This window comes from Dendropsophus ebraccatus, chromosome 1 (assembly GCF_027789765.1).
Source record: "Dendropsophus ebraccatus isolate aDenEbr1 chromosome 1, aDenEbr1.pat, whole genome shotgun sequence".
In the NCBI taxonomy this organism is placed as follows: Eukaryota; Metazoa; Chordata; class Amphibia; order Anura; family Hylidae; genus Dendropsophus; species Dendropsophus ebraccatus.
In genome coordinates this window covers 76,369,307-76,431,214 of record NC_091454.1, presented here as the reverse complement: position 1 = coordinate 76,431,214, position 61,908 = coordinate 76,369,307, and the positions used below count along the sequence as shown (strand labels likewise).

The 61,908-nt window shown below is 44.5% G+C and overlaps 3 protein-coding genes across 6 annotated transcripts in view; 2 read left to right on the top strand and 1 right to left on the bottom strand.

Moving 5' to 3' along the window:
- Nucleotides 1-1,167: 1,167 nt before the first annotated feature.
- Nucleotides 1,168-15,011, top strand: NFYB (nuclear transcription factor Y subunit beta). The gene is made up of 7 exons (XM_069955622.1): nucleotides 1,168-1,295; nucleotides 5,895-5,988; nucleotides 8,332-8,465; nucleotides 11,270-11,467; nucleotides 13,636-13,717; nucleotides 13,951-14,030; nucleotides 14,560-15,011. Exons 2-7 carry the CDS (start codon nucleotides 5,895-5,897, stop codon nucleotides 14,590-14,592), a joined length of 621 nt encoding a protein of 206 aa, XP_069811723.1. The 5' UTR covers nucleotides 1,168-1,295; the 3' UTR covers nucleotides 14,593-15,011.
- Nucleotides 15,012-22,707: 7,696 nt separating this feature from the next.
- Nucleotides 22,708-47,148, bottom strand: HCFC2 (host cell factor C2). Of its 2 annotated transcripts, XM_069955610.1 has the most exons (16): nucleotides 46,936-47,148; nucleotides 40,401-40,549; nucleotides 37,681-37,841; nucleotides 37,048-37,256; nucleotides 36,237-36,321; nucleotides 35,620-35,726; nucleotides 35,323-35,508; nucleotides 33,718-33,972; nucleotides 32,730-32,803; nucleotides 32,383-32,530; nucleotides 31,861-32,061; nucleotides 31,049-31,098; nucleotides 30,174-30,311; nucleotides 26,804-26,989; nucleotides 24,576-24,858; nucleotides 22,708-23,867 (listed from the first exon to the last, which is right to left on the bottom strand). In XM_069955610.1, the coding sequence occupies exons 1-16, from the start codon at nucleotides 47,099-47,101 to the stop codon at nucleotides 23,857-23,859; spliced, it is 2,409 nt and encodes an 802-aa protein (XP_069811711.1). In that variant the 5' UTR covers nucleotides 47,102-47,148; the 3' UTR covers nucleotides 22,708-23,856. The 2 variants fall into 2 exon arrangements, with proteins under 2 accessions (XP_069811711.1, XP_069811701.1); XM_069955600.1 differs by lacking the exon at nucleotides 31,861-32,061 and having other exon boundaries at nucleotides 46,936-47,124.
- Nucleotides 47,149-57,948: 10,800 nt separating this feature from the next.
- The window catches only part of GLT8D2 (glycosyltransferase 8 domain containing 2), a 32,429-nt gene continuing 28,469 nt past the window's right edge, over nucleotides 57,949-61,908 (top strand). For all 3 annotated transcript variants that reach the window (XM_069973647.1, XM_069973633.1, XM_069973640.1), the window contains exons 1-4: nucleotides 57,949-58,272; nucleotides 60,271-60,312; nucleotides 61,233-61,325; nucleotides 61,501-61,669. In XM_069973647.1, the coding sequence (XP_069829748.1) occupies nucleotides 60,294-60,312; nucleotides 61,233-61,325; nucleotides 61,501-61,669 (281 nt within the window). In that variant the 5' untranslated portion in view covers nucleotides 57,949-58,272; nucleotides 60,271-60,293. The remainder of the gene's footprint in view (nucleotides 58,273-60,270; nucleotides 60,313-61,232; nucleotides 61,326-61,500; nucleotides 61,670-61,908) is intronic.

Below are 61,908 nucleotides of genomic sequence, written 5' to 3'. Positions count from 1 at the left end.
ACCGCTAGGCGGGATGGACCTGCTGCGGCAGGCGACCGCCAGGTCGCTACCCCTGGCTTGGTTGCTAGTGACGGCAGGCGAGGCAGGAGCAGTAGGCAGGAGATGGTGCTGGCAGAGGTCTGTAGGCGTAACCGCAGGCGACAGGCTGAACACAGAAGCAATAGTGTAACAGAGGAGCAGGAACCAGGAACGAGGACTAGGGACCAGGTAGCGGACAGGAATCAGGAACAAGGAGCTGGGCCAAACGCTATGGGAAGCATGTAGAGGCTCCAACCCCTGTAGTGGGGCAGGGCTGGAATTTATAGGAAGTGATTAGTGCACCTTCCAATAAGGGGCGGACTGGCCCTTTAAATCTGAGACAGCCGGCGCGCGCGCGCGCCCTAGGAGGCGGGGACGCGCGCGCCGGCCGGCACAGCGGGTGACAGGAGGGGGGCGAGGTAAGGCGCCCCCCGGGGCCGAACTAGTAGCAGCGCCGGGTCCCTGTACATGGACCCCGGCAGCTGCATGGAGAGGTCGCGGCGGCGGTCCGGAGCACGGGGCGCCGCCGCGGCCGTGACACTATACTTGGAGGGACAGGAGGGGGGATTCTCTGACTGGGGGGCACAGGAAGGGGTTAACCAATACTTGAAGTCACATAAGACCTCCCTTTGAGGAGGTCAACATGGGGGTCACAGGAAGGGGGTTATTCAATACTTGGGGTAACAAGAGGGGTTAATACTGCATGGGGTAACAGGAAGAGGAGTCATCTTTTTGGAAGTTCTGTCTTGGGCCGGATTGGCGGGACGGGCACCTCTCAGTAGACTGTAACCTGTGCTACTGGATGCTGCTATAGCTGTATAACAACCTACAGACCTGGTATCTACAGTATATGGGACAGGAGTGTTCGGGGAGGCGGGGTGCTACTATTCTTCTGTAACAGCCAAGGCGGCGGGAGGTAACCTCAGCTTAGAAGAGCGCTTAGCTGGAGTCAGTGCAGACGTGGTGTCACGTAGTGAGAACAGGAGGACGACAAGCTGACTCCTCGGAAGAGCCGAAAGGCGGGTGGAAGAGTTAGTTCCCGGAAGAGCCATTGCCGATGACGCTATAGAGGGCGGAACGCGTTGGCGGCTGCGCAGTGACAGAAGCGGAGGGGGTGTCGCCCTCTCATTGGAACAGCAGCCCTGGCTTGTGAGCGGAGGGAGGGGAGGACGAGTCCTGGAAGCGCCGCTCCGCGCTGGGACTGGCTCCTTCGCAGCCATTTTCTGTCCAACCAAACAGCCGATTCGTGCAGGGAGCCAACCAGGGCCGCACTGGAGGTTTGTGCCTGGCTTCGGCCAATGATCGCTAACCGATTCTCCCTGTAGCTCAAATGAAATGTCCGGAGCCGGCAGTGTCTGTGCCGCCGCCTCACCATAGTGCTCGAGCTGGTACCGAGACGGCGGGAGCGGGCGGCCGAGCGGGACATGTCTCCCATTGTCAGCGCTGCCGCGCTCCGGCCGTCTAGTCTGTGCCCGCCGTGTGTGATGGGGGAGCTCCGGCTGTGCGGCCTCCCCGTCCTGCTGCGTGCTCCGGGGAGCTCAGGATCCCGGGGACGGAGTGCAGTGCTGGCGGGAGGAGGGGGCATCCGCCGAGCACACTGCGGCTCCATTGTCTGTGTGCTCGGCGCTGCGCATTGTTCCGGGGCCCCGCGGCTGTACTGTGTACTGCACGGTGTAGGCTCTGCTGTGCGGCTGGAGTCACGGTGTACGGCGGTGGTGTGTACTGCACCGTGTTCAGCTGTGGTGTGTACGGCTGTATCCACAGTGTATGACTGTGGTGTGTACGGCTGTAGTCACAGTGTATGGCTGGTGTGTGTGGCTGTACTCAGTGTACTGCATAATGTGCGGCTGTAGTCACAGTGTATGGCTGTGGTGTATACTGCATAATGTGCGGCTGTAGTCAGTTTATGGCTGTGGTGTATACTGCATAGTGTGCGGCTGTAGTCACAGTGTATGGCTGTGGTGTATACTGCATTGTGTGCGGCTGTAGTCACAGTGTATGGCTGTGGTGTATACTGCATAGTGTGTGGCTGTAGTCACAGTGTATGGCTGTGGTGTATACTGCTTAGTGTGCGGCTGTAGTCACAGTGTATGGCTGTGTATACTGCATAGTGTGCGGCTGTAGTCAGTGTATGGCTGTGTATACTGCATAGTGTGCGGCTGTAGTCAGTGTATGGCTGTGGTGTATACTGCATAGTGTGCGGCTGTAGTCAGTGTATGGCTGGTGTATACTGCATAGTGTGCGGCTGTAGTCACAGTGTATGGCTGTGGTGTATACTGCATAGTGTGCGGCTGTAGTCACAGTGTATGGCTGTGGTGTGTACTGCATAGTGATGTGCGGCTGTAGTCAGTGTACGACTGGTGTGTGTGGCTGTACTCAGTGTACTGCATAATGTGCGGCTGTAGTCAGTGTATGGCTGTGGTGTACTGCATAGTGGTGTATGGCTGTGGTGTATACGGCATAGCTGCATAATGTGCGGCTGTAGTCAGTGTATGGTTGTGGTGTGTACTGCATAGCTGCATAATGTGCGGCTGTAGTCAGTGTATGGTTGTGGTGTGTACTGCATAGTGATGTATAGCTGTGGTGTGTGCGGCTGTAGTCACAGTGTACGACTGGTGTGTGTGGCTGTACTCACAGTGTACTGCACAATGTATGGCTGTGGTGTGTACTGCATAGTGGTGTATGGCTGTGGTGTATACTGCATAGTGTGCGGCTGTAGTTACGGTGTACGGCTGTGGTGTGTACTGCATAGTGATGTGCGGCTGTAGTCACGGTGTACGACTGGTGTGTGTGGCTGTAGTCACAGTGTACTGCATAATGTGTGGCTGTAGTCAGTGTATGGTTGTGGTGTGTACTGCATAGTGGTGTATGGCTGTGGTGTTTACTGCAGAGTGTGCGGCTGTAGTCCAGTGTATGGCTGTGGTGAATACTGCATAGTGTGCAGCTCTAGTCACAGTGTATGGCTGTGGTGTGTACTGCATGGTATGAGGCTCTGCTGCGCGGCTGTAGAGTGTGCGGTTGTAGTTCTGGTGTATGGCTCTGCTGTAGTGAAGGTGTGTGACTGTGTGCGCAACTATCCACTGTGTATGATACTGCACGGTGTGCGGCTGTAGTTTAGGTGTGCGGCTGTGGTGTATACTTGCACAGTGTGCTGTATAGTGTGCTGCTGTAGTCAGTGTATGGCACCGCTGTACTGCTGTGTGTGCTGCACACTGCAGTTCTGCTGTGTGGCTGTAGTGTGTACTGTATGGGACCAGCTCTGCGGCTGCAGTGTATGCTCCACAGTGTGCAGCTCTGCTGTGTGGCTGTGGTGTGTACTGTACAGCGTGTGGCTATAGTGTGTACTGTACAGCGTGTGGCTCTGCTGTGCGGTTGTAGTTTGTGGTTATCCTGCTTGAGGGGACAGCTCTAGTATCTGGAACAATGATAGCTATCCAGAGGCATACAGTGGGGGCCACATATAACCTGTGTATACACGTACAATAGGGAGGGGCTCTAGTGGCTTCTGTGAGCTTACAATCTAGGATACATGTAACCCCTTTGTGCACACAATGGAGAGCTGTACAATGTATTCTCCATGTATGTGCAGGGGGAGGGGTGCTGCATTTCCTCTATGTATGTACAATGAATTCTATTCTACTTGTAGACATTGTATATATGGTGCACAAAGCTCCTGGATCCCATGTACACACAGCGCAGCGTCCTCATGTGACCCATGGACACACAGCATGTCACCCTCAAGTGACTCCATGTACATATGATGCAGCCTAGCACTGTATGCCTATAGGGTTATATGCAGCTACAGAATAATAGAGCTGTCATGAGAAGGTGACACTATACACTGCAGTGGGCACAGAGGGGGTGGGGGGCCCTGTACAGTTCATTTACGCAGGCTGGCAGATGTCTGTTTTATTGGGGAGAAGAGCGTTAGAGTGACTTTAGGCTGCAGTAAGCGGTCTCTGCTCGATGTCTATCTGTCAGTCATCTCATGGTACAAGACTACACCGTTCAGTTTTAGTGGAATAACAGATCTATAGCATCCAGCAAACCACTGTTATGTCCCGAACCGAGCCCAGCCCCGAACCGAGACCCTGTTAGCCTCCGCCGGGGATATGGGGGCCTATGGATCTATTCCAGTGATGGCTAACCTCGACACTCCAGCTGTTGCAAGACTACAATCACCATCATACCTGGGCATTGGAGATGAGCGAATCTCGAGCATGCTCGAGTCCATCCGAACCCGCACTTTCGGCATTTGGTTAGCGGTGGCTGCTGAACTTGGATAAAGCCCTAAGGCTATGTGGAAATCATGGATATAGTCATTGGCTGTATCCATGTTTTCCAGACAACCTTAGAGCTTTATCTAAGTTCAGCAGCCACCGCTAATCAAATGCCGAACGTTCGGGTTCTGATCAACCCGAACCCGGTTCGCTCATCTCTACTGGGCATCCAAAGATATGGCTTTGGTTGTTCAGGCATGATGGGAATTGTAGTTTTGTAGCAGCTGGGGTGTCAAGGTTTGCAATCACTGATCTATCCTATGCACATGGAGGTATCTAAGCAGCTATGTAAATGGGAGCCTGCTGCGTAACACCCTGAGCCAGTGCCAGAGGTTCCAAAGGAACAAAGGATTGTTGGTACCCCGGCACACTCCATTCCCCTGCCATAGAGAGGCCCATACACACCAGAATGTAGTCCGATCCTGGTGATAGCGGTGAATTTGTCTTCCCTTTATCTAATGTGTATGGCCTATCTATAGAATCCAGCATTGAGCAGCTGTTATAACCTATATATAACAATAAGTCTTTATATATTGCCACCATATTCGGCTGTGCTTAGCGATTGGGGAAATAACCCACCAGTAATAAAGACAAGACAGAATGGGGTCTGCCCATAAGAGCTTACACTCTACATATTATGGATGTGTCTGGATAATGAAGACCTGTGTTGTATCGCAGTGCCCTGCCCCCTCACATTGTGCTTCCAAACAAAGAAGACAGCGTCTGCTGTGTATAAGACGTCTAAAATGAATACCCCCCCCTCTCCATACTGAAATATTACAGAAAAATGATGACTAGCTTTCCATCCTACCAGTCATTGAATAGTAGGCACTTGATTACAATCCATAATGTCCCCTGCACCCTCCGTATTATTCCATTATTGCCACTGGGTGCTGCACTTACTGCCAGGAGTGTTCTGTCTGCTAGGAGCAGAAACTAAAATAAAGCAGTTATGGCGGCTCCACAATACAGGGAATTCCATAATATCTTAAAGGGAATAAATTAGCATGATTGTGCCCATATGGTTTCCAGCAGCACAGTATAGATCTACTGTGCAGATCGTGAAACCTACCAGTCGCATCTGCAGCGGTAGCTTTACAAAGGGGAAAAAGATGTCTTATGCCAGGAGAGCGGCGGCAACTAGTCATCTGGGCGGGAAGCTGCGCGTCAGCGTGCAGTGCGGGGATGATTGACAGGCAGAGAGACCAAATAGTGGCCTCTCTGCCTGTCGATCATCCCTGCACTGTGTGTTAATGGGCAGAGAGCCGTGACTAGTCACAGGCGGCTCCCCTCCCCGCGATGACTGGTTGCCACCACTCTTCTGGCCTTGCACGGCATAGTAAAACTTATTTTTCATCTTTGTAAAGCTACTGCTACAGCCGCGGCTGTTATGTTCCGCGAGCTGCACAGTGGATTTATTCTGAGAACCATATTGGCACAGTCATGCAGATTGGTTCCCTTTAAGTTGATAGTGACAGCACATGGAGCTACAGCCCAACTGACCATTGGACTGGAGTAGTTGCTTGTTTGATAATATCATATGTGATCTGAGCAATCTAACATAACGGTGGTCTAACCATGTATGTCCTTCACTAGATGGATGGTGATAACTCTACCACAGACACGTCCCAGTTAGGAATTTCTGCTGACTATATTGGTGGAAGCCACTATGTAATACAGCCTCATGATGGTAAGTCCAGAAACAATATGGTCTCTATCCTGCTTGTTGATACTGTTTATAAGAGTGGGGGGCGAAAACAATGGCCATCAGTATTCGATTAGTAGGACTCCAATGTATAACACCCACGCCGATCAACTCTTCTGTAGAATTAGCCCACAAAGCATGCTCACAAATGTGTCCCATACAAAGAATAGGGTCTGGAGATGTTCATTATGTCTATGCCCATCAGTATTGCAATAAAGCATGTTACTGAAAGCTGTAAAAAAAAAAAAAAAATTTACTAAATAAAATTAAACAAAAATAGCATCAGAAGATGTAATCATATTAGGAAAAAGGAACATGTTTCGCCTCTAATCAGTCAAAACAAGTCTAAGCGATGCATTCTCTTTTTTTGTGTAATGGCATCCTATTTGTAGCAGCAATGTATCATACTGCAGTGTTATTTCATTCAAGTAAACAAAGCATATACAAGAATAATCACATGTAATCACAGAGAAGAAGCTGCAGATTCCTTGCCAATGGAACATTGATGGCCTATCCAGATGATTGGTTATCAGTTTCTTTGTTCAGGGTGGCTGTCCCCTCTAATGTCCATGAATTGAATTATAAAGGCTCAAACTACAAATAGAACCCCAGTTGTAGCAGGTCCCCCTCCAGTTTTACCTTTTCATGGTGGGCCTAGAATAAAGGCCGATAATCGTTCAGTGTAATAGAAGGCAATGATCAGCCAATACGAACGATGTTGGCTGATCGTCGCTGTCGTATTTCAACATGTTGAAAGACAAACAACTAATATAGTAGGGATCTGCCGCCATCGCTCCGTGGAATAGGAGTGGCAGCAGCAGACCGCTGCTATCCCTTATGGGCTGTCCAGACGATCTAGCGATCACCCCCCCCCCAGCTCCCCGTGGATCCCCCTGTACTCACCCGCTCGCAGCTGCGGTGTGTAATAGCAGTGAGTGGGAAACAGGGAGCAAATGTGCGCTGACAGTGCTCGTTTGCTCCTCTAGTCGCCCCATGTAATAAGGGCTTAAGGTACTGCAGGAGCTCGGTTGTTATAAGAGCCAGACCCCCACTGTTTCTACCAGAAGCTGAGAAACCTCAGTTCCTGGTAGGTTACCCCATTACATGCCGCTGTCAGATTGTGACCATGGCACGTAAAGAGTGTGCAGCTTCCAGATGATGAGGTCTCCAGTGGTGATGTGAAGGCCCCAAGGCTGCCTTGGATGCCTGAGCACCCAGCTGTGTCTGCATGGCCAGTTACAGCGCCTGTCAGCGTTCTACTAACAGGGTCAGTACACTGAACTATATAACTAGTGCAGTGTATTATAGTAGTGATCTAATGATAACTGTAACAGTCCCCTTGTGAGACAGAAAAAAAAATATCCCACCTTTAAAGTCATACATTTTCCCTTTCTCTTCATAAAACATTAAAAACACATGTTTGATGAGCCATGTTTTACTAACAGAAGAGGCCCCATAGCTTGCTTGCAGTCATTCCATGGAAACACTTATACACTTTACAGGACGAATCCGTGTCCTGATCATGTGACGTCTTGCAGCAGCAGGACTCGTCATGCTGTAGGTAACGGAGCCGTGTCTTGTAACAAGCCCTGGGGCCGTGTGTCCCATCACATGACCAGGGAGAGAAAAAGAAGAAAGCGGGCACCGGCGCCTCGTGTGATACCTCAATACACCAAGGATAAGGATTATGTGAGAAGGTGCTGACCTGGATGCCACTTGGGCTTTGTGCATATCACCCCTCCACAGGGTACAACTCCAAATCCAGGGTCTTGTTAGGTGACAGTCCTCTGTATAGGGGCCTACTACCTCTAGGGACTGCTAAGCTGACTGTACCAAAAACACAGGATGCTCCCAAAATAATGGGGACCGTGGAGAGAATAAGTGAATAAAATAAAAAGGAATTAAGGTACTCACGGTCAGCGCTGTCCACATAGAGAAGTGGCCGAAAGATTTAGAGGTCAGTATCTACTACAGCCATGTGTAATGCTTCACTGCTGATGAAGCATTACACATGGCTGTAGTAGATACTGACCTCTAAATCTTTCGGCCACTTCTCTATGTGGACAGCGCTGACCGTGAGTACCTTAATTCCTTTTTATTTTATTCACTTATCACATGACCAGGACATCTTTATCTTCTTCTGGAAGTAAACAGTGCAGATTTCTATTTATAGGCAGAGATTTTGATTGAAACAGAACATGTTAAAATGTATAATGAATGTGGGTTTTGTTATCCCCCCCCCCCCCTCACCCCTTAATTTGAAACCCGTCTGAATATTTCAGTTTATACCTATGTTGCTGACGACATGCACTTGTTAATTTCTTACAGGAGACACAGAAGACAGCTTAAATGACCCAGACGACACAAATGGCTCAAAAGAGAGCTTCAGAGAGCAAGATATTTACCTCCCAATTGCCAATGTGGCAAGGATAATGAAAAATGCCATACCACAGACAGGAAAAGTAATGTCTACAGATTCCACTTTTTCTTACCTACCGTTCAGGCTCATTTTGCACCTTCAGTCAATACTATACTTCTGGCAGAAGAGGTGCGAAGATATTTAGTCTTTTTTTCCTGTGAGAACCTAGAAAAGGCAACATTCCTCATTTCAGCTTTTTCTTTGGCTTAGTTTGTTATGGGCGTGTTCACTTTTACTAGCTGCTATGATGTAGCACAGTGACGCTATATAATAGCTGTATAACATTCATTGCACTACTATATAATAATAAAGTGTCTTGTGATAAGGGAGCCTCCTTCCCTCTCACCATCATAGAAAAAACTGCATATCCAGCAGGCAATGCATCAGGCTGGCAACTACAGTGTTCTGGTGGGATAGGTAGCATCCACAAATGAATATTTATTGATGAGTGAAGTCAGTGCTCCCACATCAAAAATTAACGGAAATATTTTTTAACGTTGTTGCATTTAATATTTTAGTTTGTTTTATATGTACATTTTTAAAGAAAACAGTAATGTCACAATGATCCAAACATGGCATATTGAATAACTATTTTGAAGCAACAATTTGGTTTTCATAACGATCAGCATTTAGACTAATACATCGTTAGAAAATTCATTAGAAAAATCATTATTGCGATCATTTTTAAGATCGCTTAAAGGAGAAGTCCGGCCAAAATTATTTTTTTATGTTATTACATATGAAAAGTTATACATTTTTCTAATGTACATTAATTATGGGAAATGCTCATACACTAAATTAAGGGAAATAGCAGTATATCAGGAAGTGTTAGAATTCTCTCACATCCAGTGACGTCACGACGAAAGGTGTAATTCCTATGGAGTGTCCAGCACGCCCCGTTCCTCACCGCTCCTCACACTATCTGGCCGCCGCTCTCTGCTCATGCATGACGGCCGCGTCAGCCCGCCCCCACCCCGGCCGGGAGCACGGCACTTCCTGGTGTCCCCGGCCGGGGTGGGGGCGGGCTGACGCGGCCGTCATGCATGAGCAGAGAGCGGCGGCCAGATAGTGTGAGGAATGGGGCGTGCGGGCGGGAGTCAGGGATAGTGAGGAGCGGCGCGGCCGGCTGGATAGTCAGTAGCGGCGCGGGCGGGTGGGAGTGAGCAGCAGTCAGAGGCAGCCCCTGTGTGAGCGGCGGCGGCGGTGATAGGCATAGCACAGGTACTACTCCCCCATTATCTGCAGATAATGGGGGAGTAGTACTTTGTATATGTTCCCAGCACCGAGCAAGGAGGGGGGAGGTAGATAGCACCTCTCTCCCTCCCTGCTCGGTGCCCAGCAAATGTATTCATTGAATACATTTATGGGATACTTTGGGGAGCAAGGACACTTGCTCCCCAAAGTATTCTTTAAATGTATTCATGATGTCCCCAAAAGTACAGTGCATAACATTACATACATTGTAATTCCTATGGAGTGTCCAGCAGGGGCGCACTATATATAGAAGTCAATGGCACTCACTAACCCTGCTGGACACTCCATAGGAATTACACCTTTCGTGGTGACGTCACTGGATGTGAGAGAATTCTAACACTTCCTGATACACTAAATTAAGGGAAATAGCAGTATATGAGCATTTCCCATAAATAATGTACATTAGAAAATTGTATAACTTTTCATAAGTAATAACATATAAAAAAAATAATTTTGGCCGGACTTCTCCTTTAAGTCAATCTTTCACATAGGGTGAATCTTTGAACAATGATTTGAGAACATGTTGAAAGATCAAAATGAACGATTTCTTGCTCGTCGCTTGATCGTTCACTGTGTTTATACGAGCCGATTATCGCTTAAATGCGATCGTTATTGCGAAAATTCGAACGATAACTGTTCCGTGTAAACGCAGCATTATACTAAGTCATCTAAAGCTTATATAATTCATTACTAATATACAGGAAATAAAAGAACCAGGCGGATAACGTATTAGATTGCTGCAAATCCTAGCCCGCAATGAACGCAACTCGAGCATGCTCGAGTGTGATTGTTTGGAATTTGAATACTGACGGCTGAAAAAGTTAGATGCGGCCCTAGGGAATCCAGAAAACATGGATACAGCCATAGGTTGCACTAATCTCTCAGTAGTATGATGTCTGTTATAACAGCTATGACTGCATTGGCGGATATTGGGTTTGTCAGGCTTCCCTTGAGGCTCTGCTATTTTTAAGATGTTTTCTGGCATTGGCATATTGATGTCCTGTCACTAAAGATGCGTGAAACCCGAGTGTGCGAAATGTGATTACCAGTGGCTAAAGCCCTAAGGCTCGCTGATTTCACGGACTCCCTAGGGCTGCATCCAACTTCTTTAGCTTCTGGTAATGAAATGGCACGGTCTCGGGTTCAGGCGGACCCAAGCGTGCTTATCTCTCTGTCTTCAATATCAGATTAGTGGGGTGCTTACTCCTCCAACCTCTGTCAGCCAGCTGCTAACCCAATTAACAATCCCAGTGTACAAAGCGAGCAGGATACAGACAGCTGCAATATTTGTGCAGTAGTTGTGCTGAGTTAGTGCATCTCACTTGTCTTAGCATTCTATACTTTTAGTAACAGCAGTGCATGGTATTAAAGTATTGCCTGTTCTCTTCAATGCTATAGTACAGTGATGCAGAGATGAATATATCTGGGCCTATATAGTGTCCAGAACCTTTTACTTACTCCAGTTTACTTATTACCATACATGACTTCTCCTTGTACTTTTTCAGGTTGTATAGAGTTCTGTACATTATCTTGCCACTGAAGCAGTTAGAATTCTGTCCGTCTAACCAGTTTCTCCTTTCTTGTTCTTTTTAGATAGCAAAAGATGCCAAGGAGTGTGTGCAAGAATGTGTGAGTGAGTTTATTAGCTTTATAACCTCTGAAGCAAGTGAGAGGTGTCATCAGGAGAAGCGGAAAACCATCAATGGAGAAGACATTCTCTTTGCCATGTCAACCTTGGGGTTTGACAGTTACGTTGAGCCATTAAAGTTATATCTTCAGAAATTCAGAGAGGTTGGTACTGTTGTCCTTGTGGGGGTGAAATCAGTTTGTGTTAAAGGAGACCTGTCACCCCCCCCCCCCTGTGCCGGGGTGACAGGCTCCCGACCCCCCGTTAGAGCCCCCTATACTCACGTGATCCCGCTGGGTCCCGCTTCCTGAGCCGGTCGGGTCACGGAGATATCAGCGTCCGAAGCCCGGCACGCGCGCTGACAGGAGAGTCCGACGCTCATAGAGAATGAATGGGGAGTCCGATGCTCCGTCATTCTCTATGGGCATCGGACTCTCCTGTGAGCGCGCGCCGGGCTTTGGGCGCTGGTATCTCCGTGACCCGACCGGCTCAGGAAGCGGGATCACGTGAGTATAGGGGGCTCTAACGGGGGGTCGGGAGCCTGTCACCCCAGCACGCGGGGTGACAGGTCCTCTTTAAGTACAGTAAAAATCTGGAAGCTTGTAACTGAAGCTGGAGGCTTGTTATGTCCCCAGACGCATGAGACCTGCTTAATGCATAGGAACAGGTGGCACTGGCTGCTGCATAATGCTTCGTAACAGGTGTTCAGTTTGCTGCTGTACTATGTAAGGCATGCAGAATGCTGGCAGCTCACTCATTTTCTGTCACTAAATAAATCAACGACATGTGATTCTGAAATTGAAGAATAATTCAATTTCAGCGACCCTGTGCATTCTCCAGAATAGATGGGCTTGAGGGGTTGCTGCAAGTAACAAGAGATACATGAGGCGTAAATTGAATCCAACAGGGTGGTTTTCTATAGGAAATAGAGTAATGCTCATAAAAGTGGCTGCCACCCATGTTGTTATACCTAGAGAACTATTTTGTGGAAGAGCAGTGCACATGGGTCTTCATCTAAACTTACAGAATTTCTGAATAGATGCAGAGAGACCAAATATAGCAGGGTAAGGGGCCGTATAACAAACCGCAGTGCAATTTGCCCAATGTTCACCTTTGTCTTTGCTTCTACTTGCTGGCTTGGCCTCTTTGTCAAAAGGCAATCTTATGTAGGCCGATTTCTAGGAGCACGCATTTACCAAATAGTTGGCCTGTGTAAAAGGACCGGTGGATTTTTATTAAAGCCGGTAAAATCATCCTTATAGGCCACACAGCTTTCCGTTCAAACGGGATGTGCATCTGATAGCCCAATTATTTGTGCGACCATTTAAATGGATTATGTAAAAAGGCCCTAAGTTGTGATAAATTATTTTGCCGAACTTGTGTACCTATGACTGTATCCATGTTTTACAGGACTCCCTAGGGCCGTAGCCAACTTCTCCAGCCGCCGAGAGTCAGATTCTGAGCATTTAGGTTTTGATAAACCCAAACGTTTGGCAAGTTCACTCATCACTAACCCTAAGTAATCCAGCATTCTGGCATGTGAAGATAATGTAGTTTATATTCACAAAAGCCCATAAACTTCTGTCCAGGCCAGTTATAGGTCCTTGTCTGTGTGTGCATTTAATATAGTCTACAATTTTATCTTCAAATGCCTGTATGTTAGATTGCCTCACTATTCTGTATGCTTAACCTGAAGATTTGTTGTGGCCTCAGAAAGCTGACTGATCCATTGTAATTTAGCGAGATCCAACGTATCTGCTGTGGTACATGAAATAATGGAAGCAATTACATCAGTACCAATGGCCATAAAGAATGTCTGACTGTGTTATTGATGCACTCCTTTTATCACAATCTCTCCATTTTGAAAGGGCAGTTTCTATTATAGAGACTGACACTAATAAACAGCCAATGCAGTTTGTGCAAAAAAATCCTTTTTGGTGATCTAAGCCCTGCTTGTCGAGGGGTGCAGAAAGTTGTGGCCGTGGGCCCTGATTTGCACCTGCAAGCATGTGTAAAACATGGTGGAGATGGTGGCGCCTGCTCAGAGCTGGCATAGATTTCTGAGATTGCTACGTGCACGCCTGGACATGGCGCAGGTCTGTGTATAGCTGGTCTTGATAGATTCCCTCCATTATGTACTGATGGGAATCCCTGACAGCCCTGGGACAGGCAGCAAGATGTTCATTTCTCTGCTCCTGTTGTCCAAATTGCGATCTGACCAATAAAAATATAATTGATAAAGTTGTACATACTCTTCCCTAATAAATGTGATTGCAGAACGTAGGAAGATGTATGCACTGATCAGCCATATGATATATATTTTTTTTTTAAGGCAATGAAAGGTGAAAAGGGCATTGGAGGGACGGTTACTACAGCAGATGGCCTGGGGGAGGAACTCACAGATGAAGCCTTTAGTAAGTACAAGTACAATAATTGTATATGCAAAGCTGAATGGAAACGGCTCCTTCAACCACTGGCTCTTGCGGTTCTTCTGAACCAAAGTTAAGGGATTGCTGGGTTCTGTAGTCAGCATCTTCCCTGAAAATCAACCTGCCCTGCTAGGTCTATAAGCATTTGTTCTTGATCTGTGTAGTACTGAAGTAATGGTTTGAGTATTAATATGTGATTTTTGTCTTTCGCTTTGTAGCAGGTCAGTTACCAGCTGGTTTAATAACCACGGATGGACAGCAGCCAAATGTTATGGTTTATACAACCTCTTATCAACAGGTATGAAAAAGTAGGATAGGATTTATGTACATTGATCAGGGTTTGATAATGACTCTTATGCTCTATGCTGATGTGTGATTTCTTCTATGACAGATATGATCATCAGTAGGGCAGTTAATATGTTACATAGCAAAAATAGTAGAATAAGAGATGCGCAAACCTCAAACACTTTCCATTTGATTTCTAGTAGCTGAAGAAGTTGGATAGAGCCCCAGGGGGAGCCCTGGAAAATGTGGATACAACCTATAGCTGCATCCTTGTTTTCCAGGCAGCCTTAGGGCTGCATCCAATAACTTCAGCCACCGGTAATCAAATGCAGAGCACTCAGGTTTGGTCAAACCTGAGTGTGTTGGAGGTTCGCTCACCTCTCACTAGCATCACTGTCTTTGTTATATAATCTAGCCTAAATAAAAAGGACTACCTGCTGTACTGTATAAAGAATCTTTACATTATTTTATGTCTGTCAGTATATATATATATATATTTTTTTTTATCACTACATCCTTCTTTATTTTCTCGTCATCCACAGATATCTGGCGTTCAACAGATCCAGTTTTCCTGATTTTAAGCTGCCCATACCTTCTGCAAACACGAGTCAGGAAGAAAGCTATACATATTTGAATGCTATGTTGAACGGCATTGGAGTGAGAGGTCTTTGTTTTTTGTTTTTGTTTTCTCATTTTAATTTAATTTTTGTATATTGAGTTGCTGTAATGTAGCTTCCTTGGGCATGTGATATAGGGTGAATAAACACCACCTTTTTGTGGTTTCTTTTTTTCCCCCTCCATTTCATAGATTTTAAGTATTGGATTTTAAAACCATTTAGAGTTGGTTTTGTTTTTGTACAAGAGTTGTTCTTCTGACTCCTGTATGCATTGTAAATTAATGATTTATTACTGTCTGAGATTTGTAGACAGTTTCTTATTTTCATATTGAATCATTGTAACTTCTTTTGTAAATCAAATAAAGAAAATTATGTTACTTTTGATGTCTTTGTTTTATTTTTTTTATGGGTGCCTTCAAATCTGATCCTAGGAGCAGAGAATAACCTCTCCATTAGGCTACGTTCACACAGAGCAAAAGGAGCGGATTACGCAAGGAAATATTTCCGCCTGAAATCAACTGACGCTGAATTCCGAGCAGAATATAAGCAGAATGTAAGCAGAATCCCTGCGTATTCTGCTAGGAAAGTGTTCAGCTCGTAATCAGCTCTTGACAAATTCAGCGCGGAATACTCGAGGAATCCGCATGCATTCAGCGCTGAAATTCAGCGAGTATTTGGTGAGTAAACTAGACTATACCAGAACATATACTAGAATCCTCCTCCCCTCCCCTTTTCCCCATTTCCGCGCTGATTCAGCGAGTAATTTCCGCTTGTATTACGCTTGTATTCCGCGCTGAAACAGAAAATCAGAGCCCCATTGATTTGTATAGGCTTCCGCTAGCGGAAGAATGAACATGTTCATTCTTCTGGCGGTAAGCGGATTAGTTCAGTGCGGAAATTCCACTGTGTGAACTGCAGAGCAGAATTTCCATTCAACACAATGGAAATTAGCTCTGCACCTATTTTAACGGCTGAAATTTCAGCGCTGATTCAGCGCAGAAATTCAGCTGCTTTTGCTCAGTGGGAACGAGCCCTTAACCTGGATTGGTGGTAAAACTGTAACCACACAGGCATCATCTGACCGTTTCAGAGCAGTCTGACAATTCATCAAAACATTCTTTTAGTGCGATTGAAAAAGTGTGCTGTGATGTACTTACTCATTGTACACTTTGGGCATGAATACATTTTTTTCAGAACAAAAGATGCAATAAGCTGATAATTGTCATCCGCCAATGATTGTCTTTATGACATCAGGCCAAAGCGGCCTGATTCAGCACATTATCGCACCATGTAATAAGACCATAAGTCTCTATACTTTATGACACTCTCTGCTCAAGAATAAAAATGATCTCTTTGGGCCCATGACAATAGGCCTCTGCAGCCAGCCAGAACCCTACTCTGTACTGATGAGAAGCAATGACCCAGAAACAGCCATCTATGTATGAAAAAGCTTTCCTTCTGAGAAGACTTCTGACTTGGCATTTATCCCCGTTATGATCTAAGACGCCTAGTAGGGTGAAATACAGACTTGAAGGGAAAGTTAACTCTAATAAATTCTATTTAAAAATCACAATCTAAAACAATATAACACGTTTATTTCATTAATAACATGAAGTTTCAAGCCAAAATTTAATTTTACTGTAAACAGTTAACAAATACATTATAATATAAGCAAAGCGCATTTGGTCAGAATAAACAATTGACAAGCTTAAATGGGGAAATAATATTTATCAGTTTAAAAAAAGTGAAACATATTTCACAAAACAAGTAAAAAAAAAAAGTGCCATAGAGCAAAAGCAAACTATATTCCCTGTATATTATAGCATGCAGATAAAGCAGTGTTTGCCTTTCCATAAACCACTCATGTACCATGACCTAGAATTTTTGTAAGGATGACTATGTTGTAGAGATATGAACACATTATCGTGAAATCTGACTGCATGGCTAGCAGCCAGCAGGAGGGACAAGCCATTTTCTAAAATCATGTTTTTATCCACAGTATCTCCTGACACTGAGGGGTCTCACTTGGTACGATAAGCTGTGATCTTATGGGGTTCTACACGGCTAAGTCACATTATGACCACTTCCAACTTTTAAGGTCAGCGGTGCATAGTTCATGAAGGAAGTCCCCTGTCATGAGCTGGCTTGGCTGGTCTATATGGTGTGCTATAGGCTGTAAGCACACATATCCCTTGTTGCGGTCATGGTAAAAGGAGCAATTTATGAGAATTGTAAAAGGTTTCAGACCAACATTCATGTACTGATGTGATGAAAGTGTATTGTTAAGAGTCATGGCGTATGTCAACTATGAAGGAGTAGATAAGAGCCAAAATAAACCAGGGTGGGGGACCTTCAGCCCTCCAGCTGTTGCATGATGGGAATTGTAGTTTTGAAACAGCTGGAGGGCTGAAGGTCCCTATTCCTGGTCTAAGTTAACAGTTCAGCAAACTCTTATTGCTTTTGGGACTTTGAAAGAGATGAGGGGGGGGGGTCGCTGCACCTCTGCTAACAAAGTATTGGCAGAAAAGACTTCTGTTTTCACCGCAGCATTGGAATAAGTTGCTGAGTCATTTTCTGCCTCATCGAATAGATCAATGTTGGTGTGTTAAACGAGAAACATGAGAGAACAAACAGAGAACAAACAACTGCAACCATTGCTGGAGGGACACGAGCTGGTCGCGGCAGTGTTATGGAATGAGAAATCTCTTCACTCTCAACAGATCTAGGTATGAAACCATCCCTGCAGATTGCATACACCCATACATGTTCACTGTCCACTGTCTTTCCTGGGGCGGATAAGACAATACAACCTGTCACATGGCTAAAATTGTCCAACATTGCTTGAAAGGACACGACCAAGTCTTCCCAAGTACTACCCTGGCCCCCTAATTCCATCTGTAAAACCACCTTGATTGTCATGTTTGCTGTATGAATTATGTGACAGCCTACCAGGAACTTATTGAGTAAGGGTCCATTTACACAGAAAGATAAGCTGCCAAAGATTTGAAGCCAAAGCCAGGAATGTATTTGAAAAGAGAAGAAATCTCTGTTTATAGTCTGTTTCTGGCTTTGGTTTTCAGATAATCTTTGTGTAAACGGACCCTTATGGTGTGTTTACACAGAGAGATTTATCTGGCCAATTTTGGAAGCCAAAGCCAGGAATGAATTTGAAAAAAAGAGAAATCCCAGTCTTTCCTTTAGGACCTGTTCTCTGCTTATAGTCCATTCCTGGCTCTGGCATCAAAAATCTGTCAGATAAATCTCTCTGTGTAAACATACTATTACTCTCAGCCCATCTAGCTGCTATCTGTGATGCACACAATGAATACTCTGGATAGTAGCCGGTAGTCATAATAATGTGACTCGACTGTGTAAAAAAAAAAAAAAAAAAAAAGGACTGCCTTAGAGGTGGTCAATGATTTCTAACCAATGCCTGGCCATTTGTGCTGGAGGTTATTGGAGATTCCAGCTTTAGTCTCTTATCTGAAAGCAGCACAGTGATCCACTTGAACTTGTATAAGGATCCATTGATGTGTCAGGTAGGTGAAAGAGACCTTCCTAAAATAAACTTTTGGTGGTGCTTTCAGTAATAGGGACTAGATAACCCCAGTCTAAAGCTACAGCCACATGTAGCAAAAATGCAGCAGATTTATCCCTGGACACTCTGCTTCTATGCTGTACAGTCTTCTAATGAGGGCAGTAAGCCACTCACATAATGATGCTCCAATGCAGCCGTTCTGTAGCTCTGCCCCCGACAAACCCATCCCTGGGTGCATCCATGCAGCTCCCCCATCCATCTACATCCATAGTGGCAATACATATCACTCCGCCACTGCACTGCCTGCTTGAGTGCAGTGTTCTACTATGGAGGAGGCAGAATAATGTGTACGTCACATGCTCCTCTATGGGCAGCCATGTATGGCCAGTGGGGCTAACTGGCCGCACTTAGGAATGGGGTTTGTCGGGGAGGAGTGTCATTATACAAGTGTGTCCTTGCCATAAACTTTGCAAAGGTGGCCAACCTCTTTAATCTGCTGTGGATTTTTATACTGTAGATTCAATCAGTATAAATAAATAGCTGACAATAGCAGCATATAATCCCTAACATGAAATCCTCAACAGATGAAGTACGTGTGAATGTACTGCTGTGTAAATAATCTAATAATACACAGCAAAGATCTGCACTGTATATAGTAGGTGTGAACATACTTTAAAATATGCACTACATGTTGAGATTTACAAAATATTATTCAATTTGCTGGCACTGTACATGATTCGCATATTTCACACAAAACTTCTGCCACATGTGACTTTTTCCTTGGGATTATTGCGGATCCAAACTCTGGACTATTCTAAGCCTGTATTACACCTTGAGGCTGGGTTCACACTACGTATATTTAAGTCAGTATTGTGGTCCTCATATTGCAACCAAAACCAGGAGTGGATTGAAAACACAGAAAGGCTCTGTTCACACAATGTTGAAGTTGATTGGACGGCCGCCATTTAATGGCAAATATTTGCTGTTATTTTAAAACAACGGCTGTTGTATTGAAATAATGGCAGTTATTTACTGTTATATGGCGGCCATCCACTCAATTTCAACATTGTGTGAACAGAGCCTTTCTGTGTTTTTAATCCACTCCTGGTTTTGGTTGCAACATGAGGACCACAATACTGACTGAAATATACGTAGTGTGAACCCAGCCTTAAGCTAAGGATATGCAGTCTGTGGCACATAAATCTAAACACTGCTAGTCAGAGCCCTGCAACTTCATGCAAGATACACAAAATTCTCTGATATATTTATACAAATATGTAGTTTTGACACCAATATATTTCTTATATAGAATTTATGACAGCACAAAATGTATATTGTATTGACTACTAACTCATTCACTAATATGGTTACACTAAAAAACAACTAAAATGATTACTATGTATAAGCAGCAATGTACAAAATATAAATTTTTTTATTTTATACCCTAAATATTCTGCCAATATTGTAAGATGCATGCTTTGCAGAAGCAGATTTCCTGTTCATAAAAATCTGCATCCATTACCACTGATATTTGCACGCTGAGGTCTCGCACAATTGGTTGTGATGTTTTATTCATTGCATATGGACAAACATCAGGCTACTATAACATAAAGTGCTGCAACATAAAGCCACATGCATGAGGTCAATGATAATACTAGTGCAAATGCAAGCTTGAATCTAATAGGACATGTTCACATAGGAACAATGAGTTGGAGCGATTTGTAAACATTGGGTAAGGCTCATAACCATTTAACATGAACTTGCATGTATGAGTATAGAAAAGGCAGCATTACACACGGATACTAAGAGGCACGATAAAGGCCTGCACCACACAATTCACAATCCAATACCGAGCGTCAGCACAAGGCAGGCAGGGTCAGCACTGTCGATGCTAAGCCACTAGCATGTCACACTAGCAACAAGAGTACAACTTGGCAGCATGGGACACCGGCAGGAGAAGAGGAGTAAATGGTGCACAATGGCAACACTGGATCAGATTCTTGCACTAATCCTATCTGCATATTTCTGCCCTGGTATTACACATTATTCTTTTAATACCAGCCACAGTATTCTGTTTGAACCAAAGGCTCCTATTTCTGGAAAACACGTACATTGCTATACACATTATAAATGTTAAGTATCTAGAAGCAAAAATAAAACTTTCAGTAGCCAATATAAAGATTGGGTTAGTCCTCTATATATTAATAGAAAATACATCATTGTAGAAATGTTGAACTGTTCCTATTGCAGCTAAGATTTCCCATACACAGCGTTTAGTGCCAACTCCACAGATGGGGATACAGCCCAGGAGTTAGGTGTTCACTGGGCTGTGGATATGCATAAAATATCATCTTACATATTCACGTTTAATAATGAATTAGAAATATCAATGCCCTTCAGACACGGGATAAATGGGAGAAGGCCTACTTGGACCCTTGGATTGACAGGCCCCCCTGTAGTGGCTGCTTCACTTACACCAGTGGGAAGCGGCTATCATGCCAACTTCTGTTTAATCTATTTATCCAGCAAAGCACTATCCGCAACATGAAAGAAAAGAAGATCCCTTTATTGTTCTGAATATAGGCACATCAATAAAGTAAGCTCTTGTCATTGTCTCCACCACTGCAATTCTTTTATAGAAATTACACACGCACTATATATAGATTATATGTATACATACATACCACTGATCAGCATTAAATCCACCTAACCAATATTGTCTAGGTCCCACGTATGCCCCAAAAACAGCTCTGACCCATGAAAGTGAACTTATCTAGGTCTCTGAGGGTGTCCTGTGGTATCAGCCACCAAGACCCTAGTAGCAGCTCCTTTAAGTCTTGAAGGTGTGCGATGGGGCCTTCATAGATCATAGTTGTTTTTCCTGCACACTCTACAGATGCTCAATTGGACTGTGATCTAGGGAATCTGGTGGCCAAGTCAACCCCCTGAACTCTTTGTTATGCTCTCCAAACCATTCCTGAACTATTTCGGGGACTACCAGAGCCATGAAGGTTTATACCTGGATTGGCTAGTATCAAAGTAACATTTACATGAATACGAAGACCCAAGGTTTCCCAGCACTATGCTGCCTCCCCTGGCTTGCCTTTTTCTAAAAGTCCCATCTCAACAGGTAAGTGATAAACATGCAACCAGCAATCCATATGGTGCTCACCAGAACTGCTCCACGATACAGTTCTGAAGCTCACATGCCCATTGTAAGTTATTTGAGAAGTGGGAAGGGCTCAGCATAGCCACACAAATGTACACAGATGCCACTGCATAGCTAAACTATGGCATCAGTCCAAGGGTAATTCTCCAGACATATACCTTTGACAAACAATGAAAATTACATGGCCACTCTATTTATCCTTTATGGCTGGTGGTAAAGATAGATCCAGTACAGTGTTCCATAGTCAGAACCCCACAATCACTTATCCCCCTACCCTGAAGATAAGTGATAACTGATTGTAGGACAACCCCTTTAATGCATCAACCCCTCTTATCTATGGCTTTAATAAAAAAAAAAAAAAACAGCTAAATTTAGCAGAATATGACCAGCACTCATCCATCACAATAACCTACAAAGCAAAAATCAAGTTTTACACTTAAGGGACAAGAGAGCAGAGGCTAAACGCATACATGGGTTTTCCAGATCCAGAACACTGCATGTTTCATTAATGGGGGTCTGACCTTTGGGATCTCTGCTGAACCAGCATAATGAAGAGGGCCTGCACCCACATGAAACACATGATATACCAAGAATAGCATTCTGTCCTTGTTGGCAAGATGTGGGCACTTTCATCTCTACTGAAGCCCTCATGGTAATATCACGCCACCTACTTAGCAGAGATGTACAACAACTGTATGACTATTACACATAATAAATGCACTAAAAACTCACTACACTTAAGCATGCCCCTTTCATACTGAAGCCACATCCCTTTGGCAAAGGAGGTGCAAAACAGATTATAGGTTAATAGATAGATATAGATCTACTTTTAGGCTATGTTCACACAACATTCTTTTTATGAAAAGAACAGCCGTTTTATTCAATTTACACAACGGACGTTCTTTTCATAATGAAATAATTTGCTTTGGAGTCAATGCAAACAACGGCCCTTGTTCACACACTGTATTGAACAATGGCCATTGTTTGCTACGGCTGTCAAAATAATGATCACCTTAATTATTTCCAGCTGTTGTCCACAGACTTCAATGCAATTTGCATTTAAAACATTGGCAGTTGTTTTGAGTGCCAAACAACGGATGTTATTTATGTGTGACGTTATTTATTTATGTTGTGTGAACATATAAGGATGTGCTTACCACTCAACACAGGTCAGCTGGAAGTAATGATAATAGAGGTGTATTACACACAACCTCTTACCAATAATTTGTGTATACAGCATCTTAAAAGAATATTTACAACTTTCACCAATTTTGCAAAAAAAAATAAAAAATAATATTATATATATATATATATATATATATATATATATATATATATATATATATATATATAAAATTTTGTTCTCTGGAATATTTCTATTTTAAAGAAATATCATAACATATTGACCCACCAAAAACATCAAAGAACAAAATTTCAGCATACTGATTCAGGGATGTGAATTCTTCTACAAGACACAGTATACCGTGAAGGTTCACAATGAGAGCAGAAATGAAGCCCAAGTCATATAAAAGGACCTAGGAATCTCCCTTCATCCAGGTGCTGCAGTTGACAATACAGTTATTATACATTAATACAATACAGGCACAGACTTATTTGCTGACTACAGAAGTGAAGAACCCTAAGATGGGCTACCACAGGAAGATTTTTTTTTTTACTTCCCAAACCCCCACCCGGGAATCCATAAACAGGCGTCAAATGTCAAGGGGTTTCCCTCCTGTATACAGGATTTTTCCAGTAGCCAATGAAAGTATTTCCATAACTACTACTATATTGGGAATGCAATTCCCTAATATATGCAGCTGCCTCTCCCAATGGAATAAAGGCTTTTATTACCACATAGATCTAGATCATAAATACATAAGCGACAGATGACTAGATAGCTGCAATTTAAACCTTAAGCGATTTTTGCATATATTACATGTTTTACCAAAATATATATATATTTATATATTCATTTTAAAAGTGCAATACACATACACAATCTAATGTAAACATACATAGTTCAAAGGAAAAAATAAAGAATTCTGATGTAACACCTTGTTACCCCCGAGTTATTCTTTCATGGAAAACTGGCAGGATACCCCTAGTTTCAGGGGAAGTGCTATGTGCCAACTTGTATTGCACTATAAGGTCCCTCCCATCCCTTTGCACCAATTTATTGCTTATAACTAGATACAAATATATGTAAGTGGTAAAAAAATGGAAGCAAACAGTCAGTTTCCAATTATTAGAAACTGGACCACATAGTCCCACCTGAGTACATATCACTAACATTTATAATATAACATGAAAAACTATATACTGTCATCATATATTTAGATCATATGTATATCTATACAGTTTGAAGCAGAATGAAAAAATAAACATTTCGAGATTTACAAAATTTTACAAAAAGTGAACCATACAGCTCTACTATGCTTCAAAGGATTCTTTCCAGCAAAGTGCCAAATGGATCACCACTGCCTTGCTCATTTAGGACCTTTCATTTTAAGCCTCATGTTTTCTCTGAAAAAGAAAAAAAAATAACATCAAAAAGGACTGAGATGGTTAAACACTGACTGCAAATCATTACACTAAATACGTCACCTCGATAAGGCTGCCTAGTCTTGCTGCGGCGCTGTACATTGCATTGTAATAGGAAAAAATCCCAGTACTCACCAAAATGGTTCTTGCAACTTATTCACATAACCAGCGGAAGAAAACCAAATGCAATAGGATGTGTTTCGGCAGGATTGCCTTTTTAAATCCCACTTTAACGTGTCCTATTGTATTAGGCTGCTGTCAGACTCGATTGATGACAGCTTATCTCTCTATGTCACTATGAACAGAGCCATCTGCTTCTGGGCCCATGGCTCTGCCCAACAGCACCCCTTTAAGGCTTATTCTGAGCTGGGGAAAAAGCATCAGGTAGGACACTAGTCTTATGGCTCCTTTAGAGAAAGAGTTGTTCTTTGTACTGGCTCTCTATCGAAGAATCAAGGGACCCCATATACTACAGTCTTATGCCATAATAATGAATATAAAAAAGACATGTCTAAAGACAGCAGCCTCTTTGATAACATTCTCAGGAGTCCCTGTTGTTGGTACACTTGATGCACTGCATAGTGTTCTTCTTCAATTGGAAAATTTTCAACTAATATTCAATCAATAATTTAAAGGGCTAGAGGCAAAGCATGTTCAATAGAAAGGGCTGTAGTAGAGATCTTTACTCACCTTGCAGCCATCGAACTTGAATTGCTGGTCCATAACCCTTTTCATTCTTGGCAGAAATCCTGAATACCACCGCAGGGCGGGAGCTGCAGTCGACATGAGCATTTGCGAGCTGGGAAGCTGTTACAGTGCATGATGTCTCTAAGCCACTGTAAATCTTCACAAATGCTAGCTGGTTCTGAGCCTCAGGAAGAGAAGTGCGGATGGCTAGATAGGCAGAATATTCTAGTATATTTCCTGTTGGAGAAGAAGGCGATTCCCAGGAAATATGAACACAGTCTGTACTCTGCAAAGGAAATCAGTATTTTAGGGTGGTTACACTCAGAATCGTAGCCATAACTTACAGCACTATTCTTACCGTCAAAAAGACAGAATCTTTGATAGAACCAATGTGGGTATGTTCACACGTATCAGGATTTTGCTACTCTGTGACCTCAATGCGTCCACATAAAATCCACAAATTTGAGCACATATTACTTTGTAAACCGATTAAGTTTATAAGCCCAGAAAAGCTTCTGCCACATACACATAATGTATCTATAGCAGCTGATACAAACTGTACAAACCTTGATTTTTATTTTACAGAAAAGCATACTCTGCTGCACTTTCCTATACAGAAGGATACAGTGAAAACATACCACATGGTTTTCTTTTTATTAACAATGGGAGTCAATGGATAGCATGAACTACTGTTTGTCAATAAAGTGACTTGGCAGCTTTCCATATATATTTTAGGGTCCTTTTACACGTTCGTATAAGTCACTTAAAGGGACTTGTCACCTCCCTCCTCAAAACCTTAAACTTAAGTCATAAAGTCACCTGTAGGATAAAGGATGCCGATTCTAAATCTGTAATTTGTAGCTTTCTACTCCTTTGTATTTCACCACTGTAAGGGGCCTATTCCACGGAGCGATAATTGGCCGAATCGGCACGATTCGGCCAATTATGGCTCTGTGTAATAAATACAACGATCAGCCGATGACAACAATCATCGGCTGATCGTTGATACAGGTTTGAACCTATAATTGTCGGGCGCCGACCGTGCAACGCTACGTGAAATAGTGGTGCGTGGCCGGCGGCTGGCGATTTACATTACCTATCCAGGCTGCAGGGCTCCTCTTGCGCTCTGCTTCTCACCGGGTCCCACGCGCTCCAGCTTCAGTGTGGCCTGTCTGAGCTGAGAGGCCGCTCAGCCAATCACAGGCCAGAACCGCCATGGCCAGTGATTGGCTGAGCGGCCTGTCAGCTGAGACAGGCCACTCTAAAGCTGGAGCGCGCAGGACCCGGGGAGAAGAAGACCGCAAGGTAGAATAGGTAATGTATAAAGTTTAAGGGCTGTAAGGACATCGGTAACGATGTCCCTGCAGCCCTTGTTAAACAATAATTGGGGCGTGTAATAGGCCCAGTAAACGAGCGCCGATCTAGCAGATCCGCGCTCGTATACCGTTATTATCGGGCCCCCATCGGTCCGTGTAATAGTACCCTAAGCCTAAAAACTGGGTATGTTGATGCATAGAGAGGGCTACTTAGCTCAAGAATATAATAGACAGGACAGCTTAGACTCCTTCATTTATGGCTTATAGCAAAGGAATGCAAGAACGTAGAAAGAAAAAAAAGCTGTAGATATAGAATCAGCATTGTATACTCTATGAGGTATAATTTACTCATAAGTTAAGTTTAGTAGGTGTTTTGGAGATGACAGAGTCCCTTTAAGCGCTCCCTTGCGCAAGACAAGCAATGATTTTTTTCTTTTAAACAATTCAGATGAGAAAAGAAATCGATAAGAAAAGTCGTAAATATGATCGTGATTGTGTTTGTATATATACTATGAATTATCCTGATTGTGTTTGTATATATATATTGTGTTCATATATATATATATATATATATACACACACATATACACACAGTGAACGATTAGTGTTCACACTGAAAGACTTGAGAATGATTAACAATGATTTTGAGGATTTTGAGGTCTGCTGAAAAGATGCGATCAATGATGCAAAGCAATTGACAACATACAAAAAAATTTTCGTTCGTGGTATGATTGTTACTGCGTTTACAAGAGAAGAATATTGTCTAAATTCTAACAATTTATAGATTTTTTTTTTTGCACGTTAATCGGCCCCTTTAAGAGAATACTGTCATATAGATGTCTGAAGGAAGAAAGAAATGGAAAAAATACAGCCTTACATGGCCGTACTCAAAACAATATATTCTTTACTACTTACCTTTGTGACTTTTACTGATGATGGAGCCCCAGGAAATCCAGGGCTACAAGTCTTAAACTGACTTATCTTACTGAAAGGACCGATTCCACGCCCATTTATTGCAGCCACTCTAAATCTGTATAAACTTCCAGGACACAGGTCATGTTTTTTCAACATAGTGTAGTCAGATAAGTCTACATCTGCAATCTACAGAGAGAAAAACACATACTGCAGCAACGAAAGTGAATTTACAATGGTAGTCAGCAGGTGTATATGTAAAGCATGGCATCCCACCCAACCATAAATGTCTTCTAATACCTTAATACAGTATCCACAGTAACTACTAACCTTCTAGAAGGGAATATTCAAAAGATGAATATTTATTTTTACTTTATTCTGTAAAAGATTGTCTAAGAATACCCACCCCCAAATCTCACAATGGTGTGGAGTGAAGCAATTGCACATATGCTGTCAGACAGTGGAAGCTAAGACGGCATTGTACCCATTAACTAAAACAGTACGTGGGCATAAAGCTCTCCCAATGATGTCAGTGGAGATAGAGGATAGGCTTTTGTTCTTTGCATAGAAAAAGATCTTCAGACACTCTGAAATGAAATCCCTATGACTACTCAGGCAAAAGAAAACAAACTTGACAGACCACATATTGGTGGGCTTGCACTCTGTTCTCTAGAAATAAGGTGACCATTTAATGGCTACCATTCAGACACAGCACTGGAGTACTTTTGCCCCACACTTACTCCATGTATATGTCCTCAGAACTGATCCCCAATACATTTGAGATACAAGTGGTTACAAATTAAGGCTCTTCCATCCATACAAGCCCCTAAGTAGCCATTTCTGGGCTAACCATAATATATAGTTGTAGTAGGGCTGGGCGATATTGGCCTAAATCAATATCGCGGTTTATCGCGGTTGTAGCTGCGGTAACGATAATTGAACGATAATTATGACACGCCCCTTTTTTGCAAACCACACCCACTTGCTATGCCAAACGAGCAATATTTTGATTAAAAAAAGTAAAAAAAAATAAAAGTAATGTCGTCATTATTAGGGGGTCTCAGCAGAGACCTGGACGTGTATCTACAGGGGGTTACATAGGGAAAGGGGTGTATGACTGTAAAGGGAGGGGCAGATATGGGGTGTATTACTATACAGGGGGGCTGATAGCAGTGTATGTCTATATGGGGGGCTGATAGTGTATGACTATACAGGGGGCACGGACAGGGGTGTATGATATACAGGGGGGTGGATAGGGGTGTATGACTACAGGGGGGATGATAGCAGTGTATGACTATACAGGGGGGACGGACGGGTGTATGATATACGGGGGGCAGATAGGGGTGTATGTGTATACGGGGGCTGATAGCAGTGTATGACTATACAGGGGGGACGGATGGGTGTATGACTACAGGGGGGCTGATAGTGTATGACTATACAGGGAGGACGGATAGGGGTGTATGACTATACAGGAGGACGGATAGGGGTGTATGACTACAGGGGGGCTGATAGTGTATGACTATACAGGGAGGACGGATAGGGGTGTATGACTACAGGGGGGCTGATAGTGTATGACTATACAGGGAGGACGGATAGGGGTGTATGACTACAGGGGGGCTGATAGTGTATGACTATACAGGGAGGACGGACAGGGGTGTATGACTATACAGGGAGGACGGATAGGGGTGTATGACTACAGGGGGGGATAGGGGTGTATGACTATACAGGAGGACGGATAGGGGTGTATGACTACAGGGGGGCTGATAGTGTATGACTATACAGGGAGGACGGATAGGGGTGTATGACTACAGGGGGGCTGATAGTGTATGACTATACAGGGAGGACGGATAGGGGTGTATGACTACAGGGGGGCTGATAGTGTATGACTATACAGGGAGGACGGACAGGGGTGTATGACTATACAGGGAGGACGGATAGGGGTGTATGACTACAGGGGGGGATAGGGGTGTATGACTATACAGGGAGGAAGGACAGGGGTGTATGACTATACAGGGAGGACGGATAGGGGTGTATGACTACAGGGGGGCTGATAGCAGTGTATGTCTATACGGGGGGGCTGATAGCAGTGTAAGTCTATACAGGGGGGGCTGATAGCAGTATATGACTATACGGGGGGCTGATAGGGGTGTATTACTATACGGGGGGCTGATAGGGGTGTATGACTATACGGGGGGCTGATAGAGGTGTATGACTATATAGGGGGCACATAGGGGTGGATAGAGGTGTATGACTATATAGGGGGCACATATGGGTGGATAGGGGTGTATGACTATATAGGGGGCACATAGGGATAGATGGTGGATAGGGGTGTATGACTATAGGGGGGGACGATTAGGGCTTTATTACTATATAAGGGGCACATAGGGATGAAGGTATGGGAAGTACAGTGCTGCAGCTTAGGAGGAATGAATGGGCTGCAGCAGGCAGGATGCCACACACATAACTTATAGGAGACATTGCTGTGTGCTGCAGCCCATTCATTCCTCCTAAGCTGCAGCACTGTACTGTTAATGATGCTGATGGAACTACAGTACGGCAGCCTCCCAAATGCTGCTCCACCATATCCTGCCCGTGTCCTCCCTGCACACACAGGACAACAGGTGCAGCGCTTCCCGGTCATGTGTGTGTGGTGTGAGATCGCTCGTACAGGACAGGACTGATGGGGGGGGGGGGGGGGCGCTCGGACGGGACTTGGGCGGGGGCGTTCGGACGGTACTGATTCGGGAGGGGATACTGGGACGGGTGCAGGCGCATTGGTAACGGGCGGGGGGGCGCTTGTACGGGCCGGGTGCAGGAGGATGGGGCACTCAGACACTCTCACCACTGCTGCTCCTCCTCCACCTCCCGCTCTGATACCGGTGTCCCTGCACATAACGTGCAGCGCTCACGCCGGGCCGCACGTGTGTTTGTGTGTTGGGGGACGCTCTGACAGGGGGAAGGTACTGACAAGCCGGGACTGGAGCGGGGAGGAGGCGCTCCGACAGGTTGGACAGCTCAGACCAGGAGATAAAAATACAAAAATACCGCAGATACCGTCCTGGCCAAGTTGAGGTCGGTTAACCGACGCCAGAGACGGTATTGGTATTTTTGCGGTATACCGCCCAGCCCTAAGTTGTAGCTTACTGTCAGGCGCAGAAGCCAAAAATGTGTTGCAATGTTAAAAAAGACTGGTGCGCTGGTGTAAGTTAGTATAATGTAAGAGACGTTCCCTGTAACAAATAACAATCCAGTGCAAGTGGCTGAGTAACCCTTTACTTTTTATACAGTTTTTTTTTCTTTCAGTATCATTAGCCAGATAACTGGAATGGTGGTATACTAGTCACATCATTAGGTTTACAACGCATAGATTTACCTTGTTAGCTGAACTCTGATTGCTGTCTGGAAGTAAAAAGAAGTGCGTGACCACAGCACTATTGCTTTGGAAGATTCCGACATCATACCACTGCCTCCAGCCATTCAGTGCTGTCTGCTCTCCAACTTGACCATTCATCTGTCAGCAAACCAAAAAGAACACCCTTAGGAACACATCCAGAATTTGTTTTTATTTCTGGAAGAGTCAATATGTCCCCATATGTGCTCATACAACTCATAAAAAAAATAAAATAAAACACAACAACTTGTATTCTATTACATGTTATAACTGTTGAGCGGACCTGTCAGCAACTTTCTCCCAACCCGAACACACTACGTTTGATTCAGAAGTTGGATGCTGCCCTAAGGCTGCCAGAAAATCATGGATATACCCCATTGGGGGAGATTTATCAAACATGGTGTAAAGTGAAAGTGGCTCAGTTGCCCCTAGCAACCAACTACATTCCACCTTTCATTTTCCAAAGAGTTCGTGAGGAATGAAAGGTGCAATCTGATTGGTTGCCGGGGGCGACTGAGCCAGTTTCACTTTACACCATGTTTGATAAATCTCCCCCTATGTATGTACCCATGTTTTCCAGGACTCCCTAGGGCGGCATTTATAGTCAGTGGTATTTCTTAGGTTTTCCTTGATAACTCTGTATGCTGATGGAGGGAAAGCTAAAAGGACACTCACCACAATACCACAGTAGTCTGGCAATGGCTTACACTTCCTCTCTCCATTCAGAACACATGATAGCAAAGCTAAGCCAGATGTTCATGTGTATGCAGGGAGATATAGTTGTCAACCAAACTAACATACATCTGACAGCAATCCCACATGTATCACTAACTTTAGTATCAAGAAAACACACTTACTGAGTTGCTCTTTGTCTGGGAAGTGCACTGTTCACTTGAAGATAATACAACTAGAGGAAAAGAGAAAAGAATAAAAGCCAGTCATCAGATTTACCAATAAGACCAAGAAACTACCTCTGACATCAGTCTTGCCTTTTTAACATATATCCAACACGTACACTAATTTGGTTTATAGGATCATGTGACATATAATATCAGTATCCAACCCGCTACTTATCTTGTTGTCTAGCATGCTCCAGGTTCACTCATCTCTAGTGCTAACTTGACTAAAAGTAAAAACTCAAGTTACCACTAGAGATGAGTGAACCTCGAGCACGCTCGGGTTTGTCCGAACCCCAACAGTTTTAAGGCTTCTTCCAACTTCTGCAGCCACAGGTAATCTAATGCAGAGTGTTGGGGTTCAGACAAACTCGAGCGTGCTCAAGATCCACTCAATTTTAGTTAGCACTGTTTTCCAAGGTAAAGGGGGCATTAAGGCTGTGGCTACACTGATACTTCTTGTGGAGACTTTTCCAATTTTTTTTTTTTTTTTTTTTAACAAAGGAACTTATTGTACTGCATGCATTCTGGTGGACCACAACAGTCCCTCAGTTACAACGGGAAAGGCTTACTTGACAAGAAGTCAGTGTGTAGCTCCTGCCTATAGGTCAGTTATATACATAGGAATCAACAAAGTAATGAGGTAATTTGCAATAATTCACATACAATATAAAAATATAGTTGTAGATACGCAATGTTCATGTTTGCCCTGAAACTAAACAGCTTTGACAAACACATGGCTCAAAATACAGTATGTGAAAGTTGTTTCAAACCTTCAGAGTGTGTACTGAGTGTAGTTAGTGAAGGCTCATCTCTAACAAGTGCCCCATTTGTACGGGATGACTCAGTTTTAATTCTCTGCTGGGTTACCATAGATTGTGCACTGGAGACAATGCAGGATGCAGAAACCTCAGGTGTTAAAATTCCTATGTCCAAGTCATGCACATCATTCAATTTAGAAGATGTATGAAGACCTAGGACACAAAGTAAATGACAACCCATTAAACGTGTCTTTCACTGCACTCAGGTACCAAATAGGTTCATTTTAATGCAAATACATAGCTTCCCTATGAATGGTTTACACTGCAAACCATGTCTACAAGATACCAGCAAAACCTCAATCAATCTGATTTTTAGCTTCATTCTAAAAACACACATTTCAGTCAGTTTGGTGTATCAGCCTGTAAGTGTGATGTTGTTTTACTGACTGCATCTGAGGTGCACATTGTGAAACATTCACCATGCTTGCCAAACACATGCCAGCTATGCTGTCTCCAGGATAGCCTTCCTCTTACCTGACGATTTTGATCCAGTTGAGGTTCTTAATTTGCCATTTAACTCTGTATTCCCAGTGGAAAGAGTTTGTTTCTCAGTCAGAGATACCTTCATGTCCACAATTTCATGGACTGAAGCGCTATGCTGCACATACATTGACGCAGATACCTGGTGAGTTAGAAAGGAACAGGTAAATGCTAGCTGAGTATTAAGATTCTGTATTTTTGTTGAACATGATTTTACAGCACTGCCAAATAAAAATCTGCCACCTTGAGGAAATAAGAGAAAACCTTTCAAAATCGAAGACAAAGTGTCAATAAACCATAAAAAGAATAGTCTACAGAACTGACACATTGGTGATGCTTACCTGACCTGTCGGTCCACTGTTGTTTTGGTGACAAATGTCCACTCTGACATCAGGAGATGCCGGGCTGTCCACACCTGAATGAGCAAAAGGTTTACTGTTACCATGTTATACCTAGAATAGTGTTATTCATTAATAATCACTGGATCATCTACATTATTACTACACTGATGTGACTGTAACTTTAGTATTACAGGTGCCAGGGCAAGGTGAGATCATCACTGATATCATGGCTTGATAGATGTCTCTCTGCAATGCTGAAACAGATGCCATTTACAGGCAGTGCTGAGACTAGTATATATTAGCACAACAGTTTTTTTTTTCTCTATGGGGCCCATTTATTAAAAGGAACTAATCAGCCCAATTAGGCACAGTATAAAGCTGCTGTGAAGCTTGCGGCATGCACCGGCCGCAGCTTGAGCTTTAGGCCAGAGAAAATTAAGTTTAATCCCCATGAGCTGCAGGGAGAGAGGTGGCAGGTAGTCATCTGGGCAGCTCCCCGCCCGTGACTAGTAACTGCTCTCTCCCTGTCAGCACGCTCGGCAGGGATGAGTGACAGGGAGAGGCACCCAGATGACTACCTCCTGCCCCTCTCCCTGCTGCGTGCCTGGGGATTAAACTTAATTTTCTCCTGTATAAAGCTGCTGCAGCAGACAGTGCTCCCAATTGGGCTGATTGGTTCCTATTAAAGCAAAAAATACGGTGTTAGAAATGGGGCAGATGACATGAACCATACTTAAATAAGATGTGCCACTTCAGACTTGCACAACAGATGAACCATCGTTAAAATATATACCAGGACCATCTGCCGCACTATTGATTGAGTTATCAATCAGCAGTGTGAGGATAGGTCTATTTGGCTACTCACTGCAACACGTCATATGATTAAAGACTGCAATGTTGCCGGCCTGCACCGTAGCTAATAAAAAAGGATCTGATCGTGTAGTGACATGCAAGTTTCTGCAGGAACCCTACTGCTTTTCTAACTTACTTTCCTCAAGTCGCTGAGGACACACAAGCCCACTTTGGGAATGCAGTGGACCAGCACGGGCTGTGGATGTGATGGTGGAACTCAATGCAGAAATGTCACTGAGGGGGGCAGGCTTCCCAGCACCAGTTGAAGCTGGCGATTCTGGACTTAGTTGCAAAAGATATCCTTCAACTGTTGGCAGCTCGTTCCACTTGACATGAAAAGAATTTGTAGTGGCCAAAACCAACTGGACTTGGGAAGGTGGAGGAGGTGTTTCTGAAACAGAGAGAGATACATATTCATCAATTGCTTTTTATTAGGTGGTACTTTTTATTAGGTGGCCACGTTCCAACACTGTGGTCCCAACATGCAGCCGAAACTACGCCCCATGCAGTTACCAATAGCCTTTAGTGACCACAAGCAGGGACTGCAAAGGTGGGTATGTGGTCAAGGGGTTCTTTTATATGCAGAAGTAGCTGACATGTGTAGCACTTTTTATTATTTATTTTTTCTACATTATTATGGGGGCTACCATCTTGCCTGAGCATTTTATGATATGCTTAACAGCAAGCCCTCTAGACCATAGGCATAATAAACAGGACCTGTCCCCATTCAGATTAATTAGAAACATTTCTGGGTGTGCTCACTAAGGCTGCATTCCCACGTTCCATGATCCTGAAGGACCATGGACGTGGAATGCATGTACCGGAGTCCCCCCGCGCCCGGACAGCATCTGTAATTAGCTGCTGGGATCGGGGGAGACTGTATTTATAAGCGCCGCGCTGTAATGAATCAGCCGTGCGGTGCTGTTACTACAGCACGGCGCTTATGAATACAGTCTGCCCCGCTCCCAGCATCTAATTACAGATGCTGTCCGGGCGCGGGGGGACTCCGATACATGCATTCCACGTCCGTGATCCGTCAGGCTCACAGAACGTGGGAATGCAGCCTTACCTTTATGGAGGTCACTGTATGGGGAGGGGGAGGGAACACAGAGCTGTGTGCAAAAACTAGTGTATGGACCATTGTTATCTATATACTGATGTCACCATTCACTGCACTCCTGTCTGTGCGGATTTCATTTGGAGTTCTCAAGGTGAGAACACAGCCTAAGGCCTGAACATGATGCACCCTCAGGTAAATAGTGTTTTTCCAATAATTGTAGCATGTACTGAATCAGCTGTTAGCCGTACTGTGTAACTAAAAACTGCATACATTTTTAATGCAGTAATGCACTGTGTTGGAGCACCTTGAGGCTGCTCTTAAACTGTGCAGTTTTACTTTCATGTGCGCTCGCTCTCACCGGCCTGGGGGACACATCTTGTGGTTCAGCCTTGCTGTTTCTCTAACAAATTACTACATAGCAGCATTTTATGGGAAATCCTGGGAATGCCCAAAAGAATAACATGCCTAAATGTCAGTCACTGTAGGAACTGAATCTGACTTGGTGCATTCACCTATCTACACATCTATGATCAAGAACTTGACTCTCTCTGCTGTGCTGCCATCACACCATCACCATACACTGTGAACAGGACGCTGCAGCCATTCAATGACCTCTGCGGTCACATGCAACAGGATGTTGTTAATAAAATGCAAATAAAAGAGTTTTGCCAATGCACCTACCTGTGTCTATGTACCAAAGGTCCTTGCAACACACTTGACAATTCCATGCCTTTTTGTAGCCATCCCTCCCACTCCAGATATATAAACGTTTCCCAATTGTGACTGCACAGTGTCCAGCTCTGGCCCATGGCCAATCCTTTCTATCGTCTGAGGAGTCTGGCATTAGAGTTGTCCACTCCATGGAGTCTAGGTAATGACAAAATAATATAATTTAAACTGAATAAAATGATACAACAAACAATGTATAGTTAAACATTATAGAATAATTTTAGTAGAGCAAATAAGAATAATACTGACCCAGATCTAAAAAGGAAAATGAATTGGTGCACTTCCACCGGCTTTCTTGAGAGAGAGGGCCGTCACCTTCTAACGTGTGTGGGACCCAGCCACCAAATACATACATTCTACAACAAAGCACAGTATGACTTTTATATGTAGATCATTTAATGCACATAGCATACGTGATCGCTCACTATTAGGATATGCTTGTTAATATAATGCCTCTATATGGACACAGTAAAATAATAGGAGTAAAGCTTAAACTTGGCCCTGGACCCCCTCTATATTACAGCTTGGACACCCCGTGACCATCCATCAACAGGGGACCCTTCTAACAAAAAGGCATTGTCTAAAATGGACCACCCCTCTATGGTAAAAACTATGGGGGAGATTTATCAAACTGGTGTAAAGTAGAATTGTCTTAGTTGCCCCTAGCAACCAATCAGATTCCACCTTTCATTTTTCAAAGAGTCTTTGAGGAATAAAAAGCGGAATCTGATTGGTTGCTAGGGGCAACTGAGACAATTCTACTTTACACCAGTTTGATAAATCTCCCCCTATGTATTTCAGTTTATATGTAGTTGCACAGCCCTACCAGAGATGATCAGCAAGGAAAATTAGAAGGCTGAACTTACCTATTCCCTATAACATTAGCAGTATGAAGACTTCTGGGTAAAGGGAATGCTCCTTTGGCCTCTGAACTACTCCATGTCATGGTTTCTACAAAGAAAATAGAAGCACAAAAATGTTAACAAGTTATTAAAAAAAAAATAAATGCGTAAAATCATTAAGGGCAAGGGGTAGGGGAAAAAAAAAAAAAAGAAGTTATAGAGACTTGACTCTGTGCCTGCGCAGAGCCGCATCCTGCTCCTGGACCCCAGACGGCTGTCTTCTGTGCTCCCATCTGGCTACTTCACGACCCGGCTAACCAATGCACAGCACCCGGTGGGGTCCGGTAGCTCGTTTATGCAGCACAGCACGGGCACTAGGAGCGGAAAGCATATCGTCTTTTTAATTTTTCCCCCACCCCCTGCCCGTAATGATTTTTTACCCTGCCACCGGACTTCTCCTTGAATATGGCATGGTTTATAGATAGATAAAAAGTAAAAAAAAAAAATACAATGTTTCTAAGTCCCCTAGGAACCTTTCATAAGCAATCATTTCAATTGATTATACTGATCCATGGAATGGGTACTTGCCATGGAACTCAGCAGACAGGGGCCATGTAAGAAAGGCCTGGACACTGCTGGCAATGTAAATTTCAATGTGACATTAACTTAGTAGTAATATAGAAGCGGAGATGCTGTATTCAGGGATATATTGTTGTCTATTGTTTAATTCAGTATCTTTTATGTAAAAAAGCTGTTAAAATTTAGCCTCGAGTCCTGGAGAAAGCGAGTCCCATTTGTCTCAACCCAGACAGAGGAATGGATGTATATTGCTCACCAATATCTAGTTCCCAAAGGTCACTGAGTCGACATCCAGACATTCCTCCAAAAATAAACAGCTTTGATTTTCCATAATCTTTCTTGCTGTATATGACTGCGGAATGGGACTCCCGTGGGGTCGGAGGGGCACCTTTGGTCTGTGGTATATTCCAGCCCACAACTCCACTTCCTTGACGTAACTCTAACTCATAAAAGTCATTCAGGTACCTGGCATGTCGAGAAGAAACAGTGTTATATAAGAGCATACAGAACTCATAATACAACAAATATAACATAATAAAAGACAAGTAACATTACAAGGTGGTGCCAAACAAAATGTTGTGTGAACATAGCCTATAGTTGATACATGAGCATTTAGAGAGAGAAAGTATGATGGGTGTCTAGTAAGTCACAAGAACAAGCAAGCTGAAGTATCAGAATGCCATCCTGGAGAGAGAACAGCAGGAAAGGATGCTACACCCATTCCATAACAGACCTCTAATGGGGTCAAGGCGCACCAATGCCTGTGTCCTATACCCTCAATGATGCCACAGTAGTAGGAAAAGATGTTAGGGAATACAAGGGGTCATGAGAACAATCTTTTAGTGCAAGGAATGATGCCAAGGTAAACATAAGGCACACATAGAAGTACCTGGGAATATTGTTATTGTTGTCTTCACTCTCATTGGCAAGGCCACCAAACAGATAACATTTATTGCCATGGAGAGAAAAACTGTGCCCAAGACGAGGACAAGGCAAGGAACCACTGGGTAAAGCGTGAGGCTTTAACTTTTTCCATAGCCAACGACTTGCCTTAAGAAAAAAAAAAGTGGATAGTAAATATTAAAGGAAAACTAACCGCAGGTTAGAAGAATCTAAGCCATTGTTCTGTACACTGAGCACTAATACATATTTATTACGCCTCTCCACTAAGCTGTTTTGGGGAAATTTCACTTTTTAATAATATGCTAATTAAAGCTTTGGATGCACGGTGGGGGAGGGGGTGGGTCTTTAACCCTTAGTGCACCAAACCACCTGCTTCATGAATATCCATCCGGCGTTCTGCAGTGACGAGCAGTCAGTTACCCTACTGCACAGCACCGTAACGGGAGCTGGGTGAGTGAATTGGGGCACTAAGGGGTATAGTGCTACTAAAGTCAATAATCCCATAAGTGGCCCAGCAGAGAAGCATAATAAAGGTAGATACGTTGTCAGTTGCTATAGGAACATAACAGGTTAGATTCTTCTAACCTACTGTCAATTTCCCTTTGAGGGAATTTACATTCTTACACATAAATATTCCCTATAACCCTCAAAAAAATGCTGTTTTTAGATTCCCTTAACATCCCAAGACATTTTTCTGTTCCAATGAACCAACCTTAGGTCCCCATAGGGTTCTACAGTGATCTAGGTTCAGTTCATTGATTACAGGGGTGCCCCCTTGTCAACCATTTAGATGTCACTCTATTGACTAAGTCTAAGTTAAATGCTTGGCATATAACCATTGTTAAAGATGGTCTGCTTATCCACACTCTTCACCAAGAGCATGGGACACCAAATTCACTATTTGTAGAGGAGCGTCACCTCTCCTGTCTGTGTTAGAAAATACATGCAATGCCTATGACATAACAATTCTGGGACCTTTCTTATAGCTCTCTGATGTGTTCTTCTAACTAGACATGTATGACTAAATAACCAAGTGGGTGTTACCAGTTGGAGGCGTGTCCCTACACTGTCTAAGGGCCCTATTCTACGGGGCGATTATCGTTCGCATAATCGTTAACAATTTCAAACGAACGCTATTGCGAATGGCCTGAAATCGTTCACCCATTTACATGGAACGATAATCGTTACTTATGATCATTCTTGCAGTCATCTTGCTGTCTCTATTGCGTTCGTTGCTACCGCGAACAGAGTCTTGTTCAATGCAAAACATTTGCGAACTAGCAACGATAAAAATAGGTCCAGGTCTTATTAAGCGATCAAGGATTTCTCGTTTGTCGTTTAATCGTTAACTGCTATTCAACCGAGCGATTATTGTTTAGATCCAAACGATGTAACAATTCGAACGATAATCGTCCCGTGGAATAGTGCCCTAACACTGTCAGCTCTAATAGGATAGTGGCAGACAGTGTGGGGACACCCCCCCCTTTTGGTAACACCCAGTGTGTTATTCGGTCATACATTTCTAGTAAGAACAGAGGAACAGCACAAGAGAGAAAAGATGTCCCAGAATTGTTATTTCACGAGCACTGCATATATTTGCTAACACAGACAGGTCAGGTATGGTGGCAGGTCCTCTTTAGGAGACCCTACCTTTATATAAAAAAGCCAAAGCTGATAGATCTCTCACTAGAAAATATAACGTTGTCAGTAGATCGGATGCTGTCACACAAAACTCCAAAACCTTGGTAAATCTGGGCCATTTCATTTGGAACGTTAATGTCCTTTTTTTTTATGTAATTGTTTTTGCTGTAGCTAAATTTTTCTAAAAGTACAGTTTTCTGTGTTTTTGACCCACTACTGTGTTTTTAAAGGCTCAGACTTCCATAGAAACTTGCCAGCAGAAAAAGAATACTTCGTCCATTTAGTCTGCCCTTTTAGTATTTCCCTTATTATCTGAAGATGGATATATGTTTATCCCAGGCATGTTTAAATTAAGTTATTGTACATTTACCAATCACATCTGCAGGAAGTTTGTTCCAAGTATCTACTACTCTTTCAGTAAAGTAATATTTTCTTGTGTTGTTTCCGATCTTTCCCTGACTAACCTCTGACTAAACTCAGAATGTTTTCTGTGATAAATGTAAGAGAAGTCTGGTGCAGGGGGAAAAATCAGTTCGGGCAGGGAGTGAGGGGATCACACAAAAGAAAGTATACTTACCGGGCCTCGTGCCCCTGCTGCATCACCGGGCTCCGGAACCCCGCCAGATATTGCTTTCTCGCGGCTTCAGGTAAGTCACAACCAGGCTGAAACGTCACCAAAAGGTGGAATTTAGCCCGCTCAGCCAATCAGTGACTGTAGAGGTGCCCTGCCACAGTAACTGGCTGGCTAAGCGGGGCATCCACCAGCTGGTTTGTTACGTAGCAGAAGTGGAGATATGCAGACCAGGGTCCAGGAACAGAGTGCAGCACTGCACAGGCATCGGGAAAGGTAAATATAGCTTCTTTATTATGTTCTCCCCACCCCCTGCCCTAAATGATTTCCTACCCCAGACTTCTCCTTTAAGTAAGCTAGGTAAATGCCTGTATACACAGTGTTTCTGCATGTAGCCAAAATACAGTTTCCATACCATGCAATGCCTGGCCACTTTTTTATAGTAATATTTATAAATTACAGTAAAGACTGAACCACAGACACATGACACGTACCTGCAGCTCATATAAGTCATTGGTGTATCGTCCATATTCCACCATTCCTCCAAAGACCAGAATCCTCGTCCCATCGCACACAAAGCCATGAGCAGCACAACCTGGCGGGATATCACCTCTCACAGCCGGGAGGAACCACTGATTTGTAGCTACGAGGAGAGAAGGACATAAAGACCTTCTAGTATCCATATGGTAGCTGTACATCTCACATTCAATGGCTACTAGCCTTGAGGGACTACTAGTCACCTTCTACTATCACCTAAATTTTATTTTGCTGACTAGAGTCAGATATTAAAACATATTCTTTTATCCCAATCTGTTTCTATTTTCTGACTGCATTTTTTATTTTTTTTATTTAGCTGTTCGTACATTGTTATGGGGGCTGCCATCTTGCCTGAGCTGTATTTAACAGCATTTAGAAATACGCTTTACAGCAAGCCTCATGGACATAGACAACACTGTCTGTCTCCTTGATATGAATGTAAAACATTACTGAGGGTACTCTGTGACCTTTAAAGGGGTCATTCCACAAGGAGCTGGAACAGGAAGTAGCGAAGATCTGAAGATTGTGATCGGCAGGGGCCAGGACAGAAGAAGATACAGGAGTGAGGGTAACTGACAGCATCAGGATTCTGGGGCTTTGTTTTTTGGAAGCGCCAGAGTTATCCTTTAGGGTACAAACCCACACACCGTATACGCAGCACATACGCAGCAGATTTGATGGGGCAGATTTGATGCTGTGTTCAGTTATTTAGATCTAATCTGCTGCGTATCGCAGCAGTAAATACGCTGCATATACGGTGCGTGGGTTTATACCCTTAGGGTGCGTTCACACCTACAGGATCCGCAGCAGATTTGATGGTGCAGATTGGATGCTGTGTTCAGTTATTTAAATAAAATCTGCTGCGGATCTGCTGCAGATCCGGTAAGTGTGAACGTACCCTTAAAGGGGTATTCCCACCTTAGCTAATATAGTTATACTTGTAAGGCTGAGTAAGTCAAATATTTTTGCAAATACATTAATGTAGCAGTTTGCTAACTTCTCCTGTTCACCCTGTCCTTTCTCTCCAAGTTATTTACCACCACTAGTATGAATAAATTATATAGAGATATAGGGGGAGATTTGGTTGCTAGGGGCAACTGAGCCAGTTTCATTTTACACCCTGTTTGATAAATTTCCCCCCTAGTGAGTGTATATATACTGAATAATATATCTGTCTTTAGGAGGAAAAAAAATTTTGCTAAATGAATGTTTTTACAAAAATATTTAACCCTACTATATATATATTAAACCCTACTAAATATTTAAACCTACATATTTAAATCTACAGGGCCATGTAATGACTTGTTTGTTACAGGAATAGTTGTACTTTTTAATGGCGTCTTTTATTCTACCATAACATGTATGATGGAACCCCAAATATATTATTTATGAAGATATAAATAGGTGAAATCGTAAAAAAAAGAATGCAATATGGTAACTTTTGGGGGGTTCCTGTGTCTACGTAATGCACTATATGGTAAAAGCGATGTGATACTATTACTGTCTATCGGTCAGTCTGAACTAGGGCTGAGCGATTAATCAAATTAATTCGATTAATTCGCCCAGAGTGTTTGAATCGATTTGATTTTTTGTGAAAATCGTAAATTCGATTTTCACAAAAAAATCATTGCGGGCCGGACGGTGCGGTACGCGGGCAGTCCCTGCTGCCTCCTCCAGAGACCGGGGAGCTGTAACTGGTTGACAGGGGAGCGGGACGCTGTGTGCCGGGGTGAGAGAAGGAGGGCTATGTGCACTCCTGCTTCAGTCACCCCCAGCCCCCCCTCGGTCCTCTACCAGTCCCCCCCCAGTTGCACCAGTCCCCCCCAGTCATCTCCAGCTTCCCCAGTCTCCCCCAGCTGCCCCAGTCCCTGTCAGTCATCCCCAGCCATCTCCAGTCCCCCCCAGCTGTCCCAGTCCCCGTCAGTCATCCCCAGCTTCCCCAGTCATCTCCAGTCCCCCCAGATGCCCCAGTCCCTGTCAGTCATCCCCAGCTGCCCCAGTCCCCGTCAGTCATCCCCAGCTGCCCCAGTCCCCGTCAGTCATCCCCAGTCCCCGTTAGTCATCCCCAGCTGCCCCAGTCCCTGTCAGTCATCCCCAGCTGCCCCAGTCCCCGTCAGTCATCCCCAGCTGCCCCAGTCCGTCAGTCATCCTCAGCTGCCCCAGTCCCTGTCAGTCATCCCCAGTTCCCGTCAGTCATCCTCAGCTGCCCCAGTCCCTGTCAGTCATCCCCAGTTCCCGTCAGTCATCCCCAGCTTCCCCAGTCCCTGTCAGTCATCCCCAGCTGCCCCAGTCCCCGTCAGTCATCCCCAGCTGCCCCAGTCCGTCAGTCATCCTCAGCTGCCCCAGTCCGTCAGTCATCCTCAGCTGCCCCAGTCCTTGTCAGTCATCCCCAGCTGCCCCAGTCCTTGTCAGTCATCCCCAGCTGCCCCAGTCCCTGTCAGTCATCCCCAGCTGCCCCAGTCCCCGTCAGTCATGCCCAGTCCCCGTCAGTCATCCCCAGCTGCCCCAGTCCCTGTCAGTCATCCCCAGTCGCCCAATTCCCTGTCAGTCCCCCTCAGTCACAGGGGAGCACTGTTACACTGGGAAGCAATACAGTTGTTGTCTCTAACATCAGTAAAATAGTATCTGACGAGATTTTATTTTTTGGCCATATCGCCCAGCCCTAGTCTGAACACAACCATATGCAGGTCTACACAGATTCTCTAATGTTATATATATATATTTTTTTTTATGAAATCCTTTTTTTTTGGCAATTAATTATTAACCCCTTAGCGACCCATGACGTATCTGATACGTCATGGTGCCGCTCGGGTGTTCAGAGCGGGGTCCCGCCGGGACCCCGCTCTGAACGGCGCTGATCCCGGCTGACACGGGACCCGCGCCGGCTAATTAAGCCTCTAAGTGCAGCTGTCAAACCTGACAGCTGCATTTAGAGGCACTGCGCCGCACGTCCCTGGTGTCTAGTGGGACGGATCTTCCCCCCCGCGATGCGATCGCGGAAGGGAGATCCGTTCTTCTGCCCGTGCCGGGCCTCAGCGTCGGAATGACGCTGATCCCGGCTCGGCAATAGATTGCTATGGCCTGCAGCAGGCCATAGTAATCTATGACCGATCTAATCGATCTTTGCTGTGTATATACACAGAATTGATCTCTATGAGAGATCAGTGCTGTCTATATACAAAGTCCCCCAGGGGGGCTTCTAGTTACAGTAAAAAAAAAGTAAAAAAGTGTTTTTATTAATAAAAAATCCCCTCCCCTAATAAAAGTCCAAATCACCCCCCTTTTCCCATTTTATAAATATAAATTAATAAATAAATAAACATATTTAGTATCGCCGCGCGCGTAAGCGCCCGAACTATTAATTAATCACATTCCTGATCTCGCACGGTAAACGGCGTCAGCGCAAAAAAATTCCAAAGTGCAAAATTGCGCATTTTTGGTCGCATCAAATCCAGAAAAAATGTAATAAAAAACTATCAAAAAGTCGTATATGCGCAATCAAGGTACCGATAGAAAGAACACATCATGGCGCAAAAACTGACACCTCACACAGCCCCATAGCATAGACCAAAGGATAAAAGCGCTATAAGCCTGGCAATGGAGCGATTTTAAGGAACGTATATTTGTTAACAATGGTTTGAATTTTTTACAGGCCATCCGATACAATATAAGTTATACATGTTATATATCATAGTAATCGTAACGACTTTAGGAACATGCATAACAAGTCAGTTTTACCATAGGACGGACGGCGTAAATGCAAAACTCCCCGAAATCAAAACAAATTCGTTTTTTTTTTCAATTTCACAGCGCAAATGATTTTTTTCCGGTTTCGCAGCATATGTTATGGAAAAATAATGCCTGTCATTGCAAAGTACAATTGGTTTCGCAAAAAATAAGAGCTCATATACGTCTCTAGGTGAAAAAATGCAAGCGCTATGGACTTTTAAACTTAAAATGGAATAAGCAAAAGCGCAAAAACGAAAATAGGCTTTGACCTTAAGGGGTTAATAAAATGGGCCTATTGTGATGCCTATAACAGTTTTATTTTTTTACCTACAGGGCTGTATGGGAAGTAATATTTTCCGCCATGATCTCTAGTTTTTATTAATACCATATTTGTGAAGATCGGACGTTTAGATCACTTTTTATTAATTTTTTTTATATATATAATGTAACATAAAATCGGTAATCCGCACACTTTTTTCCCTCTTTTCGTGTACGCCGTTTACCGTTCGCAAAGACGCTTGTTATGTTTTAATAGATCGGACAATTACGCATGCTACGGTATATTATATGTTTATTTATTTATTTTTATGTGTTTTATTTATATAATGGGAAAGGGGGGTGATTTTAACTTTTATTGGGGGAGGGGCTTTAGGGTAGTGTATTAGTGTTTTTAACGTTTTTGGTTTTTTTTACACATTTGAAGTCCCTTTGGGGGACTTGTACATTTTGATTTCATACACTGATCATTGCTATGCCATAGACATAGCATTGATCCATGTGATAGGTGATCTGCTCATTGAGCCTGCCTGTGCAGGCTCAGTGCAGCAGATCGCCGATCGGACCGCACAGAGGCAGGTGAGAGACCTCCGGCGGTCCGTTTTAACGATCGGCACCCCCGCAGTCACACTGCGGGGGTCCCGATCGGTAAGTTGCAATCAGCAGCCGCCACCTCACCGTTAATGACACGCTGCAGCGACCGTGATCGCGCCGCAGCGTTTAAGTGTGACAGGGGGAGTCCCTGTCACACTTAAACGCTGCGGCGCGATCACGGTCGCTGCAGCGTGTCATTAACGGTGAGGTGGCGGCTGCTGATTGCAGCTGGCCCCCACCTGCTATGAAGCGCGCTTCATAGCGGGAGAACCACCCAGGACGTACAGTTACGTCCAGGGTCGTCTGGTGACAAGACTTCCATGATGTAACTCTACGTCCTGGGTCGTCTAGGGCAGTGATTTTCAACCTTTTTTGAGCCGCGGCACACTTTTTATACAAAATGGCACAAAATGACACTAAAACAGTACATATTATACATATAGTTAATAATATAGATTCTAAATGTATTTATACTCACTCTGTGCCTGTTTTCTTCTCCCCCCCCATGCTTCTCTCCACCATACTTCTCTCCCCCTGCTTCTCTCCACCATACTTCTCCCCCTGCTTTTCTCCTGTGCTTCTCTCCACCATACTTCTCCCCCCTGCTTCTCTCCTGTGCTTCTCTCCACCATACTTCTCCCCCCTGCTTCTCTCCTGTGCTTCTCTCCACCATACTTTTCCCTCCTGCTTCTCTCCTGTGCTTCTCTCCACCATACTTCTCCCCCCTGCTTCTCTCCTGTGCTTCTCTCCACCATACTTCTCCCCCCCTGCTTCTTTCCTGTGCTTCTCTCCACCATACTTCTCTCCCCCTGCTTCTCTCCACCATACTTCTCTCCACCATACTTCTCCCCCCTGCTTCTCTCCTGTGCTTCTCTCCACCATACTTCTCTCCCCCCTGCTTCTCTCCACCATACTTCTACCCCCTGCTTCTTTCCTGTGCTTCTCTCCACCATACTTCTCTCCTGTGCTTCTCTCCACCATACTTCTCTCCTGTGCTTCTCTCCACCATACTTCTCCCCCTGCTTCTCTCCACCATACTTCTCCCCCTGCTTCTCTCCACCATACTTCTCCCCCCTGCTTCTCTCCTGTGCTTCTCTCCACCAAACTTCTCTCCCCCATCCCCAGGTTTCTCTCCCCCATTGTTTTCTCCTGTTTCACAGGGGTACCATAGTTTGGGGAACTTTCCCCGCGGCACACCCGACCATGTGTCGCGGCACACTGGTTGAAAATCACTGGTCTAGGGGTTAAAGGGGCACTCCGGAGAAAAAAAAATTGTAAAGCAACTGCTGTTAGAAAATGACGATTTGTAAATTACTTCTATTAAAAAAAAAAATCTTCCGTTTTCCAGTATTTATCAGCTGCTGTATGTCCTGCAGGAAGTGGTGTATTCTTTCCAGTGTAACACAGTGCTCTCTGCTGCCACCTCTGTCCGTGAGAGGAACTGTCCAGAGCAGCAGCAAGTCCTTATAGAAATCCTCTACTGCTCTGTACTGTTGCTATCACAGGCAGAGGTGGCAGCAGAGAACGCTGTGTCAGACTGAAAAGAAAACACTGCTTCCTGTAGGACATACAGCAGCTGATAAGTACTGGAAGGATGGAGTTTTTTTTCTATAAAAGTAATTTACAAATCTGTATAGCTTTCTAGTTCTAGTTAAAAACCATTCTTTTTCTCTTGAAAACCTTTGTTAGATGAGATTGGACTATCCCTTTCCCGGCTGATTCGGTGTACGGTGTGCCCCTGACTGATGGCATGTGCCCATAGCTGCAGGACAATGCCGGGACGGGGCACCGTGCACGGGCAGCGCCGCTACGCCAGCAGCCGTGCAGCCGCTATGGTGGCAGTGCCCGGAACTTTCCCGGCTCCCCCCGCACGGCCTCCCCGGTGCCGCTCACCTGTGTTGTAGACGTGCAGCTCCTCCGCTATGCCCTCGTTCCCTCCCCCAAAGATGATGATGAGCTCCCGTATGACCACCGCGCGGTGTCCGTGCCTGGAGCTGGGGACCGGGCCGGTAAAGGAGGTCACATGCCTCCAGTTCAAGTGGACGGGATCAGCCGCCATCAGATCCCGGGCCGCCTCCTCTGATCCCCCATCCCACAATGCAGCGGGGCGGCGGGGTCACCAGCAGGGCGAGCGGCGGCGGGGGAGGCGGGGACAGGCCTGTCGCCAGGGCCGCGGCGGGGACGTGCCGCCACCTGTAGCGGGGGACGTGCAGTCAGTGTGCGGGGGAGCCCGGGCTGCTAGTACCGTATATACACCGGCACCTCTCAGCCTCTCATCGCTTACTAGCTTCCCTCCATCCATAGTGACTTGCAGCTAGTCCTAGTGCTGCATGGTATCTGCCAGCACAGCTCCCTGCTCGAACTGGAAAGAATCCTTCTGTATAGTCCTCATCTACAAGGCCTGGATACACACAATCAGCCATATCATCAGATAACATGGGTTATCTTGTGCCAATGCTATGTGTCAGGGGTCCGCTTATATACTTACTGACCCCCAAGAAACAACGGATTGCTACAAAACTAATCATGCAGTTATTAGACACGGAGTCCTGCCACAAGAGGGTGTATGTGCTTCCTTTGCTGCCCTATAAAAAAAACTGTCAGAGGCTACTTATGGGTAGTGTACCTCTTGTTGAGAGATCACTGACTACTAGACATGCCTCTATAAAGGACGTTTTGGCCAGTGGACAGACTTAACCCCTTAAGGACAGAGCCTGAAATGGCCTTAAAGGGGTAGTGCGGCGGTAAAAAATTATTCACAGAATAACACACATTACAAAGTTATACAACTTTGTAATGTATGTTATGTCTGTGAATGGCCCCCTTCCTCATGTCCCACCACCCCCGCCCGTGTACCCGGAAGTGTAGTGCATTATACATACCTGATCCGTGCCGACACGCGTCCGCCATCTTGTGCCAAACGTCATCTTCGGCCTGCCGGCCCGAACACCTCCGATCTTCCCGAGTGATCTGGCCGAGCACAGTTATGCTCAGCCAATCGCGGCTGAGCAGCTGATGACGCGGCAGAGGGCGGCCGATACTCGGGAAGATCGGAGGTGTTCGGTCCGGCAGGCCAAAGATGACGTTTGGCACAAGATGGCGGACGGGTGCGACACGAATCAGGTAATGTATAATGCACTACACTTCCGGGTACACGGGCGGGGGTTGGGGAACACGGGGAAGGGGGCCATTCACAGACATAACATACATTACAAAGTTGTATAACTTTGTCATGTGTGTTATTCTGTGAATAATTTTTTACCGCCGCACTACCCCTTTAATGACAGAGACAAATTTTATGAATATGACCTGTGTCACTTTATTCATTAATAACTTCGGGATGCTTTTACCTATTTGGACGATTCTGAGATTGTTTTCTCGTGACATATTGTACTTTACATTTCTGGTAAAATGAAGTCGATACTCATAACGAATCTTTATGAAAAACACCAAAATAACGTGAAAAATTGTGAAAAAATGCATTTTTCCAACTTTGAAACCTTTCTGCTTATACAGAAAATGGTTATACCACATAAATTATATATTAAATAGCATTAGCAACATGTCTACTTTATGTTGGCGGCATTTATTAAACTATCTTTCATTTTTTTTAGACAATAGGAAGCAATAGCAGCAATTTTCAAAATTTTCTGTAAAATTTCAAAATCAGATATTTTTAGGGACCTGTTTAGGTTCAAAGTGTATTTGAGGGGACTGTATGTTAGAAAGCCCCACAAAGCACCCCATTTCAGAAAATGCACCCCCCAAACTCTGCAAAAGCACATCCAGAAAGTTTTTTAACCCTTTAGGGGAGTCACAGAAATAAAAGCGAAGTGTGTAAGAAATTTGAAAATTTTTATTTTCTGTGCAGAGATTTTATTGTAATCCAATATCTTTCATAATGATAAACCTATTAGCAGAGAAATGCACCCCAATATTGATTGCCCCGTTTCTGCAGTTTATAGAAATACCCCATATGTGGCCCTATTGCGCTATTTGACGCAACCACAAGCCTCAGATATAAGGGAGCGCCTAGTGAATTTCAATGCCTCCGTTATATTTGGTCATTTTTGACCGTACCACTTCAGGTTGGCAGAGGCTCTGGGGTGCCAAAACCTAAAAAACACCCCTAAAGGGACACCATTTAGAAAACTACACCCCTCAAGGAATGTAACAAGGGGTGCGGTGAGCATTTGGACCCCACAGGTGCTTCGCAAATTTTCAGAACAATGTGGTGTAAAAAAGGAAAAATTCTATTTTCTACACTAAAATGTTGTTCTAGCCTTCAATTTTCATTTTTACAAGGGGATAAAAGAAAAAAAAAAACACCAAACATGTAGCGCAGTTTCTCCAGAGTACAGAAATACCCCACATGTGGACATAAAGGGCCACATGTATCATCCGGCGAACGGATGATTTTCGGCGGAAAGTGCCGATTTGCGTATTCTTTTATTCGCAAATGGCCGATTTCCGAATAAAATATTTGCAAATCGGCACTTTCCGCCGAGTACGCCAGGGGGGGGGCGGAAAGGGGGCGTGTAGTGGGTGGAACGGAGGGCGCGGACTCAGAGTCCGCACGATTTACCATCCGTTCCGCCCAAATGTACGCCGAAAGCCTACTCCAGTCCTCAGCTGGAGTAGGTTTTCGGCGGTGCGCAACAGCGCGCACGGGATTTATGTAGAGGCAGTCCGGCTCTACATAAATCTCCGTAGCGCCGGAGCTGCGGGGGCATTTATAAGTCCGGCGTAAAAAACGCCGGACTTAATAAATGCCCCCCAAAGTGCCAAGCGGGCGCAGGACGAGCCTCCAAAGGGAAGGAGCGCCAATTGGCCTTTGCAAGCTGGATTTTACTGGAATGGATTTCAAGGGCCATGTCGCATTTACAGAGCACCCGTGCTGCCAAAACACTGGAAACCCCCCACAAGTGACCCCATTCTGGAAACTACACCCCTCAAGGAATCTAACAAGGGGTTCAGTAAGCATATGGACCCCACTGGTGACGGGCACAAATGTGGAACAATGTGACGTGAAGGGGAAAAATTTCATTTTTTCACTTTCACTGCACAAATGTGGCCATCATCAAGGGGTCCATATCCTCACTGCACCCCTTGTTAGGTTCCTTGAGGGGTGTAGTTTCCAGAATGGGGTCACTTGTGGGGGGTTTCCAGTGTTTTGGCAGCACGAGGGCTCTGTAAATGTGATATGGCGTTCATCATCCATTCTGGCCACATCCAGCCTGCAAAATCCAAATGGCGCTCTTTCCCTTTGGAGGCTTGCCCTGCGCCCACATGGCACTTTATGTCCACATGTGGGGTATTTATGGACTCAGGGGGAATTGCTCTACACATTTTGTGTGTTTTTTTCTCTTTTAACCCCTTGTGAAAATAAAAAATTTAAGGCTAAACCAACATTATAGTGTAAAAAATGTAATATTTCATTTTCACGCCATATTGTTCCACATTTGTGCCCGTCACCAGTAGGGTCCATATGCTCACTACACCCCTTGTTACATTCCCTGAGGGGTGTAGCTTCCATAATGGGGTCACTTGTGGGGGGGTTCAACTGTCTTGGCAACACAGGGGGCCTTTTAAATGCAACATGGCCCCTCGAAATCCATTCCAGCCAAATCCAGCCTCAAAAAGCCAAATGGCGCTCCTTCCCTTTGGAGGCTTACCCTGCACCCGCATGGCGCTTTATGTCCACATGTCGGGTATTTCCATACTCAGGGGAAATTGCTCTACACATTTAGTGTTTTTTTTATCTTTTAACCCCTTGTGAAAATGAAAAAATCAAGACAAGATCAATGATTTAGTGTAAAAATTAAACATTTTTTACACTAAATGTTGGTCTAGCCTTGATTTTTTTCCTTTTCCACAAGGGGTTAAAAAGGAAAGTGAACACAAAACGTGTAGGGTAATTTCCCTTGAGTACGAAAATACCCCACATGTGGATATAATGTGCCATATGGGTAGAGGGCAAGCCACCAAAGGGACAGAGCGCCATTTAGAGGCTGGAATGGAGGATGGAGGCCATGTCGCAATTAAAAAGCTCCTGTGCTGCCAGGACAGTAGAAACCCCCCACAAGTGACCCCATTCTGGAAACTACACCCCATAAGGAATCCAACAAGGGGTACAGTGAGCATATGGACCCCACTGGTGATGGGCACATAAGTGGAACATGTGCCATGAAAATAAAAAATAAATTTTTTTATTTTTCACGGCCCAAATGTGGCCGTCACCAGGGGGCTATATCCCCACTGCCCCCCCTCATTAGATTCCTTATGGGGTGTAGTTTCCAGAATGGGGTTGTTTCCACTTGTGGGGGGTTCCTGGCTGCACAGAGGCTTTGTAATTGCATCATGGCATCCTCTAATGGGAATGGCGGCCATACCTATTTAGCTGGGGAAAAGGGACCATTCTAATTTATTTGGGGGTATTAGGCCAATTATTAGTTTATAAGGTTGAAAATGACAGGTGTCCATCAAATTCAACCTGTGTTGATCCAGAGGAAGGCAAAAAAAACCCTCGTAAGGCAGACGACAGTAGCCTCATCACAGGGGAAAAATTCCTTCCCGACTCCATAATGGCGATCAGAATAATCCCCGGATCAACGTGACCCCTGAAATAGGAATAAGGGACAGAATTTAGATAATGTAGAACTCCAATGACGTGTGGTACGCCTTGAAGCGATTCTGTATGCAGAGGCCGGGGGGATCAGGACAGGCTTCACACTGGTAAATGGTGTCCTTCCTGATCCCCGTTACGCCACACTCTGCACTTCTTCTGGGGTCTCCCTTTCTTCAGTGTGGGGGACGTCACCTGGAAAATGTCCTGGTGCGATACGGGGTCCTTCATATCCAGAAGCGCTGGGTCCGCTCCATGGCTGCTAAATATTAGGGCTCTATTACTACTTCTGATATTTTCGGATCGTGCCGCAAGCTACAGTAGCTCATGCAGCGAGGGACCAGAAGAGGGGGGTGCTGGTATAAAAGTTATCCCCGTACAGGTGGTAACCTTTATCCAGCAGTGGGAAGATCAGTTCCCAAACAATCTCCCCACTAACTCTGAGGATGGGGGGGGGGGGGCATCTGGGGGCTGGATTCTGGTGTCCCTTCCTTCATACACTTTAAGGGTACGTGCACACTGCGGAATGGAGAAGGATAACCCTTTGTGCATTCCGCAGCTGGCACCCGCCGGCGGACTGATGGAGGCGCGCGTCTCCGCTCGTGTCACACTCCATTATATGCACGGGCGGATTCTGCCCTCTGTCCAAAGAATGAACGTGTTCATTCTTTGGACGGACGGCGGAATCCGCCCGTGCATAGAATGGAGTCTATGACACGGGTGGAGACGTGCGCCTCCATCAGTCCGCCGGCGGGTGCCAGCTGCGGAATGCACAAAGGGTTATCCTTCGCCATTCCGCAGTGTGCACGTACCCTGGATTTGTAAGTGTACCCTGAGGTACGCTCACAGAGTTTGTAGAATTTCACGCCATACCGTCATCTCTTATTGGGACGGTACTGGCGGAAAAGACGTGTCTGGGGGGCAGCGTACGCTACGCTACCCCCAGACACGTCACAGGATGATGAGGATGAATGGAGGAAAGAAGGATCCCCCCCATTCATCCTCACTGGCTGTTTCGGTGTCGGAGGCAATAATAACGTATGCCTCTGACGCCGAAATCTTTATATGGGGATTGGTATATGGGGTATGTAAATGTGTAGTGGTGTAGTGTAAAACTTTATTTCATGTAGTGTAGTGTAGTGTAGTGTAGTGTTTTTTATGTGTAAGAAAAAATATCCCTTCGCCAAGAAAGGAGCTGCTGATAAATGCCGCACTTATGTGCGGCACTTATCAGCAGACAGTGGCGGTAGGATATAGGGGGGAAAAAACGCCCCTACGCCAAAAAGGAGGAGTTGCTGATCAGCGGCGCACTTACGTGCGATGCTGATCAGCACTCAGCGGCGTTAGGGCGCAAAAAAATAAATAAATCTTTTCAACCCAAAGCAACTGATCAGTGAATAATATTCACTGATCAGCCGCTAGGGGGCAGTAGAGGGACGCTGCCGGAGATTGCCGAGACCCGCCTAACCCGAGGACCCGAGCGTTTCCGAAGATTTCCGGCGCTGGACGACCGAACCCGGAAGTGAAGCGAAGAAGACGCGAGGACGGCGTGGACCGCAGATCTTCGCTCTGGACGCCCAGATCAGGTGAGTATGGTACACCTGCACCACACACACCTGTTCTGCACCCCTCAGCTACCTAGCTGAGGGGTGCAGAACCCGACAAAACTGCTTTTTTACAGTATGATCGCCGTGATGGGCCGGCCGGTACTGGCCGGCCTATCACGGCGATCGTGGGGGTGACATCGGCGCCATCTTTCCCCAGTACACTAATGGCGATTGGTGCTATCTCGGACAGCACCAATCGCCATTGCTTTCTGGGTCACCGATGACCCGGAAAGCTGTTTTCAGCTGCTATATGCTGATCTGTATTGATCAGCATATAGCAGCGATCGTCTGCACGGGAGGGGTTAATCACCCCCCGTGCCGACGAGCAGAGATGGCCTGCTATACATTATAGCAGGCTATCTTCCCCGACCGCTGTGTGTGAACACATAGCGATCGGGGAAACATCAGGCGTAAGTATACGCCCGTTTGCGTTAAAGCCCACCCTGCGGGGCGTATACTTACGCCCGATGTCGTTAAGGGTTAAAGAGGGACCCTATCATTGGAATAAAAGGAACAGAATGGTTGAAAAAAACTGGCTGAAATTTGGCTGCTCAGTCTAAACCAGGGATGGGGAACATAGGGTCCTCCAGCTGTTGCAAAACAGCTGCAGGGCTAAAGGTTCCCCATCTCTGGTCTAAACTACTAGATGGTTGCATGAGAACATGTGCACACAGTGAAGGCCCAGACAGACCACCAGTAGAGAGCAGAGTGCTGTCATACATAAGCAGCTCCTACAACGTCCCCTTCCACCATCCAGACACAGGTGGCACCTTCTTTTACATCTATGTGAGAAAAGCAGCTTTAGAAAGTTATAAAGATGTGTAATTTACTTGTATTTGAAAATCTCCAGTCTTCCAATACTTATCAGCTGCTGTATATCCCACAGGAAGTGGTGTATTCTTTCCAGACTGACACAGTGCTCTCTGCTGACATCTCTGTCCAAGACAGGAACTGTCCAGAGCAGGAGAGGTTTTCTATGGGGATTTGCTACTGCTCTGGACAGTTCCTGACACAGACAGAGGTGGCAGCAGAGAGCACTGTGTCAGACTGAAAAGAAAAGCAATCCTGGCACTCACCAATGTATTTGCAAGCGTAGTGATTTATCCTCATAAAATCACGGTATAACAACAGAGAGAGGGCGCGTTTCGGTGTAATGCCTTCGTCAGCTATTGAAAAAAAAGCTTTCGACATGTCAGAGACGCGGCAAGTTTCTATCAGTCAGACCCTGACCAGTCCGAGGTTTGAGCACAGAGAAGACCGTGCTACCAAACGATCTCCCTGCTCTGTGTTATGTCACTGTGAAGAGGCGCGCCCCATAGACTTGCATTATGCAGCCATCTTATCACATGACACAGAGCCAGGAGAGGAAAGCCCTGAGGGCCGATTATCCTGTATTGTTCTCTTGATTGGACGGGTTGAACAGTCAGACCCTGACCAATCAGAACTTTTAACCAGCTGTAACCTACAGTAGCAGCAAAGTGGAAGAAATTGTAACATCTTATCCCCATGCTGTGGCTAAAACCTACATTGCAAGGTAACCTACCCTTTCCCCAGTAATTCCAGGCTTCACTCACTGCTTATAACCTTGGCAATGGAAGGGTTGGAAGCTGCATTAGACCTGCTGCGTATGACTAGTGTCTGCTGCTTTACCTGCATTGCATGAGATGCACTGTAAAAGGACCCACTTAGGCTCGTATTAGAGGGAAAAAAAGTAGATGTTCTTGTGAATGCCCTGTGTTCACCTGTTTAGGCGGATGTAGCAGGTATGGGTTTTCATCTATACTGATTCCTACTGTTAGGGTACGTGCACACTACGAAATGGCGACGGAAAACCTGCTGCACATTCCACAGCTCGCACCCGTTCGCTAACTGTGGCGGGCACGCGCCACGACACTTTAACTACATCGTGATGAATTTGTTTACCGGTTACCTTGATGGCGGATTAGGTCACTAAGAGCAACGCAGACGCACCTGGATCGTCATCTACAAGTGCCGTTGATGTGTTTAAAGATTTTCCTGTTTGTATTAGGCAGTTGATAAAGGCGACCTTGCCGAAACGCTTTCTGCCGACTGTATGTGTGCACTATGTATTGTGAATAAACGCACAATTGCAAGTTAAGCTGTTGTGAAGTGCCGGGAATCCTTGCCGATATATTATTATATCCACGGGCACCACGTGACGGAGTGCCGACATTGCAGCTACACAATAGACTCCATTCTATGCACGGGCAGATTACGCCCTCTGTCCAAAGAATGACCCTGTGTGAAATCTTCCAAAACTCATGTGAAAATTATACGTTTCTACTATGATTTAAAGGGGTTATCCAGCACTACAAAAACATGGCCACTTTTCCCCCTTCTGTTGTCTCCAGTTCAGGTGTGGTTTGCAATTAAGCTCCATTTACTTCAATGGAACTGAGTTTCAAAACCCCACCCAAACTGGAGACAACAGTAGGGGGAAAGTGGCCATGTTTTTGTAGCGCTGGATAACCCCTTTAACCAGTTATGGTAAAATAGAACCATTTTGCCATGATCAAAACAATACACAAAAAATACTGCCTCAGAGGAGATGTATAACTACTATATATCCCAATCCCATAGTGATAGCAGCAGCAGTATACAGACAGAGCTGGGTAGGAAGGAGAGGGGTCTGGGCACTGCCACAAAGATCTGGGAGGCGAAGATGTCATTCTGTAGTTCACAGAAAGTCCGCTGACCTAGTACATAAAAAATCTCCATGATGTTATCAAATCTGCCTTGATAGCCTAGCGATAGAGCCAGTCTGTCAAGACCCTGCATCATGTTTATTACTAGAAGAGATAGGTTGTCTCATAATGACTGCCTATTGTTACTTGCATGATAGCTGATAGCACATGCATGTGAATTCGCCAAAAGGTGTCAGGATTACAGGTACAGTAGCCTGGTGTGAACTGGGCTTGTTTTTACTTTTATGTGCCACACCCGCTTGCCTTTCAGCTTCCTGGCAATGCAGGAGTTAAACTGATCACTGGGAGACTTGATTATGCAGCTGAGTAGGTCTTTAGACTGACAGGTTTCTCTGCCTATCTGGAACCTGGAAGATCAGAGTGCTGGTCCTATGGGGATCCGGACCGGGCTTTTGTTCAGCATAAAAGAAAGCTGAGGCAGTCTCCCAGCGCTGGCTATTAGGTTTCATAGCCTGGTCCCAGCTCCCCCTGTCTATTCCTGCGATCCCCGTCCTAACTCCCTCTGCTTGCTCAACTTTGTTACCTGACCTCTGGCTTGACTTTTTGACTATTCAATTGTAACCTGATTCTGTACTACGCTGCCTGTTTGGTTCTGACCTTGCTTGTTTGACTATGCACTAATGTGTTTGTTTGTCTGTCTTGTTCTATGTCCACGTATCTAGTACAGGGAACGTCTTTGTGGTTGTCCCCGGCCGCCTAGGGCCGTTTGAGGCAAGTAGGTAGAGATAGTTGGTGGGTTCAGCATCAGGGCTCACTGTTGTGTCTTGTCCCTGCCTCCCCTGTCCTGACAGTAGGAGAATAATATGTGTAACGGTGGACTTAGCAACATACATAGAGACAACACTGATAATAAGGCAGGACAAGACAAGGAAAACAAGATATAAAAGTTACCATGGATGCGTATACCAAAGCACTGATAGGAGATCAGAACATTGCCCCGAGCTCCGAACTGCCTCTGCTGACTTGCCATCTCCTCATATTGCATCCTGATGCCAGCTCTTTCCCAGATAAGTGTCATCTCACCCAACCATCGACCAACATTAAAATAAAATAAAAACACAGATTCAACACACCCGGTCACTTCCATTGCTCCATGGTCTACTTCTGACACAGGTGCCTACTGTAGGCTATTTCGGTGGTATACAAGGGTCAGCATGGGCAAGCTGCAATACACTGCATGCTCTGATACTATTCCATCATTACATTAACATTTTCAGCTGTTTGGACCAGATGGCCTAGCCTTTTTCCTCATGCGCAGCCATGAGCCTTCGTCATGCATAACCCTGTCCCTGGCTCCTTGGACTATGGTTGGTACAAACCACTGCATACACTGGAAAAACCGCACAGTTTTGATCCTTGTCAGATCCTTACACTTGCCCATGTTTCCTGCTACCAGTTGTTATTGTCATCAGAGAATTTTACTGTCATTTGTCATTTTTGACGTGATATTAGATATGTTATAAGTTATTGATCGCAGCAGGTTCCACTGCTGAGACCTGTTGTGATCCTGAGATACAATGTGGAGGGAGTGAACATCAGTGTGCTCCACTCCCCAGCCAGCTAAAGAGCCAATTCTTCGCTTTATAGACTGTAATGAAGCAGAAGAGTCAGATCTGATTGACGGACGCTGCCCTGCACTCTCCCAGACTGTTTCTCAGTAAATCTCAGCAGTAACACTTGCTGCGCTCAATAGCTTTTGACATGTCAAAGGTTATTACAAGTGACAGTAACAAGGAATTACTGTTCTCTTGCTGCCTAATGACAGATGCCATTGTCACAAAAAAACAGCCTTATTCATTTTACCTGTCATCAGTTTTAATGTTACGGCTCGTGGGCATGCAAAACTTATATAATATTCATATGATTATTATTTCTAATATGTTGTTGTATTGTTTAAAGCTTTAAAGGCACCTTCACAGTAATATTAATGTTTTCCATTCAGACAGCCAAAAATCCCTATGCAAAGCACAAGGGGGATTTGCAGATGTTGGAAGAGTTTTCATCTGGAACTCATTCCTTTCTGTCTGTACTTGCAAATGTAGCATTTTACAGAGCAGTTCATCACGTTGGACTGAACAAAGGAGAATAGAGGGATCCCAGTCACTACCTCCTCTAGCCTGGTACACCTTTCCTCCCTAAAGAAGATCACTTTCAGAATTGCTTTTTAGGCTTGGCTTCCCATACCACAGGCTGTCGTGGACATTCTTGTTTAATCCGCTCCTCCCATGAAATGTCCGATAAGGAAGACTTGGCCTGAATTCTCCCCATCTTGGTATGTACGACTCAACTGTTAAAATGTTATTTGCTAAAAATAATCATTTTTCATGTGTTTTTTTTAAATATATTGCATAGAGCTGTAGGATTTTCATCCACAAATTAACTCTGTAGAGCACTTCTCTCATTGTCGCATTCAAAAAAGAAAGTTCTTTGCTAAAAGTTGGCAAAGATTCCACTTGTTAGAAGTGCCAGAACTTTTACAGGCAGGGATTTTACGTATGCGCGTTGCACAGGAAATGAAATGTATATTTTTCTGACTGTAGGCACAGGAAGTAATACTCAGTTTTTGGCAGTACTTACCAAGTAATTTAACCTTTTCCAGACCTAGGCCTAGCTATTCCTGTGGAAATCCATTATTCATTGTATAACATACAGAAATGAACACTATAGGGGACATTTATTAAGTCCAGCGTTTTTTACGCCAGACTTATAAATGTCCTCGCATCTCCGGCGCTACGGAGATTTATGTAGAGGCGGACTGCCTCTACATAAATCCCGTGCGCGTCGGTGCGCACAGACGAAAACCTACGCCACCTGAAAGGTGGAGTAGGTTTTCGGCGTATCTTTGAGTTGAAAAAATGATAAATCGCGCGGACTCTGAGTCCGCTCCCCCCGTTCCGCCCCCTCCACACCCCCTCCCCGCCCCCCCCCCCCGACGTACTCCGCGTGAAGTGCCGATATGCGAATATTTTATTTGCAAATCGGCCATTTGCGAACAAAATCATTCGCATATCGGCACTTTATGCCGAAAATCATCAGTACGCCGGTTGATGCATGTCCCCCTATATATTTATTACACTGTACTAACCAGTTCAAAGGATCAGCTTAAAATGTACAATTTATATTCTACAAAGTGATTACCTTACAAATCTGCTGGTAGTTTCCTAATGATGGGGGGGAGGGGGGTACAGTGTATAAGGTGCCGGGTTCTCTTCCTGTCCTAATCCACAAGTAGGTTATTGAAGTTGATGCCCATTTCACTGGCATACTTAGAGGGCTACCTTGACTCCCAGATTTGTTATGGGAAAGGTCTATTAATTTGCTCTTATCAATATTGACTTTGAAACCAGATTGTTGACCAAATTGCTATAGAGACCTAAATACCAGCCCAATGCCACTGGTGTGATGATTTAAGAAGATGAGCAAATCATCCGCAAATAATGCAGATCGCATCTCCCCCTCCCCACCTTAACCCCTTCCACTTCCTGAGCTGACTGGAGTCCTCGAGATAGAGGCTCAAATGCCAAATTAAAAAGCAGTGAGGACAATGGGCAACCCTGGCTATCCTAGCCTAATGGTGCCACAGCCAGGAATGGATTTGAAAAGAGGAGAAATCTCAGTCTTTCCTTTATGACCTGTTCCCTATTTATAGTCTGTTCCTGGTTTTGGCTTAAACAACCTGTCATATAAATCTCTCTGTGTAAACGCACTGTTATACAGGCTTTGCTTAAAGGGGTAGTCCACCCAAAAAAAATTTCTTTCAAATCAACTGGTGCCATAAAGTGCCAGAGATTTGTAATTCACTTCTATTAAAAAATCTTAAGTCTTCCAGTACTTATCAGCTGCTGTGTGTCCAGCAGGAAGTGGTGTTTTCTTTCCAGTCTGACACAGTGCTCTCTGCTGCCACCTCTGTCCATGTCAGGAACTGTCCAGAGCAGTAGCAAATCTCCATAGAAAACCTCTCCTGCTCTCTAGACTGGAAATAATACAACTTCCTGTTGGGCATACAGCAGCTGATAAGTACTGGAAGGCTTGAGATTTTTTAATAGAAGTAAATTACAAATCTCTGGCACTTCATGGCAGCAGTTGATTTGAAAGAAAATTTTTTTTGGTGGACTACCCCTTTAAGCTACTCCCATCATCCATTACACTATGATGGGACCAAAAAAAAAAACAGTTTCTAGAATAACCAAGTACATTATGTAAGAAGGAGGATAACATGGCAACATTCTCCACACATCTAAATAAGCATCATCATGTTTTTTATTTCCAGATACCCCAGTACAGATTAATAAAATGGCTTTTTTACGAAAACGTAAGTAGATATTATTTACCTCTGTTTAATCTTGTTAAATCTACTTAACTTAATTTCTTTTTATACATAACCTTATACTGTATAAACCTAAATCTGAGTTTACCTCCTGTGACTGCATGTTGTCTGTGAACGTCACAAAAAATCTCATATTACAAAAATTCCCTATAGCATATTATATAGTGAAGAAAAAAACAGGGAAGGTTGGGGTATGAAGCTGCAATTTTTCACTTAGACCACCTTCATAGGTGTCAGATTTGATTTGTATGGACTCCATCATGAAATCTCAATCAAATCAATGCATGTGAATGTGGTTTCACAACCCTGTCGATTTCCACAGATTCCATGTTGATACGGTGATGATTAGCCCCACTGAAATTTCAGGAGAAAAAAACAAATATGATATATAAGGCTGCATTCACACGTCTGTAAATTCTACAGTCCTACAGATGATGAATGCCTGTAATGGATTGTTTCCCTGCCCAGCATGATGTATCAATATCATGCTGGCAGCAGGGAAACTGTTTGAGTTGCTGTGGCAGTTTCCCTGCTGCCAGTATGATATTGATGAAATATCAGATTCGGCAGTGTAAACAGGGCCTAATAGTTGACCACTGCTTTTAGAGCTGAGTGGTGGTCAGTAACCCAACGAGCTGTCAACAATGGGAGGGAAAGAGCAATGGGAGGAGAAAGAGGCGAGTTTGCTAAATGAATGTATTTGCAAAAATATTTAACTTGATGAACCCTATAAGTATAACTGTACTAGTTGAGATGGGTATACTCCTTTAAGTCTTAGTAGTTTTAGGAGCATCAGTCATATCTGATCTCTAATACAGCATATTGCAGGGTATCCTTTATGGTTATTTATCTAAAAACAATTCCAAACAATTGTATTGCTAAGGATTGTATATTTTATGTTTCAGTTAATCACATATTGCTGTTTCTGCTCATCTTGACATTTTGTGCAATATGGTATAGCACAATCTATAAGGCTAACAACCTAAAAGAAGAAGAAGGTAAGTACAGGATGATATTTGGTTTAAAAAATGTTTTCTAAAACTTGCAAGAACAATAATATAAACCATCAGCCTACAAATATTTACAAAAACATGAATTGCAGCTCACTGAAAAAAAGACTCCAATGTTCTGTATATCCGCTAATTAAATTGGATCCCTTGTTTTTTATTATAGATGTTGCTTTAGAAGTGGAAGAGGAGGAGGATGTCATTCCTATTGTTATATGTGCGGCTGCAGGCCGTGTTGGTGCCACCATAGCTGCTATCAACAGCATCTACAGCAACACTAATGCCAATGTGTTATTTTATATTATTGGTCTGAAGAATTCCTTGACTCATATCAGGTATTGAGACAGTGCTACACATTAAAGAAGAACTCCAGAGAAAAAACATGTCTATAAATCAACTGCTACCACAAAGTTATACAGATTTGTAAATTACTTCTGTTTTAAAAACTCAAGCCTTCCAGTACTTATAAGTTGCTGTATGTCCTGCAGGAAGTGGTGTGCTCCTTTCAACCTGACACAGCGCTCTCTGCTGATACCTCTGTCCATTATAGGAACTGTCCAGAGCAGCAGCAGCA

What these genes read in the sequence shown, in the direction of transcription:
- NFYB (XM_069955622.1), top strand. Translation starts at nt 5,895, where the DNA reads ATGGATGGTGATAACTCTACCACAGACACGTCCCAGTTAGGAATTTCT. An exon ending in CCATACCACAGACAGGAAAA is followed by an intron (nt 8,466 to 11,269) that starts GTAATGTCTACA and finishes TGTTCTTTTTAG; the next exon opens with ATAGCAAAAGATGCCAAGGA. An exon ending in ATACAACCTCTTATCAACAG is followed by an intron (nt 14,031 to 14,559) that starts GTATGAAAAAGT and finishes CGTCATCCACAG; the next exon opens with ATATCTGGCGTTCAACAGAT.
- HCFC2 (XM_069955610.1), bottom strand. Translation starts at nt 47,101, where the DNA reads ATGGCGGCTGATCCCGTCCACTTGAACTGGAGGCATGTGACCTCCTTT. An exon ending in ATGACTTATATGAGCTGCAG is followed by an intron (nt 37,842 to 40,400) that starts GTACGTGTCATG and finishes TTTTTTCTTAAG; the next exon opens with GCAAGTCGTTGGCTATGGAA. An exon ending in ATCAGAGTTCAGCTAACAAG is followed by an intron (nt 26,990 to 30,173) that starts GTAAATCTATGC and finishes TTCTCTCTGTAG; the next exon opens with ATTGCAGATGTAGACTTATC.